The sequence below is a fragment of the Syngnathus leptorhynchus genome, chromosome 14 (genome assembly GCF_054491065.1).
Source record: "Syngnathus leptorhynchus isolate UIUO chromosome 14, UIUO_Slep, whole genome shotgun sequence".
NCBI lineage: Eukaryota > Metazoa > Chordata > Actinopteri > Syngnathiformes > Syngnathidae > Syngnathus > Syngnathus leptorhynchus.
Genome location: NC_141208.1, coordinates 2620181 through 2674749, shown reverse-complemented (window position 1 = coordinate 2674749; position 54569 = coordinate 2620181). Strand labels below are relative to the sequence as shown.

Sequence of the window (54569 nt, the reverse complement as noted above, 5' to 3'; positions counted from 1 at the left end):
CTCATCCCTCTCAAAGGTATCAATCACATTGGGTACATGGCTAATAATAGAGATACCTAATCAATGGACACACGTGTCGCCATTCACCTTGGGTTGACTTTACAACTCTGCAGTAAATCATCTCACTGCATACAAAAAAAAATAAAAAAAATCTCTCATAGGATGTGAGTCATGCTTCCAAGAGGGCGGCTTTTATGCGATTATTAGCTGATGGTGGTGATTGTGTGCGGCTGTTCATTTTAAATAAACTTCGTACGACATTCACGCACCTCAATACATTAATTCCAGCCCCCCCCTCCCCCCCCCTCCCATCTTTCATTGGCTTCCTGTAGATGTTGTGTTCAGTGTGACATCTCGTGGTGGAAATGTGAACTACAACCCCAAATTGAATTAAAACCAGTAACCAGGCGAATAATAAAATCTATGTATATTCATTATAATAGCAATTCTGCAGACATTCTGCTCAGCGATAAGACTGAAGGCGGTGGTTTATTTTCAGTAAATAAGGCATACATAAATAATAATTCTTATTGGAGATTCACATGTATTTATTCAACAGAATTGCACTTAATATGTGATAGAGGGGTCGTTTTCTGATAAACACGACGCTCCGCCCAAACCCAGAAGTACAGTATGACGTCAAAGTGACGTCATGTCCCAGAATGCATCACAGCTGTATGATTGGATTGTGGAAATTGTAGTTCTTTAATCGGTTTCCTTATTCAGCCTACGTTAGGTGGTGGAATCTGTTCTTCAAAGAAAAGCACACGTGAAAATATTCACCAGGTAGGGCAAACATTGGATTCTAGTAGCTCTCACGTGACAAATCCGTCGAGATGCTTCCAAATATGAATTCATATCTCACCACATGTCCTTATTTTATCCATTTAAAAATGTAGCTAGAGTCCTCGAGGAAGAAAAATTACCGCTTACATGGCGATGCGTTTCCTTTTGTTTAGTTAGCTTACTTGGAAAATGTTGGCGCGACATTCCAATTTCATTTCTTGGACTCTTTTCACTCCATTAAAAACGTCTGTTTTAATATTGTTTATCTGCAGACTATGTTATTTTCACAATGTTACTCGTTCTTGACGACACGTCGACATTCGATTTACTTGGCTAACGTTAGCCATTGTGAAGTTAGACATTTATTGGCCAAGCGGACTTGTGTCATGTGCATAAATGCATAAATGCATTAGCACGGCTGTACAGTAGCGTAATGGTTAGCATTAGCAATGAGCTTTTACAGTTATTGTTTACATCCGGACACTTGGCTCATTTGCATGTGTGGTAAAGTAAACATTGTTATTTTGAAGCGCGTATACAGTTCCACACAAAGTACATTAAATATGGCAAATTAGCGATGTCAAAATTAATATGTGTAATTAAAGTTGTAGACCTGGAGATAAGTATTTAAATTGCATGCACTCTAATGTGCATATGTAATGAGGTTTGTAAAGAGCCCAACATTGTACACTTATATTTATCTGTAATTGGCAGAGGGTTGTGTCATGATCACTAACTGGTGTCTTTTTGTCTCTCCAAGGGTTGTGGGACTTTATGGAAACATGTCAAAGAAGCGGGGCAGGTAATCTCACCCAGCATTATTTATTATTACTTTAATTACGTTTGCTTGATGCTGATTGTTTGCAAGACAAATCCTTTGTTGACTCTGGTTCAAATCATCAATGGAGATACATAATGCAGCCCTATTCCCACAAGATAATAACATTTTAATTCCTACATATGTACAGGAAGCGCAGCAGCGAAGAGTTGAGCGAGAGCTCGGCATCTACCATGAGCCCCGACCCGGACAACCTGCTAGGTCATAGAATCCAACACAACTGGCGGGAGAAGGGCAACGTGACCAAGTGGAAGGGCACGGTTCTGGAGCGGCTGATCGTCAACAGCTCCCTTTACATGGTCAAATACGACGGCTTTGACTGCATCTACGGCATCGAGCTCTTCAAAGATGGTCGGGTGTCAAATCTCCAAGTGTTGGCCGAAAAAGTTGGTGAGGGTCATCACATACTCCTATTTTTTTCCTCATTGGGTGCAGAATTGCCTCACTAAAATCCATCTGAGCATTTTCCAGTTTAACAGGCTCATTAAGATGTCATGTCCTCTCCGCAGTGAATAATAAGATCAAGGTGCCTCCCGGGGCAGAGGAGCTGGTCGGTCGGGCGGTGGAACATCTGTTTGAGAAGGAGGACGGCGAGAAAAATGAATGGAGAGGCATGGTGCTGTCTCGGGCCCCTATCATGACCCACTGGTATTACATCACCTACGAAAAGGACCCTGTGCTCTACATGTACCAGCTGTGGGACGACTACAAGGATGGCGATCTGCGTGTTCTTCCCGAATCAGGTAACGCCACCTGTGTGTGTGTGTGTGTATGTGTGTACAACAAGAACTGATGTTCTTTCTGTACATTACCATTGGTAACAATCAAAACTGACTCATTACTGCCATCTAAAGGGCACATATGTTAATGCAATTCTAGATAGATAGATAGATAGATAGATAGATAGACAGATAGACAGATAGACAGACAGACAGACAGACACAGAGACTCTCAGCCCCCCCCCCCCCCCCCCCCCCGCTGCAAAATACCCAGAAAAACACACAAAAATGATGTCAGGGTCCACAAACCGGCTTTTATCAGGTGATTCGCAGACAACGTTGCGAGCCAATGGACCGTGGTTGTGATTCGTCAAAAAACCTCACAAAACCGACAAACGTGCGTGCAGCGTCCTTGGCAGATGCAGATGGAGCGGACCTCTCACAGGGGGCGCCGCTGCGAGGCCAAGGCGCGGGTGCCCGAATGGTCAGTACCGGCCGGATGATCAAGACCGCCGCCCCTTAGTCGCGTCGGTTCCGACCATCCCGGTTGCCAGGCACAGGAAGAATATCGGATCGTGACGAGCCCATCCTCACACGCCGAGGTGCGGTGGAAGGCACCGGCGCCGCCGAGTAGACGACCCAACCCGGGACGGCCCCCGACTCTAGCCACACATCGCTGCGGGCCAATACCACATTACAGATACAAAGAAAGAGAAAAGCTTCTGGAGGCTGTCACTGACGACGGAGCCATCACAAAAAAAAAAAAAAAATCATTCTCTTGTCTTCCACCACTCAGAAAACAAACACCTGCTCCCAGCAGACAGGAAGCCTGGGGAGGAGCCAGAGAGCCTCGTGGGTAAACAAGTGGAGTACGTCACAGATAACGGGCTCAAGAGGACCGGCCTGGTCATCTACCAGGTCCCCGCCAAGCCCACCGTGTATTATATCAAATACGACGACGACGTCCACGTCCACGTCTACGACTTGGTTAAAACCACCTAGTACCCGTACACGGACAGTTCCAGCCATTTTGACTCGGCCAGTCGTTACCAGTTGAAGTGTTAGTGACTCGTCCTACCCATCCTCAAGTTGGAAGGAAATGCCGCCGAAGATGACACTTATTCATTTCATGGTCTTGCAATATCAAATTGAGGATGCCCTAATAACAACAAAGGCATCTTCTGTGTAAATACAATTTATACAGCCCGGCAGGTTACGACAGCTGTTAAATTCGATTTATAGAGGGCCAAATTCAAGTCTAAATTCTTTTCTCCCCCCCCCTATTTTTTTACATCATCACACATTGTTATTATACTTCATACAGAATATCTGGCTGTCCCGTTGTGCTTTACGTGTCTTGCTGGGTAAGTTGAATATCCAAGTCCTATTCATTTGAGTGATGTGCCGATTTGACCATCGCAATGAACTCAAGATTTCAGTTGAATTGTTCAGACGTTGATTGTGTCACAGATTATTCAGGATAAATAAATAAAAAAATAATCATGTTTATAATATTTCAGTTCTATTGTGTAAACTGCAAGTTTTCTACTCTCATGTTGATGTATGCTTCAACAGTGTTTGTGCTCCATGCTATTTATGTTCAATTGTTTTCATTTTGAAGCCAGTCATTATTTACTGAAACTAAATTGTGCGATATGGCCTCAACTTATATTGTCATTGTAACCCTCAATTATTGTTCTGTAAATAGTGGAATCATTTTTATGATGCAAATCAAAGATGTCTTGAAAATCATTTTCTTTCCTCGTGATTCATTCACCGCATTTTATGATGGCCAGATATGATCCGAGATTCAAACCCCAAACTATCTGATTGCGTCGTGCCGCTATCATGATGCCGGAATGCAATCTCCATTGTGGAATCAATTGTGTTATTACTATTAAGTCTATGTAATATGTGTGCGGGCATCCCTCTCGAACCACAAATGTCAGTCTGGCTGTGAAGCAAGAGAAAAAGGCTTTCAAAGATCAACAACGGAATCCGGTTTCATCCTCTCTAGATGGTGATTGTCTGCACTAAATGTCAAGCCAATCCATTTAGTATCAAAGTAATATAGCAATTCTCAGGGGGAAGGGACACAAGACAAGAATACTGAAAATGACTTTGCCTTTTACCTTTATGGCTTCATGTTGATAACAAGACAAGATAAACTGTCAAAGTAGTTTTCAGGTGACTATTGAACACCCCGGCTAGTGTATGCTAGTGGTTATAAAACTTGCATCTAAAAAAAATGGTCTACTTCATAATTACTTGATGTTAGAATGAACTTTGGTACTTTACTACTTGCTATGCCTTTGTCGATTACCTGGGGGCAGTAAAAGACGGAGGGATGTATTATTTATTGAGACGTCTCAGCTCATCAGTACGGCACTAATATTAATCGTTCATTGCAGATGATACTAACGCTTATGTGACTGTGAGAACAACGTTTGTCCATATGTTGCTGTTTGGGTTCAGTATGTTGCTTAAATACTAGTTAATGTTAGTATTAAGCTAGCAGACTACAAATCTTAGTTTTGTTTTTTTTCTTTAAATAATCAAGATGTAATGTTTTTTTGTGTGTTCTATGTTTAGTTTGACAGTATACTCAAACTGAGAGTGTTATAAAATAGCTTGTGAAAGGCGGCACGATTCGCAACACAAAACAATTGATGGATGAATAGAATCTTGTGTGGTATTATTTGTCCCTTTGTTGTTGAATACTTGGAAGTGGCTTAATCACAGTCGCAAAGTATTGACGCAGTGTGTGTAGAGAAGCCCTTTCACTCCTTTAACGAACAAGCTAAACATATACTTTTTTTATTCAGAGCTGAACTGAAAACAAAAAAAAGGTCATCTTTTGCTCTCACTCCGTCTGTTTTTCTGTGCGTGTTCATTTTTTAAAGATTTTTGTTAGTAGGCGACCTCCCGAAAAAAAAACCTTGAAACTTACCACTCATTTTTATTGGCCAATGAACCAATGTCCTTGACTCTATTGTGTTGCTTAGCAACATAAGCCAGTCAGTGGTTTTAGGTATTTAAAAAAAAAAAAAAAAACAGCATGCCCTCAATGTGTAGACTTACCTGGTGCAGTCTGAATAAAACAAGCCCTCGATGTATTTTCAATTAAATGCACGAAGCATTTTTTTTTTCTCGAGAAAACATCAGTGGCCATTTTTTTCGGTGGCCATTTTATGGCCACTTGAGAAGGTTACGAATATAATCAATGGACATATCACAATCGTCTTTACTTTTTTATGGAGCTGTTTAAAATCATGTGAAGATGTAACACGTCGCTAATGAAGCGAGCGTGACTTTTCTGTTCCAGCGGCTTGTTTGCCAAGCGGGGGGGGGGAAAAAAAAGCCGGGGATCCTATCAGGTCACTCATGCAGGTATCCTGGTAACAGCCGAATCAAAGGCGTTGATTGTTTTTTTTTTCTCTCTCTCTCTTTCCCCATGATTTGATATATTGACACGTACTCTATTTCAACATATACAGTGCTTGCCATTCGCAATTTTTATTTGTTCTATTTTTGATGATAAAAAGTAGTGTATGTTGATTGCATTTGCTACTATACCTTTCTGTTGGACTTTGTTGCAATCAAGCTTTCCAACAATCCAAAAATGTTCAGCTAACACAGTGAGCAGAAACTGTTTAGGAAGGGCGTGGTCCTACGTTGCCCTTCAATGGCACTGATTTAGAATTATGGCCCTGTCCAGCATTTAAATGACCCAATTTAATAATAATAATAATAATGATAATAATAAATACAATTAAATACAATAAAACAACAATATTAATCATAATAATTATAATAATAGCCCATATGGTGTCAATGCTTGTACAGAAAATGGCTGGATGTTTGTTCCCTATTTCCTCCACATCCATTCTCAACCAAATCCATAAAGGAGGGAATGTTACATGCAAACCACTGCGATAATTACGTCTACTTCCGATACAACGCTTTCACACAACTTACACCATCGGGCTTTGTCATTTCATGCTCGCGGAATGCTTCATTAATACTCAGTATAAGTTTGACGAATGTAATTCTTAATACATGCCTTGAAAGGTAAGCAATTATGGGAGCATATTATATTCCAATGCCCCAGGAGGAAAATGTAAGCAAATATATCATGGGAGTGCTGTAACATGTACTGTAAATAAAGTCAGCATTTAGAAATGCAAAGCACATGTGAACATGACGAATGAATGAAAAGGCTATTTGTCACAAACTTGTTGACCTTCTTTGTATTTGTATTTCCTACACAATCTATCCCGTGCTCATCCCTGCTATATTTTGGCCAGGCATACCCTGATTTAGCAATTTCAAGTCTGCACTTAATATGTAATGCAAAATGTATTTTTTGTTTACAATCCATCCACGGCAACAACTTATAATGACAGGCAGAAAAAAATAAATGCACTCAAGGGAAACAATGTATTTGCGTACCTAAGTGGTACCATTCATGACATTGCTTCCTATTCTTTACTCAACTGAGCAATCCAATTTGACTATTTTCATGAGTCTTTTACTTTTATAAGAACAGGTTACTGCAGTTTCGGGGGAAAAAACCCCCAGTATTTTATTGGACAGCAACCATAGCCTAAAATAAGAGTGAAGGGATATTTTTTTTATTTTATTTTTTTATTCAGGGCTGGAAAGTCAATGAGTATTGATACAAGAGAAAAAGTAGGAGATTGTTCATGTGAAGAGCTTATAAAGGAAACACACCAGAGATTTGCACAGGGCTTTATTAAGGTCAATAATACAGTTGTAATAAAAACACGTGTGACATGACTGGGACTCAAGCGTAAATTGCAGTGTCTTAAAATAGCGTCGACCGTGTGTGTGTGTGTGTGTGTGTGTGTGTGTGTGTGTGTATTTCTGCCTGTTCATATCAAGCTTTTGATGGTTGTCAGCCATTCGTACAGAGAAGAGGGACGGGGTGCATAGGAGGGTTCAAAAAGAGGGGGGGGGGGGGTAAATAAATTGGAGCTGAGGCGTAAAATGTGAGCTGCTCGTGAGTTGAGAATGAAGAGCTTTGGCTCGTGCCGAGAGGCAGACTGGGACTTGTTGTTCTTTTGATGAGCATCGCAACAAAATCACTAGTCTTCCACTCAGCACCACCAATACTTTTTTTTGTCTTTCCTGCTCCGTGACGCTCGGTTTGCACTCTGGAAGGAAAAGGAAACCGGTATGTGGATTTTATTTATCATCCGTCAAACATTTATCGTTTTACAGTTAAGCACAAATGAATCAGAGTAAAACAAGATGAAATACACTTTTAATTTTACATTTAAAATTAAACATACTAAAAACAACTTTGTTCGAATTGTGTTTTTGTTTTCTGGTTCATAAAGTTTTGGATTTCATGCAATTTAGTCTTCCTCAAATGCCTCAACAAAGCTGTTTTAAACCGCTTTTCAAAAACGTCTTTCGTTTTTAAATCTCATTTGATTTGAGATTTGCAGCGACACCAAAAAGCACCATCAATAAACGAGTCTGACCATAAATGGGCTTTATTCGTGAACATTTTCGACCGAATTCTAAGACAAAACAGGCAGTGGAAGAACAACAAAAATGGGATCTAGAGCCCAGCAATCCTTTTGAATCCTCCATCACACCAATGTGAAATATTCCACAATTGATTCTTCATTGGAGTCAGACATCAGAAGCATGCTTGTGAACTTTACCTCCCTCCCCCCCCACCCCCCGACTAATTTACCTGTGAAGCCTGCTGACATTCCATCCTTCCTTTGTTGTTCTAATGCCAACCTTTCTGTTCCTCTCAAAAGCAGGAGGCCAAAGGGAAAGGAGAAGGAAGAAGAAAAGGAGGAATAAAACACAACATAGGCGTTGACAACTAGCTGACAAATGGAGATCCGTGAAGGTTATAGAGCCTTTCCTTTCCCTCAGAAGAGACAGACAGATTGTCCTGCATATCCAGTATGTTTCTGAGCTGGTAGCTATGCAACAAGACTGGGAGTCGGTGGAAGAGGAGGAAAAGGGGGGGGATGGGAAGCCGGGGACACTTTAGTGCTAGAGCGGGGGGGGGGGGGGGGGGGAAGGCTGCTGGAAAGAAATAAGAGGTTTTGCTTCACTGTTAACTGGAGGGAAGAGTGTCGAGGAGCTCACTTGGGGAGGAAAAAAAAAACACATTTCATCTATGTCGTGTTGTGTTCATGTGCAAACGTGCAGTAAAAAAAAAAAAAAAAAAAAAAGCGTTGAAAGGGAAAAGAAGCGGCGTTGGTTGGGAGCTGTCCATCGTATCGGTGCTGAATGACGCCCTACTTTTTCCCTCCGCGTCCTGCTCGTGTAAAAAAAAAAAAAAAAAGCCACCTGTTGCTGCACGGAAGTTTTCTCACAGGGAAATGGAAGAAAGACTAAAAGTCTTCTAACAATGTGGATATAAAGGCGGATTTTGATTTGATTCTGTCAAATCCCAGCAGCCTGTGTTGGTATACAATTCCCCCCTCGCTTGACATTTGATTTGCTGCTCTACGTGCCGAATGTTTTGGTTTGGATCGCTTCTACACTTGACACTTCTTCGTCTTCTACCTCTTCTTCTCTTGCAACACAAGAACGATTTGTAAGAATAAATGAAAGAAAAAAAACAATGAGAATAATTCTCGAGGCAAAAGACAGACTCACCGTTTTGGCAACATCTGGATAAGCGGCCAAGGTTTCCCTTCCTCCTCCCTCTGCTGGCGTTTTCTTTTTTTTCTTTTTTCTATTTCCTGAAGAGGAAATGTTCTTGAACGTCTGAGCTGGCCACGGTGGTGTTACTGGGAAGGCTGCAGGCAGATGGATGACAGGCTCTGTTTTTATATGTCTGCCGCCAGAAGATAAGAAGGGGCGGGGTCACATTGAGTGACGTGGCCTTTATTTATTTCATTTTTTTTAATTTTTTTTTATCAGACCTGTTGAGGGTGGGGCCCATACCAGGGCAAATTACCTCATGGGTGGGTCAAAATCAAATGAGATACAATTGTCAATCATTTGACTTTTATAAATATAATAATGCATTGTTTTTGGATGACAAATATTCCATTTGTCCCATTTTGCCACTTACTGTCGACTGAAAATGACATCTTGCTCAGGTAACAACTAATTACGACCCAGGCTGCTAATGTCACATGACCAACCTCTGAAAACAGGTGAGCCATGCTTTTTGTTTTTCCTGAGCTCTCAATTCATATGTCAAAATGTGTTTTAAAGGTATTGAATGTATATGAAAATATTCATTCGTATCTTAAGGCACTGTGGTTTCATGTGACAGTCCACTGAGGGAAACCAGAACTACAAAGAGGCCTGCGGCAAAAAAACATATAAAAAAAAATAGAGAAAGCCAAACAGCAGTGATGTTTTTGTGCAGTGGATATTCTTTGTATGCATCCAAGGCCCTGCGAAAAAAAACCCCAACCTAAACTCATGAATATCAACAACTTCTCCTCTGTAATCTTGTTTTTTTACCTCCCTTCTTCTTTTTGATTCCAAAAAGCTATTCAAATCATCCTTGACGTCTGCTGTGTAACACCTCAACACAGTATGGAATGGATGGAAGCTGTGGCGCAAACGTGGATGAATTCAAGGTGCTTCTGAGGTGAGAGTGTATTTGGAAATAAGACACACGAAGGACCTTTTCTGTGCTCTCCAAAAAAAAAAAAAAAAGCCTGGATGGCTACAGCTATCATTATTTTTATTTTTTACAAAAGCCTTGTTCCTTTGATACAGCTAGTTAACAATGAAGCTCAAGAGTCAGGCTTAAGGAAGGAACCTGGGGGATGCTGCCAGGCTTTGCTTGTATAACGAACATCACACTCTGTGCCTCTTGATAGAAACATCAGGAGGTAGGATTATGCATAGTAACGGTCCCCCCCCACCACCACCACCCTCTCTGCTTTCAGAGCTTAATGTTAACATCTGCCCACCACCAAGCAACAGATGACTCTTCTCTATTATCAGCATTTGTCTGAGCACTATAATGGGAAGCGCCTTTTATTTAGATGGTGTTATAATTGGAACTGAAGGGGACAAAAATGCCTTAATGAATTTTTTTTCTTTAGAATATTCTAGCATATTAAAGAGCAGAGAAGTATTTTTTAAAGTATCAACAGCCCATTTTAACAAGGCACCTGGCTGCCTAGCTAAATTTGATTTATAAAGCGATGACGTTTGAGCTAGTTTTGGTTATGAGGGTCATTTATGTTTTATGCTCATGATGAAAACAACTAGTCAGCAGTTGACTATCTTTGGGGAGGACAAAGTGAAGCCTTGGGATGTTTATTAGCCATTCACAGCTGTACAGCTGCAACAAATGTGGCGTAGATGGCGAATAAACGTCGAGCCAACCTCATACAGACTGTTTACGTTATGGCCGTGCTAATGTCTCGGAAGAGTTTAACCCCAGTTTCACCTTGTAAGTAACTTAGTTAAGTTTGACCGTGCGGATGTGGCAATAACTGTCAATTACATTAAAATAGCTCCCCCTAGTGGCCAATGAGAAGGGCTCAACAAGTCAAGAAAAAAAGCACCAAAGAAATAAAAAAAAGAAATATGAATTATGACAATCTCCGACAAGGAGCCAACCATCTTGGACATCATTTCAAAATAAACCTATATACAGCTAAAAATAGAACTAATTGGATCAAATAATAAAAGAGAAAACAGCCAGCGAATGCACAAGACATGACATTTTTAATTGCCCACCTGATCATACAAATAGACAATATTTAACATTCAACGTGTAAGTCAAGTTGTCATAATAAGTACAATGACGTTCAAAGTGGTATCAAACTGCTTTTCTCCACCGAGCATGCCGTTACTCAAAACACATAAATAGAATTTATGTAAACGTGGCACACTCGATTACTCGGCATTCAATCTGGAAAATAGATGGGTTGGCGTGCAGATGATATGGATTAGACAAAAGAAGCGCCCGCACAAAAATAGAAGCGCAAGTCAAATGTCGTAATGTTAGCGAAGCGGAGCATTTTACTGTGCCGCTAATTGTTTTGATTGTAAGGCTTTAATTGCTGTTACTAATAACGCTGGGAGGCAATGTTTTGATTTGACGGTGGTTTGTCATTTTTTTGTGCTTATTTTCCCAAATGACACCTTTTTGTTCTGGGATGATTAAAACATTCACAACGCAGGACTCGCTCATCACTTTCTGCAAACCCCCGGAGGGAACGCCAAAGTCCACAGATTCGATCCAAATGTTCAATTACACAAATCATCAATTATACGACAAACACAAAAGTCATAATATGCGAAACAAATGCAGTACAAGCAACACAAAAAAAAACATAATAAATTATTATTTTTTTAAAAAAAAATTAAAGACAAACTCAATATTTGGCAGTTATGCACAATTTGGGTCTGTAAACCTGCTGGATTATTTAGTCCGTGATTATTGAATACTCCATGTTTTTATCGTTCGTACCATGGCCAGGATGCGATGATAATCTGCAAATGACTGATGTCGACATTTGAAGCCTGGACATGATTCATGCAAAAAAATAAAAATAAAATTGCCATTTTTCATCCCAGGTACTTCTGAATTGTGCTGACTACCGGATCCTGGTGAAAAGGTTGAGGACTGACACCGACTCCTGAAAGGAAGTGGACACAAGTGAGTGAGTGAAGAAAGTAGAATCCATTTCATAGGCCATGCTGCGTTGACATTGATGAAAGTAAGAAAGACGTACCTTAGTGGATCTCATTTTGCTAAAGACGTTCCAGAAACGAAGAGTTTCATCTCCTGCTCCCGTCACAATGGCCTCTCCGTCAGGGGACATGGCCTGAACACACGTCACCCAAATCCATTTGCCAACGGACAGGTTGGGGGTGCGGGTTTAGTCAAAAAAAAAAAAAAAAAAAACAATCATTACATTTTTGCATTGATTTTAAATATTCCGTTTTAAAACATTGCTACTGACAACTACAGAAAGGAAGTTAAATTTGTAAAACACAAAAGATGATGAATAGAGTTAAAAAAACTGCTATTTTACTCAATAGTACAACAAATAGAAAACAATACATTCAAAAAAAAAATAAAAATAAAGGTGGCAAAAATAAATACTGACCAGGTAAAGAACTCTGTAGGAGTGTCCTGTAAGTTTGGCCACTTGAGTGAGGGAGGGATACTTCCAAACTAGAATTTGGTTCTGGGAATAACCATGTGTGCTGACCTGAGAGTTGAGACAAATAAATAGATATAGATATATAAATTTAAGGAGTATGGCTCCTGCCCGAACAGTATATACCAAGTTAGTATCGGTGAATAGTATCAGAGCTTTTTTGACGACGATGTGGCTCACCAGTTCGTTGGTGTGCTTAGACCAGGCCAGGTTGCACACCTGAGAGCCCGTGTCTGTGCATTGCAGGGGCTGGCCCGTCAAAGTGTTCCAGAAGCGGATGCAGCGGTCGGCCGTGCCCCCCCCGGAGGCCAGCAGGCCGTGCTGATGGGGGGACCAGGCGATGGCCTTCACCGCCGCCAAGTGCTCGGTGTACTGCTGCACTGGGAGGACGCTCGAGTGGTTCCAAACGAGCAACTGCAAACGTGGAGGGGGATGAAAAAAACATGTTGACCCCGCTCTAACGACACCACTCCATTCTCCGTATACCTTGTTATCGTTGCCACCAGACGCTAACAGCTGATGGTCCGTGCTCCACTTAAGACCGCACACTTCCTGCCGGTGTCCCTGGAGCCGGCGTTCCGACTGGAGAGGCGGGGCTCTGATGTCCCGCTGCAGGATTACCCTATCGCGACTGCCTGACGACAGCTGGTCGGCGTTCCAGGCCAAGGCGCCTTGCAAAGGTAAGAAAAAGTGCAGTCACATCATGACGTATTCTTACGCCACTCCGCAAACTAGTCCGGCGCACGTCATTCATCTCACCCCCACCCCACGCCATCTGGACTCGGCCTTTCAACTCACCTACTCTGGCCGTGTGTCCCTCGAGTGCAGAGAGCTTCTTCCCTGCGGCGGCATCCCAGATTTGAACGTAGCCTTTATGAGTCCCCACAGCAACTAGGTTACCCTTAAATTAGAAACAAGCCCGATAGACTTGAGATGATCAACATCTGCATTGAAGATGAGGGATGGGGGGGGGGGCTCGATGTATGCGCAGGACAAATTTCAATTCATCTCCAAAAACCATCAACAATTTCGCTTACACGATATTATAAGGGGGGGGGAATAACTCACCCTTTCTGACCAGCCCACCGATGTTACGGAGTCTCCTTCGACAGAAAGGTCGCATAGACGCGTCACCTGTAAAAGATGATCAAGATCAATATTGACAAATGCATATGAACTTTTACCACTAAAAATGTTAAATGTATCAAAACACACGTTTTAAATACAAAAAAAAAACACACACACACACACCTGGCTGGTGCAGGCGCTCCACAGATACACACAAGTGCCGAGCCCCACACTGAGAACATTGAGAGAGGACCAGTCCACAAGATTGAGGTAGAAGTCATCTTGAAGCTCGGGAGCGTCAAGAACTTTAAAAGGGATTTTGGATATCTTGCGCATGGGTTTCCGTGGCGACCGTAGCAGTTTTTGACTGAAAACAACAATGGCTTGTCTTGGTGAGTACGATCCGAGCAAAACTAAGCTTGATAAAGGAAAGGAAAAAAAGAAATTACCTGTTGCTACTGACGGGTGATAAAGAATAAGGAGAGACTGCGTTTCCATCTTCTTCAAGAGACCTCTTAGTGCTTAATGAATACTACGAGATAAAAAGTGTCGCTTTAACGTGATTCCAAAAAGAAAACAAAATCTGAAGGAACAGGAGGAGGTCACGCTTTACTTTAAAAAGGCTTCTCCTGGTGGGAGTGGATGGCTGAAGGCGGCGGTCTTCAGACTGGGGGTCTTGGACTTTGTCGATACCGGCGCCGAGCAGTTCGTTCTTCAGCAACGCAGAGTAAGCCAGACCATCCGCTGAGGGCACATCGGGTCAAAAGAAATGATGATATGGATTCATTTCAGCGCAAGAACTCCTTCACGGAAGCTCTAATTTTCCTCCAGCATGCAGTTGAATGGCAACTTTACCTTTGTTGCTATCTGCCGTGCCTTCTTTTGTTTTCCTGTTTTGATTGTGTGACTTTTCAATTTCCTACGCCGCAAAAAAAAACAAAAAAAAAAACACGTTAGCTCCATCAACCGAGACCTCACACTTGATTTGGCACAGCATTAACCGTCAGTTCCAGGAATCACTTTGACAATGATTCGACTGACAGTTGCCTCTGTTTGCAGCAAACTCACATTGATGCGGTGGAAGTTGACGCTCCAGTTGGCGCCGGCCCGCGAAGGAATGAAGCGATCGCCGTGCTTGCTCGGGGAGGACAGCGGGGAGCTGACTGGCGACAGAGCTCGTAGCGCGCCCAGAGATTTCTACACAACAAAGGAGAGCCGAGGTTGTGTCTTACTACATTTTCTGGAGGTATATTGACTTCATTTCAATACATCTTGAAAATGTAATACAAGCCATTTTCATTTGTATTTCCTTAAACCAGTCTAGTTTTTTAAATCCTGTTTTTGGGGGTCAATTTCAACAACCACCAAACAAAAAGGGAATCGGACACAATGGAGGATGTTCAACAGCAGATGGTGCATTTGTTGAAGGCGTTAACGCCGACACACATTAACAACCACAAAAGCTCCGGCCATTTAGATGTTATGGTTTTCTTCAGTGAACACCATCACGTGTGTGTTTATTCTCACACATTGGCATACGCTCCACCTGTTTCAAGTCAATTTGCTGCTTAAACAACTTTGGGTGGAATGGCCATCAGGCTTAAGTAAAAACATTACAGGTCACGTCGAAGTCATTTTTGTCATGTACTTACTACTGGACTGGCATTTGCATTGTGGATGTTGATTTGCCTTAGCAGCCTGGACTCATAGTCCTGATCCATAATGCCTGAAAAAAAGGTTTGCAATAAATTCAAATGTAACACATTTTCCAAAAAGCAAGCATGAATTAATAAAAGTCAAGTCAAAGGTATCTGCTACTTTGACGGCAATTTTATTCATAAAACAGACCCGGATTTTAACTGAGTTAAATATATTGAGATGATAGCATAATTCAGTCGTCCGTGTTTTTCTCAAGTTAATGATTAATATCTGTGATAATCCGTTCGTTACTGAACCACCAATTATAGTACATATTGAACATTATACTAAATATTGCGCAAATTCTGTCACAACAAATCCAAAACAATACTGTTGTGGAACTCGCACAAACACTAGTTGGGCTGAACATTGCAATTAATCGAATTCAGATTGACATCACAATATAATAAATCTGATAGTTTATTATAATGCAAATTGTATTTTTTTAAAAACAACATGGGTGAGGAACTCGGGGATTTTTTTACATCTAATCTTTAGGACAAGACGCAAGCAGCAGTAAATGTTCGAGCAGATTGTATTCTGAAGCGCATGACATGTCAAATTTGTCAAAACAATGGAATGTTGAAAGAGCGATCATGCTAATTATAAATAGCTGCAGCAAGCAACGCTAGCCGACCTAAGCTGTCTAGAAACTTGATCAGCACCATTATTGACAAATCGCATTTGGATTTACACTCACCGGTCCCGAAGAAAACTCTTCCGATCCCACGCCCGGCACTATTATTCCCTTCCTGGTGTCAAATCTTATGAGGATAGTTTGTTTGTTTGGTTGGTGGAAAGGTTTTTAGAGAAAGGGATGAGCTTCTTTCGCTAAACGCTGAGGATCACGGGAATGTGTGACGTCACTGTTTTTGAATCGCGCATTTCCGTTACCAAGGAAACGCGACTAAACCCACTATTTTGTTTCGTTTGGAAAAATTAGATACTATGAAGGCAAAGTTGCACCGTTCTATATTCTACCAGCGCCATTTTGAATCAGTTTGCCAATATCTGTGTAGATCTGCAGAAGTGAAAGTCAACAAATATGTTCAATGTGAAAAAAAACAGGACACTTTATAAATCCTGCTTTTGAAATGGATGTTTATGCATATAAAAACTATATTGCAGCCTATAGAAATCTTTACATGTAATGCGGGTGAGCTATAGCGCCATACAAAAACTGAGATGGTCCAACTTAACCAAAGAAATGCGAAAGTGCAATAGAAAATACAAAGATAATTCAAGTACAATTTTGAAACTGTTATAATATAAACCCCCAAAACCAAGTCCTATGTGCAAATGTATGTCTTTTGATAAACCAAGTAGTTTAGACGAGCAAGATTATAGAAATGAGCTTTTAAGAATTTTTTTTCTACCAAGTAAAAAGAAAAAAATATACATCCAATATATAATGTATACACAATTGTGGCTCAACTCAGCATGTCAAATTCCACAAGCATTTCTAGGCTTCATTTCTCTAAAATGGTGCACAAATATTGCCTTGCCAGAGAAATGTCTCAATGAAATATCTAAAAATGACAGTAGGCCCATATTTACTCGAAAATAAAAACACAGTTTTGATGACAAGGCCACAGCAAGCCAGTGGTTTCAGAGTCCTACAGCCAGTTATCAACTGATGAAAAGCAATTAAAAAAAAATAAAAATAATAATGCACGAACAAAGGAGTGCTTACAGTAATGCCATCGTGACGGTACTATCGAGAAGAACCAAAAAGAAAATGCACTACGACGGTCTGTCTACATGGAGGAGGCGTCCCTGGTTGAATGCTGCAGGCCATTAGTGACTTGAAAACGGGCTTCGTCTGATATGCCGTACTGCTCCAATGGATCCTGCGGACACGGCAAATTAATAAGCATGGACATGATATACAAATGATGACATTTGAGCATGTCAAATTGGGTGAAACTCTGTGAACTGTACCCGATATTCAGGCAAATGTTGACATTGTGTACACAGAAAATGAATTTACTTTGCCAGTGAGCCTGTGGATTTCAGTTCTGTAGAAGATGAGGTTTCTTCTCATGAATTCATAGCTGTAGAAGAGAAGAGATTATTCTCAGCAAATAAATATGTCGTCCTACGGAAAAGATTATGCAGAGAAGGATCTGAGCTTGAACAATCTATTTAACACAAATATATTAACCTGACTGGATTGTACCAGACATGTTTTGTATGTATTGAACATTCAAGACCACCCTTACCTTGCCTTGATGATGGAGTCTATCCACTTTCCACACTGCTCCTCAGAGTCACACTCAAAAAGATATTTTCGCTCTGCATCTTCCAGAAACGCTGCAAACAAAAACAGAGCTTTGTATGTGTTGCAATCTGCCTTGTCTGTTAAAGTAACACTCATTTGTAGGTTTATCAATGCATATGCTCCAGCCAAGTCATCAGTAAAATTGTTACCACTCACCAATGGAGAAGATCAGGCTGTCCTCCTTCTCCACCCGACACTGCTCCAATAGCAGCGCACCAGCAGGCTAACAAAGTAATAAAAGTCATTCATGAATGGACAATATACCAACACAGCAGTACTGTAGTTGCACTCACTTCTTCCTCATCAGTCTTAAAATAAAAGAGGAAGTTCACGACCAGTTTCACTAGCCTCCTCTTCACAACTGTAACACAAGAGGGACCAAGGTGAAACTCACAAACCGGAAGTTGTCATGTGGCTATGCTGCTATGCTAACATTTGGTGTCACTAGTATGACAAGGAAGAGATTACCGTCTCCTTTCTTGGGTCCACGCATCCCCAGCTCGGCGACCATTTGTGAAGGTTGTCGGCTCAGATGCATCATCTCCTTCTCGTTGTAACGCATCACTGACCGGAAAAGTTCAACTTAGCACGAGCGCTGGACACACTAAATACGGCCATTTCCCATGACGACGTTATAATGTACGTCGTTAAAAACATTGAGTGATATCGTTAAACAAGTGTCTACATCGCAAGGTGTTGTTTGATGGCTGTGAAGGAGGAAAAAAATGCTAAAATGTCTCGTTCCAGGCGCACGCAGCAGGACCACGCCTCTTCACTCGTCATACGGAAGTCGGAAAGGATCGAATTAGGCGAAACGTGAATGACTTCCAACCGCTAGATGTCGCTAATAACACAATCGAAGCAAGTAGAGACTGGTCCCAGTGTAGAATAAACGACATGCGCATGCGTCCTGACCACATTCGCTCGTAGCGTGATCCTAGCGTCGTATTGTAGGTAAGTGTCACGAAATACATATTAATAACGAATATAAGTGGAGTCTAATGTTTATTATCGCAGTACAGCACGCTCATATTTTTGCTGTTGTAATTCAATAGTTGTGTGAAAACCCGGTTGTAACGAGCTAGCTAATTGTGTTACTTAGCATTAGCTTTGCCGCTCTCCATTCAGGAGTCACCAGTCATGTAATTGTAAAACATCTAGAACCAAAGTCGGCTTGCAGCTATAACCAAAAGGTCTGTGTTGTTGCTTAAATTATATAACCTTTAAGACTCATGTAGTTTGTGACTTGGTTGAGAAAATTCAAAATGCGTACTTGTCTAAAACTGCTTTACTATAACCTCCCGTCTATTTTCCGTATTCGCTAAATCACCCCCCCATCATTCCGCCCTTAATTGCTGCAAAACGGAACTATTTTTTTTTTTTATTACCAGATGAAGTCAACCGTTTATGTATTCTTTCATTAAATATTTACAATAGCCTAAAACTTAGTCAACAAATGCTTCATGTGTTTCTGCTCATAATATTGTAACTCCTTTACCTCTATCATTTCCTCACTTAGGTGACCGAGACAAGAAAGACAAGTTCGATCAACTGGGCATTTTGCCTGGGAGAATTTTCCCGTTTTGGTCAATCACCTCTCAAAAATGGATTTCCAACATCGAGCTGGAGGGAAGACCGGAAGTGGAGGGGTGGCGTCCTCCTCGGAGAGTAATCGGGACAGAAGAGAGCGGTTACGCCAACTGGCTCTAGAGACCATTGACATCAATAAAGACCCCTACTTTATGAAGAATCATTTAGGATCATATGAGTGCAAACTTTGCCTAACGCTTCACAACAATGAGGTTACAATTTTATGATGTACATATACATTGCTTGTGACTTAAGTGCAATATTAACTCTGTGCTCTTGGTCATTATAGGGCAGCTACTTAGCCCATACACAAGGAAAGAAACATCAGACCAATCTGTGAGTATTTATTTGATCTTGGCATTTTCTGGAGAAGGCCACCTGCAGATCTTAGAATTTGTTTGTTTTCAGAGCACGGCGCGCTGCCAAAGAAGCCAAAGAAGCTCCAGCTCAGCCAGCGCCAGCAAAAGTGAAGGTCGAAGTCAGGAAGTTTGTCAAAATCGGTCGGCCTGGATACAAAGGTAAAGTAAGGCAATGTGATTACAAACTGCTCACAACATGTCAGGGTTAAAATTGCTTTGGTTCAAATTTCACAATAAAATGTCAAGTCCTCAAACATGGACACCTGCATTCAAAGTTTAAAGGAGGTCAAATTAAGTTCATGAGCAAAAGTTAAACTGCATTTTAGCTACATCCTATTTTTTCACCTAAACTATTTGTGTATGTAACAAATGTGTATTTTTATTTATTTTTTAATCAAATATCATCATGTCCTTCTCAGTAACCAAACAGAGGGATCCAGAGACTGGGCAGCAGTCATTACTATTTCAGGTTAGTGCTGATTTCAAAACAAAAATGAAACCATATTAGAACTAAATGAAGCTCAAGTGGATTCCTCCAACCTTCAGATTGACTACCCAGAAGTAGCAGAAGGTATTGGGCCGAGACACCGTTTCATGTCTGCGTACGAACAGCGCATCGAGCCCCCAGACCGTCGTTGGCAGTACCTGCTGATGGCTGCGGAACCTTACGAGACGATCGCTTTTAAGGTTGCCTACTCATTTTAGTTTCTCTTTTGTCTTTGCCGTGTCACCATGTGAACATCTTGGCTCTTTTCAGGTCCCCAGTCGAGAAATCGACAAAGCCGAGAGCCGCTTCTGGACACATTGGAACCGAGAAACAAAACAGGTACCAGTTACAAGGCTTTGACACCTAAGAAGGTGTGTGGTATAAGTGTTTTAACCCCCCCCCCCTCCTTTTTTTTTTTTTTTAGTTCTTCCTTCAATTCCACTTTAAAATGGAAAAAGCCCTCCTGCCACCAGGTCCTCCGCCTCCTGCTGGTATGAAGCGTCCTCCCCCTCTTATGAGTGCGCCTCGTCCACAAAATGAGTCCATGCCCCCGCCTCCAGGTGGGATGGTCCTCCCCCCCGGTGCCCCCGGTACCCCTCAAATGCCCTCTCAGATGGCCATGCCACCAATGCCAATGAGGCCGCCTCCCCCCGAGGCCCTTGTGGGGGGTAACAATTAATCATGTTCAAGTTCTACATTTAAAAAAACAACTCGTTTTTATGATTTTGTAATTAAAGATTCTCCTGGGGAAAAAAAATGTTCACCGTATTTTGTCTCAAAGTTGAGAATAACATGAAAGTTGGGACAGTGCTGACTCAAATATTTTCAACAAAATGTGTTCAAGGAAAGGAGCACATTGGTGTTTTTTTTTATTTACGTCTTTTCTAACTATTGACAGCTTTATTAAAACTAACAAGCAAGTTGGATTTAGGACCATGACAGCTATAAGGAATTATGTCCCGAGGGAGGGAAATCATCCTTTAGGATTTTTTTCAATTCTTCTCTTCAATCTGTGTTGGATACTGCCTCTTCTTTTTGCTCCTCTTCTTCTTCCGATGTCTTTGGCATGTCCTCCTTCCTTTTCTTGTTTTTAGCCTCCTGCTCTCGGACTTTCCTGGCCCTCCTGCTCTTTAATGTCCCTTCGCTCTTCTTCATGAGTTTTTTGTCTGGAATTGGTTTGTTTCGAAGACCTCTTGAGTTTTGGTCTCCTCTCCTGGTCCGTTTTTCGTCATCTTCATCGTCGTCATCCAGGTCCGGCAGCCACCGAAACAAAACCTCCCACAGAGTTGTCTCGGGCTAAAAACATAAAGTGAGTGTTGATTTTTATTTTCGTTTCGTATTTCTGATATTGTGAGCTGAGAAAACTTCGACCCATTTTACCTGCGGCGGTTTTCCTCTGTGTCGTAACGTGGTCGGCTGTCTCACGGTCAAATCGGCTTCTTCCTCCGCTCTCCCTCGATTGCGTAGAGTCTCTGTTACATCCACAAAACGACATTCGGCCGTGTCCTCGAACTTCTAACGTTCTTTGTGCTCACCGTGAAGTCTCTGGAACCCCGAGGTGAGGACCAGGATAGAAATGGCCACAAACAGACAACGGTTGAGTGTGACATTCTCCCACGGTGTTTCAATCTGACTCAGATTCTGCATGGACAAGGACTTTTGAACAGGAACTAAAGGAGAAGACAATCAAATGAATTTATTTGGGTCATTTTAATATCAGATTGAGAACACACATCATTGAAACCCACATTTTTTGGGAGTAGTTGATTCCATAGGTAAAGTTGGTTCTACTTTTGGAGGCTGGAGAACTGCAGATGTTTCCTATACAGTTCGCATAATATCATTTTCAAAACGTGATATGAAAAACACATCATACTGCTTGTTTGGATACCAACCTTTCTAATTTTGCCACTCGCATACATTTCTGCAACAATAGACACATTGACATGAATTAAAGACAGTTTATTCCTAAATACTGAAAGCTCAAGAGATGAAAGAAACATCAAAAAAATGTTAAAAATACAATTCATGCTTGAATAAAAACATCTGGTATCATTCCAAATGCGCAATTAAAAAAAAAAACTAAATTGGCACGCATAAATAAGATTTAGAAAAAGATAAGCCTTGCTTTATAAAAAAAAAAAAGCAACGTTTGATCATCTCGAGCTCATGAGCATCTCCAAAAATAGTATTTGGTAATCTCTTTCCCAAAAAGCACATAAATATTCTGGGATTTAGGCTAATTACTCTTGTCGGAATAGAGCAATGATTCATGCGCCAACCATCTCTGGGAGACAACTGGGGCACATTATCACTGTGTTGCACTGGACAGGGAATCATGTTTCAGTGGCTTCTACAGGTATATTTATATATATATACATATATAGTTGAGCTTTTGTGTATTTGCAAGTCGGCGTATTTCATGTGCAAGGCATCACAGATTGTGTGTGAACGGTTGTTGGCATGTCACCACCTGGTCGGCGAATCTGTCGAACGGGCTTCTGCGGAGGAGGATCTTCTCTTGTTAGCCCCAGCTCCTCTTCAAATGTCTCATAGCTTTCCTCCATGTCTATCCTGAGACAAAAAAAAAAAAAAACATGTCACCTTGTGGATTGGTGGAGATTAATTGGAGTAAGAATCACATTACTTGGTTAATCGACCTGAATTGTCTCAAATGTCCAAACCTCCAATTTGAAAGGAAGTAAAACTATCTTACATTTACAGAAAATGCTGAAAGGTCCTTATGACATTACATGACACTGAGTTAATGTCCTTGCACCACTATAAATAGAAGTGAGGAAAAATCTCCACACAGAGACCAATGGATGCATGCAACAGAAAAAAAAAAGAAGCAGGTGGTATCCATAGCAAGATGAGACCTAACCTTTGACCCCAAGTGAAGGAAGAACCTACCTGAGTGGACATGTGAGAATCCTGAGGCTGTGTCGAGGGGCCTTTGTCACAGAGTTGTTGTTCCGCCGCGGAGGCAGCGGCACAATGTGAGAAGCTCTGACAGCCAGAAACAGGTGTTGGAGAATAGGGAAGGGAAAAAAAAAAAAAAGTCAGAGGCGTTGACTGAGGCCATGCTGACATCACCATGTGCTGTGCAGCCGGCAAATCACAACGGAAGAGGGCAACAGGGCACTGAGGTTTTGTCACAAGAAGTCAAGTCACAATATCTCCATCAATTCTTTTTCTAAATCATCACTAGAGTCACGAGTGACAAAATAATAATAATTTGGATATTATAGTTAAGTACTTTTTGGTTTTCAGTACAGTAGACTACTTTACTGCAGTTCAGCCAAGTACTTTGCACCGATAACGTTTATGTAAACATGAATTCTCTATATTTATGTTTGTTGTGCTTCTTTATTCACCAGCAGTGTGCTATTGTGCTTGGTGAATTGCTTCATTTAGTCCAGTAGTTGGCAAATTAACATTTTATGATCACGTAAAGTATTTTACGAATATGAGAACAAAAAAAGTGTACTTCCGGTCTATTTATTAGGCGTGCTGAAAATCTTTTATTTTGAAAAGTGGCCGGATTCCCCCTTACTAATGTCTATAATTGACTCTTGACACATGTCAAATTGTTTGGATCGTGTGACCCTCATGTTAAATCCACAAGCTAGCAAAAATGAGTAAAATAAACAGAAGTATTAATAAAAGTTCTCTGCAATAGGGAAAGGCCCAGTGACGATTCAACAAGAAAAAAAAAAAAAGAAAGGTGCACTTCACAGACTATGGATATACGGCGCCAGGTAATGCACGACGCCCAATTTGCAGCGAGCGGCTCTCCGATGACGCCTTCAAAACCAATTCAAATGTAAGTACCTTGAAAGCATCATACTTGCTTGCTAACATTCAATACTTGTTAAACTTGACATTTATTGTTGTAACATTGCACTGGAAACAGCAAAATATATGGCCTTGTTCTCCACCATAGACGATCTAAGGTCTTCAATTGAACAATCATGCATTCATTCATGTGCCTCCTAAACTTTTTGGTTTCATTGTGCTGATTCTGGTATGGCCACCTGAGGGCAGTATAATCAGGTGGCATTTAAACTACTTCCCCAATATCTGAATTTAAGACGCGCAAATCAATTCACATTTGCTCTCTCACCATGGCTTGGTCATCAAAGCGATGCTGCAATTTGCTCTGAGATGACTCAATGCTGGTTTGTACAAAAATGTGCAAATATGACATCTGCTGTGCTTACTGCATCACATCTTCTGTCACCATCTGTAAGGTCATTGAATTTGTGGTGAGCAGGTACAGTGAATATAAAAGCATGCACAAAATCGTGACGGCCGCATAAAATGGAATTTCGAGGAGATCCAAATGACACAGAAAGACAAAAAAAGGATTTGGTCACATTTGATATGCTCGGCATCGCTAGCTCTTGTCAAGCAGCTAACTGCAGTATGTTCACCCCGGCCTGTTATCTCAAAATCAATTACTCATTCTGTGCCTGGCGCTCATAATGAATTAGTGGAACTGCTAATCAATTTGGGATAACGCTGTCATTTACACGGAGTGAGGAAGACGGCAGGAGGAAACAAATGGCCATGTCTTTTCAAACAAATCCTTCATTCTGTCAGGTTGAGGGAGGAATTTGGCGTCAGAGGCAGACAAGAGGCTTTAACGAGGCAGCCCACCTCACATCTCATTTATGAGATTTGGAGTCTTTGTCTTTTATTTCCAACGACATTTGTCCCTCCTCCGCCTGCGCTGTGTTTGTGTGCTAGCAGCTTTTCAGCCACCCCCTGCTTGTCGACTGATTGACGATAATTACAGCTATTTTACTGTGGCTTTCACAGTTTGGCCTTTGTGGGAGCACTTATGGATGGAAAACACGGCAAACTCAAGCTCATGCTCGTGGTACAGAGATGCTGAAAATGTCCCTCTGTGGTATTGAAACGTTCGAAAGGGGTAGAAGTTTGTTTGCTTTTTAAAAAAAATAATCTGTTTTCATTGGTTTATAACAATTCCATCAGGCATATATTCTTTATCCTCTGCTAAGAATCCTAAATATATTTTTAGATTCAGTTATGACATCACTCTCTGCATTGATGAAGTTTGTGTTGATTTGTAAAATGTTAAATTGTTAATTAGTCCAGCGATTCCTCTCCTGTGTGCCACGAAAATGGCTTCCTACAATTAAATAAATAATTAAATAAATAAATAAATAAATAAATAAATAAATAAATCCAATTTAATTAAATGTTTTTCCACTAGGTGGCAGTAGACGCAATTAAACTGTGTATCCAACAACAAATATAAGTGTTCCATTATATAGTCTCAAATTCATACCAAGTAAATTTGTGTCTATGTATTTCTGTATTTAAACTTTTCAAATTTTTTGAGATTTTTTTAAAATGTAAAATATGTATATTGGATTAACAAAGGTTAGGAAACAGTGGTTTAGTCTTTATAACGTAAATAATGATTGAATGAATGTATTTAATATTACTCATCAGCAACAGAAAAAAAATTCTGCATTTGATGATAAAAATTGCTGGTATTTATTCCTGATTGCTTCCTCTTCACCATGTGGAACCTAATCCATCTTTCAAGAGATATAATTGTTCTCAAGATGTCATCTCCAGTACAAAGCTCTCAGAACAGAGCTGTGGGAATGAGTCAGACTTCTACCCCCCCCCCCCCCCTTTTTTTTTTTTTTTTTTTTAACGCCCACCCAAGTCTGTCACTCCGTTGCCGGCTTTAATTTGCCGTCTCCATATCTCCATCCTCTGCCATCTTTTGCTTACATAATCAAAGCTGCGTGGACTTCCAGAGTCCTGGCTGAGGAACCCAATGTGTCTCCTCTTGTTTGGCGGGGAGGAGCCATGACAGCTGCACACTCCAGTGCCTTAGTACTATTAAAAACCATCAACGCAGGAAAGGAGGAGATGCACACATGCCACTTGCACTCTGCTTGCTGACTCTCTGCCACATCACCGCATAGCCATTTCCAAATAGACTCTGCAATCAATCACCATTTGTTCGAAGATTGTAGGTTTTGACAACAAAGGCTGCGCACAAAAAAAATCTGCCTTGGCAAAAATAATCCAGTACTCACAATATTGCAAGGCAATGATCGAGTATCGGTGCAAGGTATCGGCGATAACTCTTACCGACTATACATTTCCCCACCTGTGATGGTTTTATCAAGAAATGTCTTTGCTGTTCTCCCAAGTATTTATTGGCTTGTGAAATGAAGTATAATCACAAGACCATATGGAAGCCAAATTGCAGTAAATACACAATTATTGAAGTGAGGTCTCCTGCAGGCTCAAATTGTCCTAGACGGAACACGTGCGCCCCCCCCCCCCCCTCCCCTCGCACACATACACCCGACAAATGGCGTGTTTGTTTATCTCGGCACTGCAGGCACTCCACTTTGATTTCTCATGCAGGTTCACATATGTGATTGTTATGCTCACCGAATCCTGATGATGATTTCTTGTTGAGTGCATATTATGTATATGCCTCAGCACATTTGCATCTTGTGACATATTCTATGCATAAATCACAGATAGCCATTTTTTTATTTTCAAGTCAACAAAAACATAAATGCATTCAACTCAATGCAATGACTTACTTGTGAACGTGCAAGAATGGAAACAATTCACTGCAGTCGCCTTGATTAATTCCTGCAGGGCTTGTAGCGTGAAATGTGGGCCACTGCAAAAATTCAAGATCTGAGTTGTATTTTTCATTTACAAGGACCTAGCCACATAACTCAATCATATCAACACAGACCGGACCTGCTCTTGGCGATAAGAGTGAGCAATGTAATCCCTCTTCATCGTTTAACCTGCTTCCTCTTCATCCGAGCAACGAGCTTTTGCCTCGGTGCCAAACCCAAATAACATTTCCATTTCTTTCCCTATTACAGTCAAGGCGCAGCAATTAATGTGCAATGAGCCTCATCTATCAATGTTTTAATGTTTCAAATGTCACCGAGGTTTGAGCAAGCACTTGTTAATTTCTTAATATATCACAGCCACCGCTATTCCGCTGTGATTGTAAACAGAGCTGGGGCAAAGCTACTTTCTGATTTATTGGAGAACAAAGTGTGTTTTTATCACGCAATCGCTTTGCAGACACCAAACGATCATTCACCCGAGGTTGCCTCCGTCACCTCGGTCTCAGGTGCTCAATGGCCTGCATAGGAAAGCCCATCTATTTCCAAGCCCCTTACGTCAGGCTGGTTCCCCCCCGCGGGGGCGACGGTGCTCTTATGGTTCTTCCGTCTCCATCAGCACCAGTGATTGGCTTATTATCAGATGTCCTGCGCGGGCAGAAAAAATGGACCATGCATCACTGCGCACCTTGCATCTTTCTCTCCAAGTCTTGAAAGTCCCCCTTGTGCTGACACAAGCACGAAGGAGGAGAACACCTTTTGCAGGGTATCGGCTTTTGCACCCTGCATGAATGTTGTCAGAGGTAGCTTATGTTTACAACTTGTATCTTAATATTTATTCCCTAACTCTTAAAAAAAAATGACAAAAATGATATTTTTCCAATTGACAATTCTATTGATTCTTCCATCGATAATCGGATGGACTTTTATTTACATTTAAATGTATTTAAGAATCATTTCCAGCATGACTGTTTCTTAATTAACTAACTATTTTTGTTTATTTCATATTAATGAGTGATTATAAAAACACAATGAAACACAAGAAAGATTGATGTCATTGTTTTCCAAATTAAAAGCACATTTTTTGATTCAAGACAAAAAATAAATCAAGCTGCTTTATTGAAGGACTAAAATCAAATCTGAATTATTCCTTCTGAAAGCTTGAAATCAAAAGATTTGAAGAATATTTAGAAGATTCTTGAGTCGATTAATTTGGGAATTGATTCGACGAATAATCGATTTATTTTGACACTTCTGGAATTGAATATGTGGAGTCTGAAAACATTCTTTTGTGTTGTATTAGTTGCACTCTTACCATTACTTTCAATTTCTTTTCTCCAATCATATTTCTTATTTGTGCCCTCCGTGTTAAGCTCATGGAGTCAAGAGTTCAGTGTGATGCGCGCAACGTGCGTAGGTGTGCATTATGTACCCCGAGCATGCACAAGATGCGATTTAATTCTTTTTTTTCAGGTGTTAACTGCACTGAAAGCTTTGACATTCCCCACCTGTCTTCCATTTGCTGGCCATCATGTCTGCAAAAATGCAAGCAACATCATGCTGCATTTCTGCCAAGGCCTCACCCACTCACTTGTCAATCCTCCTCCACTTAGTATTACAACCCCCCCCCCCTCCCCGTCCCTCTTTTAGACTGGACGACGTGATCTGGAGGATTTTTGAAATGCAATGTATACGTTTGAGACAAAATGTGATGATAAAAACGAGAAGCTTAAGGCACAATTTTTTTTTTTTTTGGGTAAAGCAGGAACAGTTCATTGAGGGCAACAGTAGAGGCGGTGGAATCCTGCTTCAGTTTGGAACGTGTGGGAGGAAGAAGTGAATTGGAGAAAACTTACTTTTGCAGCACTTTTGAATGCAATGCTACAAGTTTGGAATTTTGTATCTTTATTCTGAAATGATTACTTCTGTGTCACTTGCTGATATTGCACTCCCCCCACCCAATACAAAATCTAACAAAATATTCACCTGAATTTCTTAATTTAATTAGCAGATAAAATTCCAAATATTGCATATTAGTTTGATTTCATCATAGAATTGCTTAGGATTTCTACAGATTTCATTCCATCCCCATAAATGATTCATTTCAGGCAAAAAAGAAAAAGATGATAAACATGCACATAAAATGACATCAAATCTCTTCGCCAATAAAGAAAAAATACTTTCAATTCAACGAGGTTACCGACATGAAATATGAGACGGTATCTTAGAAAAGGCCAGATGGAAACAATCACTCCATTGTTTTCACAGCATCCGCATAAATACTAATCACTAGTCATGCAATGCAAATCAGCGCACGGAAACTCAATAGAAAGCAATCATGCAATAATAAACAATTTTTAAAGCAAAAAAAAAAAGAAAAAAAGCAATAATGGGACAGATGTGCACACATTTGTATTGACGTGATCAGATAAAGCTTTCAGCATGCCATGTAATTGATTGATTGTGTAGCGTGCTTTTCCCAAAACAGCAGATTTAATACCAGCAGGTAATGTTGGCACATTGACAATCCAATTACCGTAACATCATTTGTGGCATCTCTGAGACAAAGAAGCCACCGTAGATGCCAGATAAATTATCTTGCCGACATTTTTTGCACACGGGTCTCTGTGTGTGTGTGTGTGTGTGGGGGGGGGGGCCTCGGGCGAACTCTGTATTTGACAGTAAAGCTTTTATTATGGAGTAAAGTTCCTTGGCTAATTTAAGACGCAATTAACTTATTTCATTTGGCATGCGTGAGAGCTCATCTAGCTGCAGGACTTAACATTATTACAGTCAATGTTCAAATAAAAAAAAAAAATAGGCATCTTGTCCTCTCTAAAACATAGCCAGTGTTCCTAATAAACTGGCACACGAGTGCCTATTCTGTATGTTCCTTTACGATCATCACGTAGTGCACAATTCAGATAACTTTGAAAAAAAAAAAAAATGAACAGTGAATCAACAATAGGCCAGTGACAAGAAAGAAAATATTTGATTCTCTCACACTGTGTAAAGACTCCATCTGGGTATCCAAACACAAGACAACACACAGACAATCATTTCTCAAACTTCATGTCCTGCTATTTTCCAGCTCAAAGAATCAAGACAGGCGGCCGGTGGGTTTGGTATTTGGGTCCCGATTAGCCGCGTGTGATTGTGAAACAGATGTAAATGAGCTTTTAAGCTGTAGCTAGTGAGGTGACATTCTCTTGAGCTACCTCATTTATCCCCCCTCATCCTCTCCTAAGCTGGGCACCAGACAGACGTTGGAGTTATGTGTCTCACTTTTTTGGAGGCGATGGACTTCTTATTTGGGATGGTGACCCAGATGCTCTGATCTTCTGTCCATCAGGCTTCTGCTGATGCATCCATCTTCCATACGCTGGTCCCATCACTCCTGTAGGAATCTGTGCTGGCGTCAGACAGTGCAATGTATGGACTAAAGTCTTGGGACACACTTCTAATAAATTACTTTAGAATTACTCCTCTTGTCGTGACATGTGGGAGAATTATATTTTGGCCTAGTAGTATAATTCCCTATTATTATTATTATTATTATATATAGATATAAGTCAGTATAACAATAATAATAATAGGAAATTTTAATAATAAATAGAATTAAAAACATTTATGAAAGGTTTTCTGAATAAATTGTGACAAAATCATTCAATTTTACCGTATAGAATTTTATAGTAATTTTGTTCAGTGGTGAGATTTTTGAAAGGTCAAATTTGTGCCTTGGCTCGATAAAAGTTGAAAAACACTGCAATCAACTATGACTTAAAGCAGGGATTGTCAACCTGTGGTCCGCGGCCCTCTAGTGGGCCGTGGCGGTATTGCACGTGGTCCGCGAAATTGGAAATAAAAAAATAAAATAAAATCGATTTATTATTTAGACTTGCTGTATTATTTTTTTTAAGAAATAAAATGTGTGTGGCTAAAAGTGTCCAATCAAACTGTAGCTTGTGGTGCACTTTTATGAAAAATGTCACATTGATCAGATATGAAATTTATCTACCTGCTAGGCTCGCAAGCTCCTTTCCCATTATTGTGAAAAATAAAATATCCCGAGCTGTAATATATGCAGCATCAGGTAAGTTCCGCGATACATTGTCACAGCCAATCATGGAGTTTTACTTCTTCTTATATAATAACATGATTTGGTGGCTGCTTGTTGTCGAGAAAGAACACAGGCTCGGCGCTTGTCGGTAAACATTGCAAAGCGCCTCCTCATCCTTGTCCTTCCTCCAAGAGAGCAGCCCGAGGACAAACAGCAGCTTCTTTCACATCCGGCATGTTCGCCGCAGCCTCTCTCATCCCTCCTACCTTTCAACTGTCACCTCCTCCCGCCGTTAACAAGTAAAATGTTTGAAAGCCAAGAATTTGACGACACGAGACGTCTGAACAATACTTAACAAGCTCGCTGGCCTTTCCTATATTTTGCAGTCAAGCCGCTCAGTCAAGGTTGACCATCTTTTTCATTTTTCCACTCAAGCTCTTTGGGTTTGATTTACTACACACACACACACTTACACACTTTGATGGCTACCTACTGTGCGTCTGAGTGAGGCAATGTGCGATTGAAGTAGCTTGCAGCCACTGCAGATTGTTGAGAGGGCAAATTGCTGATAATGTATTTTTCTCACTGGGTAGACTGCTGAAAAACATCTCAAGATTCACATCCAGTTCTTGAGAGCTTCGGGCTAGCGGTTCGACGGACACAACTGGGAGGAAGTCTGATACAAAATAGAAAAATACATCTAATTTCCCACTATGGGCACATTGTGGAATAGCTGATTGAATATTGAACAGCTTATTTACATCACTGTCAGGCTCATGAACCCGTTTGTGTGGTGCAATTTGATTGATATCAACTGCCGACCTACTCGGTCTATATTAATTATGACAATGCAATTCACAAATATCCCTATTTGCAATTTTGTTGTGTGGAACCCATGCTAAAATATTCATAAAGCACTCATGCATTGTTATGATCTGGAGTTCAGAGGGGGAGAGGCGCAAACAGCTCTCCTTTTTACTTTCAAGGGAATACGACTTTAAAAGTAAAATGCAAAAAATGATGGTTTCAAGTAAATACTGGGTGTTTTTATCCACTTTCTGCACAAAGAGGAAAAAGAAAGGCGATACTTTGTAAACACAGTTGAAAAAAATGCGGCGGACACGTGATGACAGCTGTGCTCCTCTCGCATGCGGTGTGGCCACATTAATCTGTTAACAGATAAAGCACAAAAAAGAAACAAACTGATGTGAGTGTGAGCTGCGGCTGACAGCAGCTTCTGTGCGAGTGTTTTTTCAGTGCTATTCTGTTCTCCTGGCACTCCATAAATATAACTATCACTGTATATAACAATAACTAACCATCAAGCACATTAAGAAGAAACACTTTCAAGATGCTAACCCACTATGGCCACAGACAATCATTCATTTTTGCCTCTTTCCCACCGCCGTCTTCATTTCTACTTTCCACCCGAATCACGTCCCACTTGCTCCCCATGTCCCCTCCCACTCAGCTCCTTTGTATCTTTTATCTGGCGCCCTGCTCGTTCACAGCGCATTATCCCTTTTTGATATCCTCCACGTTTCTGCCGTGCGTCTTCCCATCTGCGCCTGCCTATTTCTTTCTCTTATCCTTCAATTTCACTGTTGCTTTTCTCCACCCCCCCCCCCCATTCCCCTCCTGCTCACCACCCAGCTCACGTCCAGGTCTGTTTCCAACGATAAGGCCTTCACTTCCTTGCACACACGAGCACAAATAACTGCTCAATTGCCATCATTGTTAGCCTCACAGCTAAGTGTTATTTCAGTCTTCTCTACCTTCACAGCTAATGAATGTGTTGTCTGTGATCTGGCAGGGTAAGTCGAGAGAGAGGACAAACTGATTAGGACAAATAGTTCTGAAAAACACATTCAGTACGGGCTTCTTGGAAAACAAATGACAGCTCACGCTAATCTAAAAGAGCATGAGAACTTGAAATTGTAATTTTCCTTCAAATTTCCACATGGATGTTGTGATAAATAAATCAAGAAAAAAAAAATGAAGCTGGGGATGTTACTTGCTGCGTGACAGCATAGCATAGATAACAGATGCCATGAAAAAAAAACGCCCCCTAGTGGCCGGGAGTTCTAATCGGGGGTCATACGAGATGTATTTTTGTGCCACGTTAGTCCACTTGGCTCTCGACTGTCTGCCCATTGAACGGTGAAATGCGAAGAAGCTGCCAAGCACAACAGTAACGAACAAGGCCGGGATTAGTTGCGTGACGTCACGTCGCTGCGGAGAGAGAGAGCTAGTGATGTATGTGCTCTCAAATCAAATTTCTTAAAAGAAGTGCGAGGTGAATGGAAGCGCTTTGCCTCCTTCCATTTAATTACAAACAATCTTACACAACTCACTCATTGCTTCTTGAGTTTGGACTTGGTCTCTTTAGCACACTTGCTAACATAAGCTAATTTTTTTCTTGACAAGGCAACAAAAGCCCTTCTTCTTTCACTCTGTGTGCTTCTGGCAAAATTCAGGAGGGAATAACCCATTGATTTCTTTTTTTCTTTTTTTTTTCCCCACAATGAATATAATATATTCATATCAATGTGATGATATTTTCTGGAAGTGGCTGTGCACTTCCATTCTTTTGATTAGCAGACCTTCTGTATTGTAAATGGAAGTGCACAGTGACTTTCTGAACAGGCTGTATTTTGGAAATCTATCTTAAGGGAAAAAGGAGGCCAGTTGCATGTAGGGCAGGAGTAGCTCATCTGTCAGGACTTGAGTTTTGCAAAAGGATGGGAACGGTTTGAGTCGAGCTGAGGATAAATTGACAAGGAGTCATTGGAGCGATGCTTGTTTTGCTCCTTGAGCAAAGTCAGCCAAGCCTAGCTCAAGAGGTACAGCATCCTTTATGCACCGCTGACATCTCTTTGCATTCGTGCAACAGGGAGTTGACGTTCCCCTGAGATATTCTAATGAGTCCAAATAAAAATGATTGCAAAACATATACGTATAGACGACAACAAGCCCAATTCATTTGAAAATAATCATTTATATATGTCAAAACTCGACACCATTGTAGTAAAACGATCAATAGTGGAACCTAAAATAAATTAAAAAGAAGTCATATAAGAAACACATTTCAAATATTCCCATCATTTGGTATTGCGATTCCTACACTGAAACTCAAAACATAATCGGGTCAGTCGTATTTATTTATTGTGGGCGTGCAGAACAATTGCTCGCTCCACCAGTAGATGGCAAAAGATATGCCGTGACCGGAAAAAAAAAAAAAAAAAAAGGCTGCCTAAGCTCAAAGTATTTTCATTTAATTTGGTGTATAAATCTTAAGAACCACCGATCTCGACACTTTGCATGCCAAGCAAGTTCCTGCTAAAAAAAGTCTACTGTCTATGTAAAACGTCTTTTCCCTTCTCTAGCCCTTCTAATCAATCTTTTTTTTTTCTTTCCTCCAGACTCAATGTTTGTCCATCCTCACTCAACTCTACACGAGACCATTCTGTGATTTGTGAGTCCCAACAGCAGCAGCAGCAGCAGCAGCAGCAGCAGAAGCAGCAGTGACTGAAAGGGTGAAGGCAAGGAGGGGAGGGGGAGATAAAGAGCTAGAGAGCAGAGAAAAAGAGAGAGAGAGAGAGAAAGGGGGGGGGGGGGGGCGATGAAAAGCATATTAAATGAGAGAGACTCTCATACCGAAGCGGACAGAAGCAAGCACCGGATCTCCTCTTGCCACAACCTCAGACCTGAGCTGCAGGAGGAGCTGGAGGGCACCTTGACTATATGGACAAGCGCTTCCTTCAAGGATAGGACAAATCTTGCATGTAGCCCCCCCCCCCAAAAAACGTCCTTGTGAACGCTGACACTTTTGCCCCTGGATTCATTTAGCGGATAAAATAACCAACCAAGAGTGAAGAGGCACATACGATCCTGCCGGAGGGAGGGATTGAAGGAAGTGTGGAGAAGGAGAGGAGGGGGGGGGGCGGACAGAGGGAGGAGGTGTGAGTGTCAGGTGCCGATGTCAGACTCCCAGAGTGAGAGTGGACGACACTGACGGGGAGGGGGGGGGGGGGGACCTGAGGAACGTGGCACGTGCATTTTGGTAGCCGAGAGAGAGAGAGAGACGGCGGAAAATACATTGGCGTGCAGCTGGGCAGATGAGGAGGCATCAGGGACCACCCTTCAGTCCTGGGTAGGAACACACACATTTGAGCATGTTTATTTTTTATGGTCGTTGTGGAACTGCACGACATCATACGTATTTATTGATGCTCTCCTCTAGCTGGATATGGTAACAAAAACATCATTTGGCAAGGATCCTAAATGTCTGTGTGTGTGTGTGTGTGTGTGTGTGCTTGTGTGTGTGTGTGTGTGTGTGTGTGTGTGTGTGTGTGTGTGTGTGTGTGTGTGTGTGTGTCGGTTTACGTGCACGTCTGCATCAACGTGTATGTGCATCTCCAAGGCTGACCATTCCGACAAGGCTTCCGAAACTTTTTCGAGAGAGCGATAAAAAAAAAAAAAAATAGAAGAAATGGGCTTATTTTAATACGCAGTAGGTCAGAGGTCACCAACATGACACCCGTTGGACCAGGTTACCCCGAAAGACCACAGAGAGCGAGCACATCTGTTTTAATAGCATTCCAGTGATCAAACATGGTGATTTTCTAGGAACGTGATGGAATCTATGCCAGTCGCATATAGTGACAGGTGCAATGACATGTTCTTCCACTAGATGGCACAAAATACACTATCCGCTTGTTTAGCATCAAGCCAACATGGCCATCTCGACTAATGACTTTATCGGAGCTACCAGACCGTATAACTTGTATGACTGATGCTCAAGGCGTGTAGCCCGTCTTGTTTGTGTGCTCCGGGACGCATATAGCATTGCTTAGCGTAGCTGTAGGATGAATGCCACGCCTACCCCCCCCCTTCGAATTACCTCATATACACTTGACTAAAATGTTCTTGTAGCGACTTATGAAAGACTTTAACTGTATGATGATTTTTGAAGCGGTTTCAAAAACACACACAGGCATATATTCTTTATCCTTCTCCTGATCTCTACTTGCCAGGCAATTACCTGCACGTCTTGCCTCTTCACTCTATCACTGCCCCCCCCCCCCCCCATCAAACTAAAGAACGGGTGTTAAATTTCATGCCCATTTTCTGATGTTGAACCCGGGCGAAGCGTGACCTCGGTGTCGGCTCATAAGTAGCAGCCACTTCACGTTTCATTGCGTACTAAATCCAGCGCATACACTATACGGCTATGCTAATAGAAAAAATGCTGGCGAATAAGCCGCGCTTCTAATCAGGCAATCAGCTCATTATTTCCTCTTCCTCATTAACTTGTTTGGGTTTCTTACTTTATACTCGTTGCCAGTTTTCACCCTCTCAGTAAAGTCAAAACAAGGGCAAAAAAAAACAAAATTTCGTTAATAAAGTAGACCATCCTCAAGTAAGATTGACTTGTCACAGTCCCTTGCTAGCTTATCTTTGCTAGCTTATCATTTATTTCCTCTGCTTATCTCTGGTGCGCCACTGCCCTATCTGCTTCTTAAGTCGGAATGAAATACTCGTATGAAATGACAAGAATGAGATTGGCTATATTTTCCACTTTCTCGTGAAGATAGATGAGAGAATGGAACAGCAGAGTCGGGGATTAAATCAAATCAGATGATCTAATCAATAAAGAGGAAGCTGACGGTTTAATATCATGTACACCCATTGGACACTTCATTAGGTACACGTGCAAAATGAGAAATCCAATCCGAGAGCCAGACGAGTTTAGAAGTTGGTATTTACGTGGCTAAGAAGTATGAGAAACTCGATTTAGACTTGGACTGAATGATTTTCGACTCTTTTTAAAGTCAGGTTAGTATTGAAATCTGTTTGAGAATGGAGACAATGGCTTGATTTCTTTTTTTTGTTTTGTTTACAATTCAGTCAAAACATGGAATGATTTCTCCATCAGGCAAGTTTCTTTTTCTGTGATCTTTTCTTTTCTTGATCGTTTCTTGGCTGCAAGCGAGAGTTTTGATCAGTCGCCGCTCAGTAAACTGCAATACGATGCTCTGCTTCATTTTTTTTTTAGCGCTTCAGGAGGTTTTCCAATTCCCATAAAGACAGCTTTATGTGTTTTTTAATCTTCTGTGGTGGGTTTCCTCATCTTATCCGAACATTTTTATTTTCCATGGGACAAATAATAGAAACACCAAGACCTTTGTTTTTCTCATCCTGGGCCTATTTCGTGACTGTCAATCGGTGGTTCGCGGCCCTTTCGTGGTCCTTGGTGGTATTGCAGGTGGTCCGCAAAATCGGAAATGGAAAATAATTGTAAAATTCATTCATTATTTAGACTTGATTTATTTTGCTGCTAATTTTTTACGATTTTTTTAATGGTGAATTTGCCCGCATTTAAGTTTGACCTTGCTTGCGATCATCCCGCTTGAAAAATCGCGGCTATTAGATTGCTGGATGGTGATGAGGGTTCGTGAACGGACAAGGACAGAAGACACACGTGATGATAGCGAGCAAGTCCAGGTTACATGCATACGAAATGAACCACTGACCTTGTGCTTTCATCCGAGGTCACTTGCTAAATTGGATTTAATGATCTTTGGGGTCAAGCAAGTGACGACGCTTATCTTGTTTTTTTTTGTTTTGTTTTTTATGTTCTGGCATCTGACATGTGGAGTAAATCCAAAACGTTTGCCCTCACTTTGTCATCATAAGGCAAGAACTGTCTGACTTTTGCGACGCAACCTCCTAACCTGTACTTTGCTTTTCTTGATTTCATTTCGTTTGTCACAGTAGGCTGTGTTTCGCACGGCCACCTTTTGCCCCCCCCTGTGCCCTTTTCATTTTGCTCCCTTTAATTCACTTTCCGCTCTGAATTTTCTCAGACGTGACTTTGGGTTCTCAGACAGTCTGGCTTTTCCACTCCCTGGAGAAGTTTCTTGTGGCTACAACTGAGAATGAATTAGCATTTAATCACGGCATGCTAAAAAAAAAAATCATCGTTTTGCTGCCACATTGTACCAGACGGTTTATTGACCTTGAAGTTGACCTTGAAATGGCGCAACTGTATTGCAAGCGGCGTCCACTCATTCCAATTATCCAATGTCATTTCACACGTTATGTATCGGTAATTCATTCAGAAATTTCATTATCACTCTTTTAACACATGAAACAGAATTGATAATTAGATGCATGCTGTTTTGGGACCTGAGTGCCCGTCGCACGCGCCTCATTCTGTTGCTATAGCGGAACGGGGAATTGGAATCGGCTTTGATGCGACGCCGAGACTGCTGTCTCTCGCTGTGAGCTTTTGATGGATTCAAAAGTTCGTATTCCTCCGCATTTCATTTTCACATTGACTCAAGTTTATTTGTTAATTAACTTTGTTGAAGCTGTGCTTTGAGACCAAGCGTAAGGAGCCTCTTTGATTGGCCGTGATTCAAAATCTACTGTGACCATTCCCACCACGGCGCAGTTCTCCCTTTCACCACTAGTAACACTGACTTGTTTTTTTTGCCCCACAAGTAACATAACCTGCTTTAAATGACCATCTTGTGCTTAAGACTTCATTAAAAGCTGATGTAGGTCATTTTTGGGGTCAGTGATGTTAAAGCTACTCAATTTGAAACATGCATGTGCAACCTGCGTGTGTTAAATGTTCAAGCAGATTAAAAGAGCACCTAATGAATTGCTCGTGTGATTGTAGGAAACCTTTTTTCTTCACTTACCTGTTTAATTGCTTGTGCACGCGTGTGTAGCTAATCTATATCATGCCATCTGTACAGCCAAACCTAAGTGGAGCGGGGAACATTATTCATTAACTCTAACCACATGACCTCTGGCAAAGCAGCGTTTTGTGTGTGTGGTCAATCAGTCTGCAATGCCTGACTCTTCTGCTCTTGGGCACTTTGATGTGTGATTCTCAGTAGATGAGCCATAAGGACTCTGTTAATGGATGCTGTTTGCCCATTGATTTCTCCTCTGATCCCCGCTGCTTTGTTCAGATGTAAGACTCCAAATGTTTGCCTCAGTTGAATGTGGTTTTTGGGCCAACTGGATTTTAATGATCCGATGACAATGTTTTGGGTCGCCCACCCCCCCCTTATTGCTCCCCACTGCTCCCAGGTGAAATTAACACCATAAAAGGAATATTTTGGAAATCACCGTGTTATTGTTTTCATTTTGGGACACATTGGCGTTATGGTTTTGTGGAAAGCGCTGTTATGAGTGTGAAAATCTAAATATATGGGCAGAATCCTCCTCATTACATTGTTAAATATGCTTTTCACAGAGGATAAAGAATATGCCTCGACTTCACTGCAAAAAAAATAAAAGAAATCCGTATGGTAAGAGTGAATTTAATGGGAAAATAGTCCTTGATCAAAATTGGGAAAAAAAATGCATTTAACAAGAAACATGAAGTAGTGCCCCCCCCCCCCATCAGAAAAAAAATCCTTGTGTTTGATACAGGAGACAAAAATGATTACAATTAATATAATTATTTTCTTTTTTGACATTTATTCCTTTTTCTCCATTAGACAGCTTTCATAATGCTACTATTTTTGGGTCAATGTAGACGGCCAGATTTTCTCTGATGTCCTTTAGCAATGGCCTCTATTCCACACAAACACACACACACACACACACACACACACACACACACACTGAGGGAGCGCAGATTCAGGCATTATTTCTGCCTCGCTGCTACACAAACAGGATCGCGGAAGCCTGGGGACTGTTCACCATCAACACACACACACACACACACACACACACACACACACACACACACACACACACACACACACACACACACACACACACACACATTGACACAAGCACATGTATGTCACCCTCCGTGCAGAACTGCAGCCATGTGGAGATCCCTCGGGAAGGCGAGCACATATGTGTGGCTTTGTCCTTTCTATGTGTCAAGTGTAATATTTTTTCGGAGGTGGTGCAGAGCTTAAAGGTTAGCCGGCGCTTTCAAACGGAATCCTTCTGGCACCCTCATTTATAAAACACAAATGTCTTTTACATCATGTGCTCCACTGACCTTCGTTTGTTTTCCGAAATTGGACACAGACCTGTTGTCCTGCGGCAAGGATGTCGGAAGAATCTGACAGTAACCGTTTTGTCCGCAGGCTTTAAATTCACAACATCGTTTTGCCGGATTCCGACCTTGACAAAGAAATTCTATTCATCCAGAAAGCAGGAAAAAAAAAAAAAATCAACTAAGCTTCCTTCTCATGCTTTAACTTAAGTTTCCTCAACTACTTGGGGTTGTGACAATGTTGAGCAATCCCACCCTGAGCGACCTGAGCTCCCTCCATTATCATTCTTTCCTCCATTTCAGCATTAATTCATAAATTTATGATGTGAATCCAAATTGAGCTCTCTGTCCTCTTGGCTGCACGTCATTGGTCCAAAATGAATAATTCAACTACTGTGCTTGAAAATTAGGATCAGCAAAGGAAAGAGAAATATTTTGGAGACACTCTATTCTGGTTATTTTTGATTTGCTCTGTTTTCCCCCCCCCCCCCCCCCCCTTGCCTCGCTCTTCTTCCACCCAGCCGTTGGTTCAGTCGCCAGATTGAAAAGATTCTTCATTGTCTTGTCCTTGGGAGGGACTGCATACTAAGCAGAAAGTGCTTTCCTTCCTTTTCCCGCTCCTTCTTTATCTTTAGTACACGTCTATTTTTCATCTATGTGTGATGTGCACGCATTTGCTCTCCCCAGGTTGTCATGGTGATGATAGAGGCGCAGATATCTACTGAATAGCTTTGAGCGCACCATTCAGCAGACAGTTATTTTCTTTCTTTCCTATTTAACGTAAGAATCAAACTGTCAATACTTCCTGTCTTGTTGATATCAGCATAGAAGTGGATGTCCTTGAAAATAATTGACAACTAAAAAGACACCTTATGTGATTCTCTTCCACCTCCCGAGGCTTCATTGAAACTTTCTCGCCGTGACCTCTCGTGATGAACATTAGCGGCAACAAAAATAATAAGGAGAGTGAGTCCTTGAATTTTGACTGGGTGTACCCGAGGGAGAACTTCTATCATTGCCTTGTCTTCAATAGCTGAGCCCCATTAATATATAAAAAGGACACTGCCGTTTAAATAGCCCCCCCCGCCGCCCTCCCCTCAGGGAATTTGTTCTGCCTTGGCTCCCTTTATGTCTACTTTTTAGGGCAAAGTCATTTGATAAATCAGCGGCAAAGTATTGCTCTTATCCCGATTTTAGTTCTACATGACATTCTTGCAGCCAGCTCCGAATGAATTCAGAGTACCTGAGGAGAAATGTCACTGCCTGAAATCATTTCTGTCCGTTGACAATTTGCAGTAGTTAGTTATTTTATGAGCTAACTGAGGATAGATGAGCTGTAAACTCAAGCCATAGGAAAGTGGAATTGGCCTCAAATGTCATTGCGGATAGTTTGGAGTTGTGGACATGGATTAGCTCATCGCTTCTGTCACCGTGCCGGAGTTCTGATAACATCGGCAGGCTGCTGTCAATCACAAACCATCCTCTCTTCCACTGGCTCGGCCATCTTGCCCATTTGATCGCTTTTTTTTTTTTCTTTTTTCTTCTATATACCTCCCGGCTCCTCCAGCCTCTCTTATTTGCTCAACTGTTTTTCTGACCTTTCCAGAAACTTCCTCCCTTGAGATCCACTCGCTGTTTTCTCATTCTCGTCAGTGATCTGTTTTGCTTCACAGTCCTGCTCTGCATTCTTTACAAAGCATTCTCACTTTTGTACGATTCCCTTGTCTAACTTTGTGTGTTTTTTGCCATTTTGAGCTTGTTTGTCCTCCTCAGAGATTTTGGGTGGAAAAAGGATCCAATTTATCTCCTCTCCATCCTTCATTAAACTCCTTTTTTTAAAATAAAATAAAATAAAATAAATAAATAAATAAATAAATAAAAATGCAACCCTATGGGCTCGCAATTGCAATCTCCCAGCAGTGATAATACCGAGCTGAGGCCTTTGTTTCCTCAATCCAAATCCACATCTTACCTTGTCAACACATGGTTGTCAACCTTCCATTTTTCTTTTTCTTTTTTTCCCCCCCATCCTTACCTCCGGTTGCTTCTTTCCTTTCTTGTCAGCCTGTCTCTTCATGCCCATATCTGAAGCAGTTAGTGACAGCTCCCATTGGTTGCGTGGGAAGAATCAGAGAAGCGGGCAGCCAATCAGCAGCCGGCCTAACAGGGTCACGATTATCCGTGAAGGAGTGCAATTATGACATCCCTGCCATGTATGTGCATCTCACGCTCGCAACGTCACCTGCTCTTTGACGGCTTTACGGTCAAAAGCTCTTCTCATCTGGACTTTATTCATTGATTTGTTAAAAGCCGTTCTTCTTCATCTGGGTCAAAGCCAAATGAAAATAGTGGCCACAAATTCTTCCTTTGTCGAAGACCGTGAAAGCTTTCGCACTTCCTCCATCCCTCCCCCCTCCCATCTTTCTTCTGCAAATGACATGCATATTGGTCATGTGACCACTAAATGAAAGATTCATCCATAAAAACGATGCCGGTTGGGGTCTGGCTGGAAGCTTCGGCGTTATCGAGCAACAGCAGGATTTCTCTGTGCCTCGGAATAAGAGTCGGACTTAATTTGCATCATTAAATTGTCAAGCTGCGAAATAGCTCTGACCTTCGTCCATCATTAGTGACTCCTTCCCTCCTGTTTCATCCATCAAACTGTCTGCTTTCCATCAGATGACGGGCAGATATTTGCATAATATTTCCCGTTATACAAACACATTATTCACCGTAGATCCTGGACTTGTTGCTTTCACATCTATTGCGCAATAATATTGAATTGATTTCTTTTGTTGTGAGTCCAAATTCACATTTCCACAAGGTCGAAAATGGGGCGGTAGCCTTTTGGGTGAAGCAATTGCGTGGGGGGGGCGGGGTCTCCTCAGAGGCACCTTGGCTATCATCTCAATCTACGTCCAAACGTGATTTCACTCCCCGATCGGCCGCTGCGTTTTGTTATCAGGACCCTCATTAGCCTTCAGACAGGAAATGGCCTCCATTCATAACCCGCCTCAACCTTCGTAATCATAACCAAGATGGCTCTTTTTCGGTCGTACACCTCATCTATCATCCAGCTCCAAAACATCTCGGTTTTAATCTTTCAACGGACGTGATCAAGGTGAAAATATGAAATAAAACTAAGGAGTTAAGGATTTGAATCTAGTTTAAGTTAAGTGCCTTCATTTCACAACCACGCTCCAAAAAAGCTCGCAACTCAAACCTATAACATAATCCCCAAAAAATCCATCGGTAAAGATCTTTTTCTAATCTCAAGTCCTTTCAAGGATTTTTTTTTTTTCTTCTCACAGTGCCCAAGATTTTCTGACACACGAGCTACATAATTAACGAGCCATCTCCATCCACACCAGTAATAAGGCCAATGATATCCCTGGGGTGAGACTAATTTAATGCATGTCATATTGTATGTCACTCAAAATCATGGCTGTCTACTTGAGTTAACGTTTTTACAATCCCTTTGCTAAAGGCTGACTTTTGATTAAATATTGGATTTATAAATAAAGTCATCTGCCTTTTATTACCTTTTTGATTGCACTCAATTGTTCTTCAACGCCTTGACTTGTCTCCTAATGTGTCACGCCGAGACAAACAATTTGACTTCAGTTGCGCACGTAGCAATTCGAACGACTCGTAAGAATTGAACGAGCCGAGCGGTAGGCACGGAGCCCGGCTTGTGATCGATTGGTCTTGATCAAAACTACGGTGCGGACACAGATTGGAAGTCATGTGATGGAAACGAAGCGCAACGCAGCACGTTGAAGTGAGGAAGACAGAAAAAGATTCTCGTTGTGGATAACAGGCCCGAGCTTGACACAAAGCCATTAAGGCGGGTTCAAATCTATTTTTATAGCGCTCATTATCAAATTTCCAGCTAATTGTTTTGGCTTTTCTGCGATTGACTTTTGACACGTCCAGATTTGGCAGTCAAGCTCACGTGATGTGTCCGTGACCTAAGTAAATATACGCACGGCATTAAAAGTCACCTAAATTTAGTGTTAATGTGTGGGTGACTTTTTTGTAAACTAATCTGCTCCCCTTTTTAGCCGCTCGGTATGCTACTAATGTCTGCCGATGTCCCGGAGGTTTACGAACCTTGAACCTTGAGGTCACGTGACTTCATGAGGAACTAGATGGGGAAAGTGTGATGTCACATGGTAGAAATAGCGTGAGATTTGCAATCGGAGAGGTGGATGGAAAAACGAGAGGCCTAACACCAACATATGTGTACATCCCGCCGCTTTCACGCCTCATTTGCCTTCATTGTTGCCGTCTCCTAAAAAGCTAAGCTCTATTCCCATCTCAGTCGGTCGATTGTGCGTTATGAGGGTCGTTATAGCCGAATTGTCGGTGCAAAGCAACAGATGGGAAGTTAGATTCAAATTGGCTGCGCCGCCGATGAAGAGAACAAACAACACTTTCAATAATGCCGTGTTTTGTTTTTTGCTTTCCTGCTGTGGCGGACTGACTGATGCTGTGGACTCTTCTCAGATGTCCAAAAAATTTCATGTGGAGCATTTTTGATGCACATCACTGAAATGATCTCGGGGGGGTCTTTTTATCATTATTATTTATTATCATTATTACTATTATTATATATTATTATCATATTTAATAATATAATAAAATAACTATATCAAAATATATAATTTGATATATAATTATATTTTAATCATAATTCAGATTATTATTATCATTTTTATTTACAAACAACAGTTGTTGCCAGTAACATTACATGCAAAGAAAGGATGATGTTTTGACAAGTAGGTGGTTCCATTTCCACGGGGAGCATGCACAAACAAATACAACTCGCCTCCACACACACACACACACACACACACACACACACACACACACACACACACACACACACACACACACACACACACACACACACACACACACACACACACACACACACACACACACACACACACACACACAAGTAAACAAACCAGCAAAGCCAGCACTGTGTGGGAGCACATGGAGAAAAAAAAAACCCCCACAGAGAAATCCAAGATGTGTTTTTCTCTGCAACACTTTTGATAGAATAATCTGCAAAGAGGAATGACATAAGCAATCAACCGCACATATATAATTGAACATAATGAGGATTTTTTTCTTCTATTTGAAAGTGCTCTATGATTGCAATGAACTCAACTCCGATATTCTAAAAAGATGCTTCAAGCTGCATATTGGGTGATGGCAGTGTAGAAGATTTTTGCATAAGTCACAAGCTGTCTTACTGATGAGACGTCATCCTCTGTGTGTGCACGCAGCCATCGAGCAAGAGGGCTGATGCATCCCCAGAGGACGGAGCACATTGCGCACCAACGAGCCGGGGACGTTACATCATAAACGCCATTGATTGTGCTTTGCTTGCATGTTGTGTGCACGCGTGTCGTGGTCAATTCCTAAAGCCAAATACGATTTTGTTGTATTTGTATTCATGACACATGCAGTACTTACTAGCAGTTGTTGTTACCAACAAAAAAAATAAGCCACATGTGGGCTTGTATAACTTCAGATATGATTTTTTTTTAAAATTTTATTGATTGCCTTCCTGGGAAGGAATTCAAACAGCCTCATTGCCTGTAAAGAGATGTTACGAGCGACTACAGCTGTGGGTGGCCGCTGTTTGCCGAAGCTGAGGCTCGAAGGGAAAATCTTGACTTGGGTTTCACAAACGTATATTTTCATCGACAAACACGTTGTACGATGGAAAGAGAGAATTTCTTGTTACTTTTCTTTTGATCTGTAGCTGAGATGAACTAAAGGTCAAACATTTACCGTATGTCAGTCTCCATCAGTTTACACTCGCTGGCATGTGACTCATTGAGAAGGACGAAGGAACTGCAAGGTTACGTGACTCGGCGAGATGATGAGTATGGTCTCTCGTCTGTTGTGGACAGCTCACAACAATGCAATGTTATTTCTCGGACTTTTTTCGTGCTACTCCTTCCATTTGTAAACAGTCGAGTGTACGACGGAAATGTGTGTTCAGCATCTTGCCCTCGAGTTGAGCGGTATGGACCTTGTTTCTCTCACAATGTCAACTCAGCGATTTACGCTGTGACTTTTTCGGTAGGATAATGCACGGGGTGTTTCCAATTAGCTTTCATGCGGCAATCTTTTTACATCAGGTAGCGGCCGGCTTATTTGGTTTGAATCCAGAACTTGACTGCTTGAATGTTTGTTTAGGAGCTGTGGTGGTTGCGCTGTGTTCCAAGCAGAAGCAGAAGTTTGCTGTTTTGTCGTTACGTTTGCCGCCTGACAGCGCGAGGCTGAGAACTGGGTCAGTTTGAGCAGCAGTCACGCTTTTTCTTTTGTCTCCCAGCCAAAAAATGAAAAATTGTGCCAGATTTGGGCCCAGGCTTCAAGATGTGTGTTTTGTTTTCTTTTGTAAAATTGAGGAACAGTTATGTCCTCAGGCTTGTACAAACCCCGTGGGATTCATGGCTTTCCATTTCATTTCCATTATTTAAAAGCATGGTCCACCATAAACACACACAGACTTCAACTCGATGACTAAATGATTCACCAAATGAGCTGGAAAAATAAATCAATCTATTTTATTCTTAATATTTATACAATTATTTTCCAATTTCGCGGACTGCCTGCCATATCCCCCCCCACGGACCACTAGGGGCCCATGGACCAGAGGTTGACAACCCTCGTGATAGCCAAAGGCTCAAGTTCCCACAAGCTTCGATGTTCTCACCTCTATATTGAGAATCGAATTATAAACGAGCTGTTTACTTGAAAATGTTCCAAGTACGGAGCAAAAGGTGGAGCAAACAATTGTTGTTTCTGCTTTTTTGCTGCTGTTATTTAATCATCTCGATAACCTTAGCCCCTTTGCTCGGAGTTGTCGGCCGTTCACTTGTAACGTGATTGAGTAAATAGCGCAAGATTTGTGGATTATTGCTCTTTGCCTGCGCCATCCGAGAGGCCTCTGTTATTAAATTCTGGCCGCCTATTATTCCTGTGACTTGCACTCCAGCCCTCTCTCATAAAAATTACTCTCAGAGAAACCTTGTGGTGGATTTCCTCTTCATTCTTCAAAAAAAAGTCAAACATTTCTGTTTTTCCTTTGCAAATGGATCCACACCGAGTTGCTCGAGATCTAATGGCCAAAAGGGACAGTGTCCGTGTAGAAAAGTCCAGCGTGGGAGGAATGACGGGTTGCTCAAAGGAACGTTCAAGCACAAATGATTCATCTCATCTGTGCGCAAGGAGGAAGAAAATCATTTCCAATCTGTGAGCGGCGAAAGGCTTCTTCATCCTCCGCACTCACGCCTCATCACTCACCTGACCAAATAGCCCAATGTGACTTGAGTTTGTAACGCCAAGTACTTTTCTTTCCTGTCTTTGTTTATGCACTGCGATGATAAATTCATTGTGTTTGTTCAAATGGAACAGTCTCAGTGGAACATGCGTACGTGCATAAATAACGTGACTTGCGAGAAGCTCCTCGTGTCCCAGTTCCTCCCCATCCGAAAGCATAGATGAATTAGTCAAATGACAAATTATCTTAAATATCTTAAACGGATCGGCGTACCCTACGGGAGCTTGTCAGTAGTATTTTTAAAGCGTGTCATGATATGCCGCAAATCTCCTCGGCTTTCCGTACGATATTACTTAAGCCGCTGGAAGCATGGATAATTTATGGCAGAGTTGATGTAATTTTTATGAGCCTTCAGGATAGCGGGCGATAGGCTTCATCTTTCTTTCTCAAGAGTATTTTTTTTTTTTTACTCACACTTGACATATTTTCTTCCCGTCTTCTGTTGATCTCACAGGTGCAAGTGACCCTGCCTGCAATAGGGGAGGAGTCCCAGAACCAGGGCCATGATTGGCTCACCTGGCCCTGGTGGGCGTGCCTTAGTGCCAAGGCCGAAAAAGTGGCGGGCAGTCCTGGCTGCTTCTCTGGTTGCCGTCTTAACTTTGACGCTGCCGGGAAGTAGCCAGGCCTGTCCGCCGCGTTGCGAGTGCTCGGCTCAACTGAGGTCGGTGTCGTGTCAGCGGCGGCGGCTCACCAACATCCCCGAAGGAATCCCCACCGAGACACAGCTCCTGGATCTCAGCAGGAACCGACTCCGATGGGTGCAAGCGGGCGATCTGGCACCGTACCCCCGGCTGGAGGAAGTGGATCTTAGCGAAAACCTCATCGCCACATTAGAACCCAATTCCTTCGCTAGTCTGCCCAATCTGAAAGTGTTGAAGTTGAGGAGCAACCAATTGAAGTTAGTGCCCATGGGGGCCTTTGCCAAACTTGGCAATCTGACCAGCCTGGACTTGAGTGAGAACAAGATTGTCATTCTATTGGACTACACCTTCCAAGATCTTAAGAGTTTGAAACACCTGGAAGTTGGAGACAATGAGCTGGTTTATATTTCCCACAAGGTAGTCTTCAGCATTTGAATGATTGCATGACACCATGATAAGTCTCAGCTGTTTTGAAAGAACATCACAGTGACCATTATATCCTCTGTTTACCAAATTCTCAGGCATTCTCAGGGCTACTGGGACTGGAAGATCTCACCATAGCCCGCTGCAACCTGACATCCATCTCAGGCCAGACGTTGTCCTATCTCCGCAGCCTGGTCACCCTCCGCCTCCATCACCTCAGCATCACGGCTCTGGAGGACCAGAATTTCCGCAAGCTTTCAAATTTGAGAACTCTGGACATCAACCACTGGCCATACCTGGAGTACATCTCACCTCTTAGTTTCCAGGGTCTGGATCTCCGCTGGCTCTCCATCACCAACACCAACATCACGTCCGTCCCATCTGGCTCCTTCAAAAACATGGTGCATCTCACCCACCTCAACCTTTCTTACAACCCCATCACAGCACTGGAGCCATGGGCCTTCCGAGATTTGCTGAGGTTGAAGGAGCTCATCATGGTCAGCACAGGGTTGACGACGGTGGAGCCCCATGCTCTCGGAGGTCTCCGTCAGCTCCGGGTCCTGAACTTCTCCTCCAATGACCTTCAGACTTTGGAAGAGGGTTCCTTCCACTCTGTGAACAGTCTGGAGACGATCAGAGTGGACGGGAACCCTCTCATGTGTGACTGCCGTCTGTTGTGGATCCTGCAAAGGCGCAAGACCCTCAACTTTGACGGCAGAGTACCGGTGTGTGCAGGGCCCGTGGAGGTGCAAGGCGTCATCCTGAGTAGCTTCACCGATTCTGCGCTCTTTGATCATTTTACGTGCCAGAAACCTAAAATACGCAACCGCAAACTTCAGCAGGTAATTAGATGGGATATCTATTGCTGACGGGATGTGGCGGCAAAGCACTACTTTTAAACGTGTCCCGTTTCGCCGCTTATTCCAGGTGACGGCTCGAGAGGGCCAGCCGGTGAATTTCCTTTGCCGTGCCGAAGGAGAACCGACGCCGGCTATCATCTGGATATCCCCGCAGCGTCGACGGATCACAGCTAAGAGCTCGGGCCGCGTCACCGTTCTCCCAAGTGGCACCTTGGAGATCCGTTACGCCCAGCTTACTGACAGCGGAACGTATATCTGCATCGCTAGTAACGCCGGAGGCAATGACACCTACTTTGCTACGCTCACAGTTCGCAGCCAGCCAATGGATGGCGCCTCAGCCTTTTTTCTCAATCGCTCGCTCTACAGCGGCGAGTTCTTCAACGATACAAACCTGAATAGCACTCGGGTGTTCCTGAAATTTACCTTGGACTTGACCACCATCTTGGTCTCCACGGCAATGGGTTGCATCACTTTTCTGGGGGTGGTCCTCTTCTGTTTCCTGCTCTTGTTCGTGTGGAGCCGAGGACGAGGCCAACGCAAGAACAACTTCACAGTGGAGTACTCCTTCCGTAAATCGGAGCCCGCTACGGGGAGCTCTTCCGGAGGGACCCGGAAGTTTAATATGAAAATGATATGAAACAACGCAGCCAGGGGTCCCTCGGGGGAGGCATGAGCACGTCTCAAAAAACGTAAACGCACACAGCCACTGAATCGCACCACGATTGCTGTCAATGGCTTCTGAGTTGCTATTTTAAAACGGGAGCCAGGATTCAATCTGGAAAAATTTATATTTCAAATTATACATGGGGAAAATACAAAAGTCATGGAAATGAAAATCTTTCATGCCTTATGGAAGAGTGGCTTTCATTAATGGGGGATTGGGGTAAAAAAAAATGTAATGTTAATTTAAATTTCTCATGACTGCTGTTTTGCAGTTGGGTCATTTAAAAAAACAAAAAACAAATCATTGATAATTTTCTTGATATGAAGTACATGTTCTTAAGAAGCATGCATGGCAGACTGAGACAAGGGTTAAATCCTTCAGTGATGTCACCGATTATAATTTACTCTACAAAATGTATATCAATATTTACAAATAAGAAATGAGAATGGAATGAGGAATAATAAAAAACAAATTGGTCTTTATTGGCTTATTTGCGACATTAGCTGTGTGAGTTTGGGACGAGCACGCCGGCCGGCCAAGGGTTGCCATGGTGTTCTGTGTCCATGTAGTTTGGTTCAAAGACAAGCCCGCTGGACACTAAGCACCATGGCAACCAAAACAACCAACGCAACAGAGAGCACTGGGACTGGCTTATTTGCCACAAGCGAGTTTAGGTGGAGGGGGGGGTCAAGTAAAAAGGATGGAAGCAGTCATCATCCTCCCCTTTGCAGCATTAAAAGGCAAACGCTGAGCTGCACTGCTCTTTTGTCCCTCAGCTCTCTGCTGCGTTGGTGGACAGCTGACCTTCCAAACGCTGCCAGGGGGGGGCAGCCTGGATGGTTGGCACCAACTCAGAGGCAGACAGAGGACACGCCGCAGACAACACGCTGACACGTGCACAATTATCCTCACACATCCAAAAAAACAGTAACTTACATCTTGCAGTACACCGACAGTCGATGTTCTCTCAGGAAAAGGCAAATTACGAAAGTGGCTATCGGCTAGAACATTCCAGCAATAATTCATTCCCTTGATATATATTTATGAATGAAGAAACTAAGCTTTGCTTTTATGGAGTATCTTAAAGCTCGTGCAGCAAAGAGATTTTCATTAGTGCTAAAATGAACAAGCTGTGTGCAGACTCCCATTTAACCTAAATTTGAATGTGATTGGATGACTCTGTCCACAGACAACCAAGTTACATGGGGGTGTGCACACTTTTGCAACCACACTATCTGTTTTTTTTGTTTTTTTTTCAATGAAAACCAGATTATAGGTCAGATAAATAATGGTTTTGAAACAATTGCGATTGGTCTAGCGATCATATACATTTTTTTTTCATGATGAATGGCAGCTGTGTGGACTTTTGGTATCCACTACACACAACAACAAAAAACTGTGCCTGCTCTTTCTCTGTCTCTGCGATGGCCGGCGTGCAAATGTCTTTGCCTCCCCTAGCCCAGTGCACCCCCCCCTCCCCCCACTTGCCCCCCACCTTCCCCATACACCCCACTGGGTCCTCCTTCTGGGAGGGGTCCCTGGCTGGAGACCACAGAAACAAATGTAAATGAAGTCACGTTAACCCTACCCACAACATCTGCATTGTGCAGTAGAAAGTGGTACTGTGTTTTTTTTTTTTTGGTCAGTAGCTTCTCTCGGAGCTGATGTGTTGTTTCTTTCCATTGTTCGTCATCCAGTTTTGAGTTCCTCGTCTTTCGTCATCTGTAACACTCCGTATGGGCCTGTTCTGTTCTCAACACATACTTAACATCCCTCATTGTTGAATTTTTAACAACTTGGCACATATTTTTTTTCAGATCCAAAAGGGAATTTTATGTCATGAGCTGACAGATTTTTTTTTTTTTTTAAATTGAGTTTGTTTCAGATCAGTACATTGAATGGAATTTTATTTCGCCATTTCATTTTGGCTTTAGCTTAGCAATAGCCGCACCATGATAAAAGTAACTCACAGATCAATTTTATCCCTCCCTGTGTTAAGAACAGACCACCCCCCCCATGCACCCCCCTTCCAAATCGTGATTGTATCCTCTCCCTTAATCTTGTGTTTCCATTCGTCCATCTTCCCCAGTGGAAATTAGGTTTAGAAGACATCAGGAATATCCGTTAGTGATCTGCGATGGTGTAATTGTGTGTCATCAATATAAGAATAGTTAAGGGTGAGTTTTGTTGTTAACTTCCTTCTCTGTCTTCTCCCTCTTTGCCATCTTTCTCCCTCTGGGCATTTTGGCATCCTCCTTCTTCTCCGGTTCACAGTATTAGGCTGGAATGTGGTTGTGTGGTAGTAGACACGTGTTCCGTGTGCTCGTTGTGTCGTCGTGGTGGGATGCCATTCAAACTGGGTGGAGTTTGGGAAAAAAAAAAAAAAATGGAAGGGGTGACCCAGGTTTCCTAAAAACAAAAGAAAATCCCTCCTTCTCCTCCCAAAACATGACTGGGACTTTCCTGCTCTGCACTGGGATATTTCTCCGGCTGTGATTTGTTTTTTTTTTCCTCCAGATTTCTTCTCACGTTCACTCCCAGTACACCTGAAGAAGAACGCCATCACCAAAATGCTTTGTACACTGACATTTTACTCAAGGATAGAAAGAAGCACTCAGTTCCTAAGAAATTTCTTTTTTCAGCTTCTTTTGTATCCATTTGCAAAGCCTTTGAATCTAGCCTTTCCGAGCATTGAGTCGCTTTAAAGTCATCGCCTCAGTCTATAGCTCGATTCATCTCTTCAGAAAGTAGGCTTAGCAACACCCCCCTCCCTCCTCCGGTATGCCTGAGGTTGGATTCTCATCACCGAGACGCTCCATTTACAGCAGAAGCAGCAGAAGAAGCAGATATGGGGAACGCGTGCATGATGTAGGTTGTGCCGGTTTCAACATTTGATTTGTATAGATTCAAAAACATCCTCAATCTCGGTGATCAACGTAACCATCACTTTGGACTTGGCTCTCCGTCATTCCAACCGCCTCTAAATGAATGCATCTTCACTCCAGCTCCAGCAGCTCCTAATTTCATTGGATCAGACTTGACTTGCATTACCATAGCTGAGGGACGCATTCATAGGATGACAGTGAAGCCAGCTTGGCTGATTTAGTAGCTCCATTAGTCACATTTCCAAAACAGACCTCTCAGGAAGAGTGGAGGCCATCACACAAAAATATGGAGATGCAAATGACTGCAAGTGTCATTCTTAACAGATCTTCAAACGTGTGAGGCAAAACTGGGATGTCTGAAACCCTTCCAGCTCCCGTTCTACAAGTAGTGTGGCAATACTGTACTGTGCTGCCCTCTAGTGGCCATTAAGAATAACAGCAAGAGCACTTGCCGGGCACTACGACGCTGCTAGAAAATGACAGCTTTTGGTTTCTCGGTAAGAAATAATTATAAGGAGACTAAAATTGACTGTTGTGATCATTGACTAGTCAGTGGTGTAATGATTTTCTCACAAGGCTCCAATAGATCAAAAGCAAGTGTTTCATTTTCTTATTTTCCTCACCGCCTACAAAACAATTACTCACAACATTGGCGCACTGCCTTTGCTGAGTCATCGCTCTTTTTACCTGCACTTGTTTGGGACCAATGACAAGAAGGACTGACAATGCAGAGTAGACATAAAAAGTCAACACCCCCCCCCGTTCAAATGTCAGTTTTTTGTTCTATAAAAAAAAATACTATTTAAAATATTTTTCAACTACTGATGTGAAGGATAACCTGGACAAAGTTTTCTGGGGTCTGCAGTTATAGATAAGTGATTAGTATTCCAAGGATGCTGGCGGGTCTGATCAATGCTGTGCGAGGACCGGATTATCAATGGCGTACGTTCATTGATCTATCTTGAACCTTGTCACTGGAACAATTCCTTTGAGGGAGTGGGAGGAGTACACAGACCTGCTTGGCACTCATTTCTAGGTTTACATATTACCTTTTCTGGAGTTTAATATTAATTCCCGTGGTCAATAGTGACAGAACACATTTTCCTATATTGATGGAATTGCTCGAGTGTTGAAATATACCACAGACATTTTCTTATCCTGCTTTGGAATTCTTCAGAAAGCTTTGTACACCTCTTTAATTAGGTCCTTGACCGAATATCTTGTGTTCCAATTAAATTCAGATCCAAACATTGCTAACTTAAAATGGGCAATCACTAAAGCATGTAAAGGAAAGACTGTTATGAACCTTATGGGAACTCTAAGCATCCAGTCGTCTGTTAAAAAAAAAAAAAAAGAAAATCTTTGTATTAAAATGTGCAAATCCTTGGGTGTGAAGAATGTACATATAGATCTATTAGCCATATGGTGTCATCAAATCTGTAGACTTTGTTGCCATGTCTGACAGAGGAAAATGACTGTTGACTGTAAATATTGTAGGTATAGTAAAATAGAGGATAGTCATATAAAAGTTGCTGTAAGTAGTGCTTTTTTTTTCTCTCCAGGGATCACGCATGTTTTGATGAGTCCCATTGCTGCTTGGTCTCAATGGGAAAGAAAACACAATCATGTACAATTGCCAATAAAAACAAAACACAAGAGTTCTTTATTTTCATTATTTCATCGTGTTTTATATACTGACTGGCGAAACATCCCATATCTTAAAAGAAATGAGGCTAGAAAGTAGGCTTTGCATTCAGATTATTGCAACTCTTTTGATCACCACTAGAGGGCGCTGGATACCTGATAACGTAATTGGAGCAATTTTGAGACAAATGAGCAAGGACTCGACACATATTGCCACATAATTTGCTTTATCAGCTGTTTTCTTCAGCATGTCTTTTTCCTCGTATTTCGTTTTTATTTTCTTTTAATCGGGTACACAAGAATATAAGTCATATACATAATATATGCGTACAGTAGGCGTATTTAATTATGTAAGTAATATTTAA

The 54569-nt window shown here is 41.9% G+C and overlaps 6 protein-coding genes across 8 annotated transcripts; 3 read left to right on the top strand and 3 right to left on the bottom strand.

The window, feature by feature from the left end:
* The first annotated feature begins 644 nt into the window (after nt 1–644).
* Nucleotides 645–8297, top strand: LOC147045944 (spindlin-Z-like). 2 transcript variants are annotated; one of them, XM_085930778.1, is made up of 5 exons: nt 645–786; nt 1547–1588; nt 1755–2014; nt 2134–2367; nt 8142–8297. In XM_085930778.1, the coding sequence occupies exons 2-5, from the start codon at nt 1569–1571 to the stop codon at nt 8204–8206; spliced, it is 579 nt and encodes a 192-aa protein (XP_085786904.1). In that variant the 5' UTR covers nt 645–786; nt 1547–1568; the 3' UTR covers nt 8207–8297. The 2 variants fall into 2 exon arrangements, with proteins under 2 accessions (XP_085786904.1, XP_085786903.1); XM_085930777.1 differs by lacking the exon at nt 8142–8297 and adding an exon at nt 3140–5531 and having other exon boundaries at nt 646–786.
* A 2731-nt stretch (nt 8298–11028) lies between these two features.
* Nucleotides 11029–16146, bottom strand: fzr1a (fizzy/cell division cycle 20 related 1a). The gene is made up of 14 exons (XM_085930105.1): nt 15955–16146; nt 15209–15282; nt 14625–14753; nt 14412–14475; nt 14170–14300; nt 14006–14088; nt 13740–13923; nt 13557–13622; nt 13287–13389; nt 12975–13159; nt 12669–12902; nt 12435–12539; nt 12057–12149; nt 11029–11960 (listed from the first exon to the last, which is right to left on the bottom strand). Exons 2-14 carry the CDS (start codon nt 15275–15277, stop codon nt 11919–11921), a joined length of 1488 nt encoding a protein of 495 aa, XP_085786231.1. The 5' UTR covers nt 15278–15282; nt 15955–16146; the 3' UTR covers nt 11029–11918.
* A 189-nt stretch (nt 16147–16335) lies between these two features.
* Nucleotides 16336–18366, bottom strand: plekhj1 (pleckstrin homology domain containing J1). Its single transcript, XM_085930108.1, has 6 exons — nt 18004–18366; nt 17829–17896; nt 17692–17758; nt 17477–17567; nt 17245–17308; nt 16336–17104 (listed from the first exon to the last, which is right to left on the bottom strand). Exons 1-6 carry the CDS (start codon nt 18095–18097, stop codon nt 17012–17014), a joined length of 477 nt encoding a protein of 158 aa, XP_085786234.1. The 5' UTR covers nt 18098–18366; the 3' UTR covers nt 16336–17011.
* sf3a2 (splicing factor 3a, subunit 2) lies at nt 18325–20751 on the top strand. The gene is made up of 8 exons (XM_085930106.1): nt 18325–18489; nt 19055–19337; nt 19415–19461; nt 19534–19643; nt 19904–19953; nt 20031–20171; nt 20242–20310; nt 20396–20751. The coding sequence occupies exons 2-8, from the start codon at nt 19140–19142 to the stop codon at nt 20648–20650; spliced, it is 870 nt and encodes a 289-aa protein (XP_085786232.1). The 5' UTR covers nt 18325–18489; nt 19055–19139; the 3' UTR covers nt 20651–20751.
* Nucleotides 20752–20828: 77 nt separating this feature from the next.
* Nucleotides 20829–22992, bottom strand: LOC147045940 (uncharacterized). Its single transcript, XM_085930107.1, has 7 exons — nt 22885–22992; nt 22445–22545; nt 21867–21895; nt 21720–21792; nt 21507–21641; nt 21352–21443; nt 20829–21267 (listed from the first exon to the last, which is right to left on the bottom strand). The coding sequence occupies exons 2-7, from the start codon at nt 22536–22538 to the stop codon at nt 20977–20979; spliced, it is 714 nt and encodes a 237-aa protein (XP_085786233.1). The 5' UTR covers nt 22539–22545; nt 22885–22992; the 3' UTR covers nt 20829–20976.
* Nucleotides 22993–23527: 535 nt separating this feature from the next.
* On the top strand, nt 23528–54206 carry lingo3b (leucine rich repeat and Ig domain containing 3b). Of its 2 annotated transcripts, none has more exons than XM_085930639.1 (4): nt 23528–23797; nt 47542–48145; nt 48250–48993; nt 49079–54206. In XM_085930639.1, exons 2-4 carry the CDS (start codon nt 47591–47593, stop codon nt 49646–49648), a joined length of 1869 nt encoding a protein of 622 aa, XP_085786765.1. In that variant the 5' UTR covers nt 23528–23797; nt 47542–47590; the 3' UTR covers nt 49649–54206. The 2 variants fall into 2 exon arrangements, with proteins under 2 accessions (XP_085786765.1, XP_085786764.1); XM_085930638.1 differs by lacking the exon at nt 23528–23797 and adding an exon at nt 34690–34837.
* Nucleotides 54207–54569: the final 363 nt, after the last annotated feature.

Excerpts from the sequence above, each read along its gene's own strand:
- LOC147045944 (XM_085930777.1), top strand. The coding sequence starts at position 1,569 with ATGTCAAAGAAGCGGGGCAG. Across the intron at positions 1,589-1,754 it reads ATGTCAAAGAAGCGGGGCAG|GAAGCGCAGCAGCGAAGAGT; the intron begins GTAATCTCACCC and ends ACATATGTACAG. Across the intron at positions 2,368-3,139 it reads GCGTGTTCTTCCCGAATCAG|AAAACAAACACCTGCTCCCA; the intron begins GTAACGCCACCT and ends TCCACCACTCAG.
- fzr1a (XM_085930105.1), bottom strand. The coding sequence starts at position 15,277 with ATGGATCAGGACTATGAGTCCAGGCTGCTAAGGCAAATCAACATCCAC. Across the intron at positions 12,540-12,668 it reads CTAAGCACACCAACGAACTG|GTCAGCACACATGGTTATTC; the intron begins GTGAGCCACATC and ends CTCAACTCTCAG. Across the intron at positions 12,150-12,434 it reads CCTACAGAGTTCTTTACCTG|GCCATGTCCCCTGACGGAGA; the intron begins GTCAGTATTTAT and ends ACGTGTGTTCAG.
- plekhj1 (XM_085930108.1), bottom strand. The coding sequence starts at position 18,097 with ATGCGTTACAACGAGAAGGAGATGATGCATCTGAGCCGACAACCTTCA. Across the intron at positions 17,309-17,476 it reads GACTCCATCATCAAGGCAAG|CTATGAATTCATGAGAAGAA; the intron begins GTAAGGGTGGTC and ends TCTCTTCTACAG. Across the intron at positions 17,105-17,244 it reads TCCACAGGCTCACTGGCAAA|GATCCATTGGAGCAGTACGG; the intron begins GTAAATTCATTT and ends CCGTGTCCGCAG.
- sf3a2 (XM_085930106.1), top strand. The coding sequence starts at position 19,140 with ATGGATTTCCAACATCGAGCTGGAGGGAAGACCGGAAGTGGAGGGGTG. Across the intron at positions 19,954-20,030 it reads AGCAGTCATTACTATTTCAG|ATTGACTACCCAGAAGTAGC; the intron begins GTTAGTGCTGAT and ends TCCAACCTTCAG. Across the intron at positions 20,311-20,395 it reads GGAACCGAGAAACAAAACAG|TTCTTCCTTCAATTCCACTT; the intron begins GTACCAGTTACA and ends TTTTTTTTTTAG.
- LOC147045940 (XM_085930107.1), bottom strand. The coding sequence starts at position 22,538 with ATGGAGGAAAGCTATGAGACATTTGAAGAGGAGCTGGGGCTAACAAGA. Across the intron at positions 21,793-21,866 it reads CGAGTGGCAAAATTAGAAAG|GAAACATCTGCAGTTCTCCA; the intron begins GTTGGTATCCAA and ends CGAACTGTATAG. Across the intron at positions 21,642-21,719 it reads ATCAACTACTCCCAAAAAAT|TTCCTGTTCAAAAGTCCTTG; the intron begins GTGGGTTTCAAT and ends CTTCTCCTTTAG.
- lingo3b (XM_085930639.1), top strand. The coding sequence starts at position 47,591 with ATGATTGGCTCACCTGGCCCTGGTGGGCGTGCCTTAGTGCCAAGGCCG. Across the intron at positions 48,146-48,249 it reads TGGTTTATATTTCCCACAAG|GCATTCTCAGGGCTACTGGG; the intron begins GTAGTCTTCAGC and ends CCAAATTCTCAG. Across the intron at positions 48,994-49,078 it reads GCAACCGCAAACTTCAGCAG|GTGACGGCTCGAGAGGGCCA; the intron begins GTAATTAGATGG and ends CGCTTATTCCAG.